The 72089-nt window shown below is 40.7% G+C and overlaps 2 protein-coding genes and 1 pseudogene across 2 annotated transcripts; 2 read left to right on the top strand and 1 right to left on the bottom strand.

Annotated features, from left to right (window-relative positions):
- Window positions 1-16875: 16875 nt before the first annotated feature.
- CRYBA1 (crystallin beta A1) lies at window positions 16876-23166 on the top strand. Its single transcript, XM_032319682.1, has 6 exons — window positions 16876-16919; window positions 18146-18210; window positions 19478-19596; window positions 20796-20937; window positions 21905-22047; window positions 22924-23166. Exons 1-6 carry the CDS (start codon window positions 16889-16891, stop codon window positions 23069-23071), a joined length of 648 nt encoding a protein of 215 aa, XP_032175573.1. The 5' UTR covers window positions 16876-16888; the 3' UTR covers window positions 23072-23166.
- Window positions 23167-24113: 947 nt separating this feature from the next.
- Window positions 24114-56479, bottom strand: NUFIP2 (nuclear FMR1 interacting protein 2). The gene is made up of 4 exons (XM_032319681.1): window positions 56077-56479; window positions 48749-50473; window positions 35484-35516; window positions 24114-32674 (listed from the first exon to the last, which is right to left on the bottom strand). Exons 1-4 carry the CDS (start codon window positions 56357-56359, stop codon window positions 32622-32624), a joined length of 2094 nt encoding a protein of 697 aa, XP_032175572.1. The 5' UTR covers window positions 56360-56479; the 3' UTR covers window positions 24114-32621.
- A 6204-nt stretch (window positions 56480-62683) lies between these two features.
- Window positions 62684-63658, top strand: LOC116577036 (annotated as a pseudogene).
- The last annotated feature ends 8431 nt before the right edge of the window (window positions 63659-72089 follow it).

The raw sequence follows: 72089 nt of genomic DNA, 5'->3' as shown, positions 1-72089 counted from the left end.
TTTAAAGATTTTATTTATTCGACAGAGATCACAAGTAGGCAGAGAGGCAGGCAGAAAGAGAGAGAGGAGGAAGCAGGCTCCCCACGGAGCAGAGAGCCCGATGTGGGGCTCGATCCCAGGATCCTGGGATCATGACCTGAGCCGAAGGCAGAGGCTCCAACCCACTGAGCCACCCAGGCGCCCCTAAAAATAAAATTCTTAAAAAAAAAGAAAAAAAGGGTGAAATAAGTTGTTCTTAGACATAAAAGATTTTTTTTAAAAGATTTTATTTATTTATTTGACAGAAATCACAAGTAGATGGAGAGGCAGGCAAAGAGAGAGAGGGAACAGGCTCCCTGCTGAGCAGAGAGCCCGATGCGGGACTCGATCCCAGGACCCTGAGATCATGACCTGAGCCGAAGGCAGAGGCTTAACCCACTGAGCCACCCAGGCGCCCCAGACATAAAAGATTTTTTAAAACATTTACTTATTTATTTGAGAGAGAGAGAGAGAGAGCACGTGAGTAAACACCAGTCAGGGGAGAGGAAGAGGGAAAGAGAGAATCAGACTCCCCATTGAGCATGAGGCCCAGTTCAAGGCTCCATCCCAGGACCTTAGGATAGTGACCTGAGCCAAAGGCAGACTCTTAACCGACTGACTCACCCAGGTGCCCTGACATACAAAGATTTTTAGAGTGTATTATTTATGGAAATTTGCTGAGGGTGCCTGGGTGGCTCATTCGGTTAAACGTCAGCCCTTGGGTCAGGTCATGGTCCCAGATTACTGGGATCCGGTCCCGCATTGGGCTATGGCTCTGCAGGGAGTCTGTTTCTCCCTCTGACCTTCCTTCCTTTCATGCTCATTCTCTTTCAAATTAAATAAATAAAATCTTCAAAAAAAAAAAAAAGAAATTTGCTGAAAGAACTATTGAAGGATTACTTTAGTAACAAGGAAGAAAAATCCAGGAGGAAAGAATAAAATGCAAGAAGGAATGGTAGTAAATAAATTAGCAAATCTAAATATATATCAATTACTAAAAAAGCAAAATAAAATAAGGAACTGAACAATAACATAGAGGATGGGAATGGGAAGTTTAGAGTTAAGATCTTTATCTTATTCAGAAGGATAGAGGAGCTGGACACTTTTAAGATAAAAGTACAATAATAAATAATTGTAAAAACACCAGAAATAGAATGGATACCTTTCAAGCCAATGGAGAAAAAAAAAAAGAGAATTTAAAGAATTTGGTCAGAAGATACGAGTGGTGGGAAGAGGCACAGAAAATCAAGACACAAAGACACAAAGTAAGATTGCAAATGATTGTACATTTACTATGGCTATTATACAGTCCACAGAATGAGCTAACGTGATCTGCCCATATCAACACGGACAGATTTCAAAAATATAATGTTGAAAGAAGAAAGTGATTTGCAGAATTTCTGTCATGTACATTTACATGTACACAACTTACATGTACATTTTAATGTGTTTTTTTGCAAAATGCACTCAAGAACTATACATATGTTTTCTAAATATGTAGTAAAAATATACAAACAGAGATGGAGGGCATACATACCAACTTCAGGATAGTGGTTGCCTCTGAGGAGGGGAAGGGGGAATAAGACTAGGGAGAAGTACAAAGAAATCTTCCATTCTATCAATAAGATTTATTTCAAAAAGAAAAAAGATCAGAAGCAAATATGACAAAATGTTAACTCTTGTTAATTATGGCTGGTAATTCATGAGGTTTGGCTGTTGGAAGCTACTGGAAAATTTCTTCCTTGCTTTTTGGAAAGCCACAGGAAGCTACTCTTTCTCTCTCTCTTCTGATGGATGTGAACAATGAAGCACACAGCCCCAATTGCTACTGGAAAACATCCAACAATCATGAAAGCAACAAGGCTTAGAATGAAGCCAACACTAAAATCAGTAGAACAGAGATGGAAAAAACCCAGGCCATTGAAACATTATTGGATCCACCAAGCCTGAAGATTACCTTACTGCATTATTGTTTGTTAAGTAAACGAAATAATTTTATTCTTGTCCCAGCATAAGTTTGCATTATTAGGGTTTTCTATTACTTGCAGATAAACTTATGGTAACTAATAGAGTGTGGATGCAGAAGCAAGGATTTATAGAGCTACTGGGGAGGTAGGATTATCAAGATTCATTCAAAGACTGGCTATGAGGGTGAGAAAGAGAGAGAAGTCAAGATTGACTCTCTAGTTTTTCACTTGGGTAACTGTGGAGGGTGGTGCCATCTCCGAGATAGGGAAAATCAGAGGAAGATCAGGTTGAGGATGGGGGAGTGACAGGAGAGATAATCTGAACAGCTTGGCTATATTGGGCTTGAGGAACTGATTGGAAACCATCTCACTGGAGATGTCCAGGAGGTAGCTAAATACTCAAAACTGGAATTAAATAATGACAAGTGTCTCCCCCAAACTCATGGCCACCTAGAATCTCAGAATGTGACCTTATTTGGAAATAGGGTCATTGTAGATGAAATTATGTAAATTAAGATGAGATCTTATTGGATTAGAAGGGACCCTAAATCCAGTGATTGGTGTCCTTCAGAGGCCATGGGAAGACACAGAGAGACACATGGAGAACACCATGTGAGGACAGAGGTAGGGTCTGGGGTGATGAATCTATACCCCAAGAAATGTTAAGAACTGCTGGCAACTACGAGAAGCCATGAGAGGGGCATGGGACAGTGTCTGCTTCAGAGGCTCCAGACAGAACCAACCCTAGTGACACTTAGATTTAAGACCTCTTGCTTAAAGAACTCAGGGAAATTTAAGTGTATGCTGTGATAAGCCAAGGTCATGGGAACTTGGACAGTAGCCCTAGGAAACTAATAACAAGAGAGATGTCTGAATTTGAAATATAGATTTGAGAGTTATCCTCATAGAGTGGTTGTTGAAGTCTTAGGAATAGATGAGATTAACCAAGGGACGTGTAGAATGAGAAAAGAGGGTCATAAGAAATAAGTCAATCAGAGAATGACAATTATCATATGATCTCTCTGATATGAGGAATTGGATAGACAGAGCAGGGGTTTGTGGGAGGTAGGGAAGGGAAAAATGAAACAAGATGGGATCGGGAGGGAGACAAACCATAAGAGACTCTTAATCTCCGGAAACAGAGGGTTGCTGGGGAGTGGTGGTCAGAGGGATAGCGTGGTTGGGTGATGGAGGGTATGTGTTATGGTGAGTGCTGTGAAATGTGTAAGCTGGTGATTCACAGGGGGCAAATAATACATTATATGTTAATAAAAATAATAATAATAAAAAAAAGAGGGACGCCTGGGTGGCTCAGTGAGTTAAGCCTCTGCCTTTGGCTCAGGTCATGATCTCAGGGTCCTGGCATCCAGCCGCGCATCGGGCTCTCTGCTCAACAGGGAGCCAGCTTCCCCTCTCTCCCTGCCTGCCTCTCTGCCTACTTGTGATCTCTCTCTCTGTCAAATAAATAAATCAAATCTTTAAAAAAAGAAGAAGAAGAAGAAGACGATGACAATGGAGCGAGGAGCAGGAAGGGGCAACAGAAGGGACCAAGAAGATTCAGGAGGAGCAGCAGAAAGTGTTGAGTCAGAAGTCAAGGGAAAAGAGTGTTTCTAAAGAAGGACATGCTTAGTGGGACAGATATTGTAGAGAAAAAAGAGTCCACTGGGTGTGGCAATATGAAAGTCCCTGATCTCCCTGGCCAAAGCAGTTTTGGAAGAGTGGCAAGGACAGAAATAAGATTGCTGTTATTGAAAGTGAGAGGTGGGGTGCCTGGGTGGCTCAGTGGGTTAAGCCTCTGCCTTCCGCTCAGGTCATGATCTCAGGGTCCTGGGATCGAGCCCCACATTGGGCTCTCTGCTCAGCGGGGAGCCTGCTTCTCTCTCTCTCTCTGCCTGCCTCTCTGCCTACTTGTAATCTCTGTCTGTCAAATAAATAAATAAAATCTTAAAAAAAAGAAAGTGAGAGGGGGTGAAGATGTTGAAATAGTCACTATTTCTTTAAGACCTCTGGCCATGATGTGGGGAGGGGGTGATGTCCAGAAGGGGAAGAAGAGTCTTGAGTGGGTTTGGGGTTTTGTTTGAGATGAATCCTGAAGCCTATTTATAGGTTGAGGGGAAAGAATCAGTAAGAGAACACGGAGACTAAAAAACAGAAACACAAAATCTGTCATTAAAAAAAAAAGATTTATTTATTTAATTGAGGAAGAGAGAGAGAACTCAAGCAGAGGGACGGGCAGAGGGAGAGGGAGAAGAAGCCAATGAGCATGGAGCCAGTCCCAGGATTCTGAGATCATGATGAGCCAAGATCAAGAGTTAGACACTTAACCAACTGAGCCATCCAGGTGCCCCAAACTCCATCACTGATGAAACTAGAAGACGTAGTAACTTCTAATTAGACCTTTACAAATTTTTTAATTTAAATTTAATTTGATTAATATATACTGTATTGTTAACTTCCGAGGTAGAATTTAGAGATTCATCAGTTGCATATAACACCAAGTGCTCATTCCATTAAGTGTTCTCCTTAATGCCCGGCACCTGATATCTCATTCCCCCACCCACCTCCCCTCCAGCAACTCTTAGTTTACTAGAGTTAAGAGTCTCTTACTGTTTGTCTCCCTCTCTGCTTTCCTCTTGTTTTATTTTTTCTTCCCTCCCCCTACGTTCATCAGTTTTGTTTCTTAAATTCTACATATAAGTGAAGTCACATGATATTTGTCTTTCTCTGACTTATTTTGCTTAGCAAAATACCCTCTAGTTCCATCCACATTGCTGCAGTTGGGGAAGTTTTCATCCCTTTTGATGGCTGAGTAGCATTTAATTGCATATATATATATATATATATATATATATCACATCTTCTTTATCCATTTGGCTGCCAGTGGACATCTGGCTCTTTCCATAGCATAGTTTGGCTATTGTGGACATTGCTCCTATAAAATTGGGGTGCACGTGCCCCTTTGAATCACTATGTTTGTATCCTTTGGATAAATACCTAGTAGTGCAATTGCTGGGTCGTAGGGTAGCTCGATTTTTAACCCTTTGAGGAACCTCCATACTGTTTTCCAGAGTGACTGCACCAACTTGCATTCCCACCAGTAGTGTAGGAAGCTTCCCCTTTCTCCACATCCTTGCCAACATCTGTCATTTCCTGACTTGATTTTAGCCATTCTGACCATGTGAGGTGGTATCTCACTGTGGTTTTTGATTTGTATTTCCCTGATGGCAAGTGAGGTTGAGCATTTTTTCAGGTGTCTGTTGGCCATTTGCACATCTTCTTTGGAAAACTGTCTGTTCATATATTCTGCCCTTTTCTTGATTGGATTATTTGTTCTTTGGGTGTTGAGTCTGATAAAGTTCTTTATAGATATTGGATATCTAATTAAACCATTAAGACAAAAAGCGAGTGGGAGCTTTTGAGGAGGTGGAGCACAAGTCACTGCTCCCAAGATGCCTGGATGGTTCAGTGGGATAAGTGTCTGCCTTCAGCTCAGGTCAGGATCCCAGGGTCCTGGGTTCGAGTCCTGAACCGGACTCCTTTCTCAACAAGGAGCCTACTTCTCCCTCTGCCTGCTGTTCCCCCTGCTTGTGTTCCTTTTCTCTCTCTCTCTCTCTCTCTCTCTGGCAAATAAATAAATAATCTTAAAAAAAATAAGTCACCACTTCTTGTGGGCTGTGCACAGTGACTTTCTTCCAAACAGTACAGTATGGAAAAGAAAAAAGAAAAAAACTTTACAAGTAAAGAAACCTGACAAACACTACCTCGAGCCAAGTAATCAAGATTCATATCAATAGTGATAACTCATTTGATAGTATACATCCCTGAAAGGATATGATGAGAATGGCCCTTTACCTCTGTGGGTCCTCCTCCCCACAACAGTTCATTCTGATCATGAGAACAACATCAGACAAATTTTTTTTTATTATTTTTAAGGTTTTGCTTATTTATTTGACAGAGAGCAGAGCACAAGCAGGAGGAGCAGCAGACAGAGGGAGAATCAGGCTCCTGACTGAGCAGGGAGCCCGATGCAGGGCTCAGTCTCAGGACCCTGCGATCATGACCTGAGCTGAAGGCAGACCCTTCATGAACTGAGCCACCCAGGGGCCTCCCATCAGACAAATCTTAATTGAGGGTCATTCTGTAAAGATATCTGACCTGTACTCCTCAAAATTGTCTAGGTCATCAAAACCAAAGAGTGTCTGAGGAACTGTCACAAACAAAAGGAGCCAAGGAGACACGAGAAATAAAATAGAAAATGGTGTTCATGCTGGAATCTTGGAACAGAAAAAAGACATTAGGGAAAAACTGAGGAAATCTCTGTTAAGTATAGACTTTAGTTAATAATAATGTACTATTGCCAGTTCATTAATTGTGACAAATGTACTAAACTGTTATAAGATATTAATAATAGGGAAAACTGGGTGGAGGGAGTGAATGAGAATTCTCTGTACTATCCTTGTAATAATTTTGTAAATCTAAAACATTTTTATTTTTTAAAGATTTTTTAAAAATTTATTTATTTGACAGACAGAGATCACAAACAGGCAGAGAGGCAGGCAGAGAGAGAGGGGGAAGCAGGCTCCCTGCTGAGCAGAGAGCCCGATGCGAGGATCCATCTCAGGACCCTGAGATCATGACCCAAGCCAAAGGCAGCGGCTTAACCCACTGAGCCACCCAGGTGCCCCATATTCTTTTTTTTCAGGCACCCCATATTCTGATATTTGTAAAAGTTTACTTAAAAATAAAAGGGGGGGAGGGCACTTGGGTGGCTCAGTTTGTTCAGCATCTGACTCTTGGTCTCAGCTCAGGTCTTCATCTGAAGTTTGTGAGTTTAAGCCCTGCGTTGGGCTCCATGCCCAGCATGGAGCCTAATAGACAGATAGATAAATAGAGAGATAGAGAGATAAATAGAATGGGGACGCCTGGTTGGCTCAGTCAGTAGAACACAACACCCTTGATCTCAGTGTTTTGAATTGGATTCCCATGTTGGGCAAGGAGCCTACTTAAAAAAAAAAAAAAAAAAAAGTGAATGGTAAATATCCCTGCCAGGACAACAGAAAAGACAGTCTAATTTAAAAGAGAGCAGTGAGGGTCATCCATTGGAACATCGAAAAGGGCCTGGAATTGGGGTGCCAACTACCCCGGGGGAGGTTGGGTTACTCAAAGAGCCCTAAAAGGACTTCGTGAAGATCTGTAGAAAGAGTCATTAGCTTTCAGTACCCCTACCTTTCCACCCACTGCTTGGTTAAAACCCTCCTGGAGATAAGACTGTGTGGACTTTGAATCAAAGGGGCACCTGGAGACAGCACACCGGGCACGGAGGAGGGGAGAGGTGAGCTGCTGAGCTGAGACCAGGAAGAGGAAGTGAGAGTCTAGGCTAGCACCTGTCCCCTTCCACCCAGCTCCAGAAAACTAACAGCCAGAGACATCACCATCCTCAGCAGAAACTGAACCATCCCAAGGAAAATACCTACAGATACTGATCCCAACAACAACAACAACAACAAAACAGGCGGACTACCTCTTGTCCTATAATGGAACCTTCCTGTTGACCATCTTCACCCGGGCATCCAGCACTTTGAATCAGGCTTTCCCAATCAGCTTCTAGCCAGATTTTTCTGGAATAATAAAGGACATCCACAGAACATAACACATTTGATAAAAGCAAATCAAAACAAGAAAAATCAAAACATTTGAAAAATCAAAACAAGAGAGCAGAACTAAAGGAACTCAAAGGGAATAGAGATCATGTAGGACAAAGAAGAAAACTTCAAAGAAGGAACAATATCCTCAGAGAGATCAACAAAAATATTACAGCTATGAAACAAGACTAGAATGCTTTTAAAATGAAACAATCAGAGGGAACAAAATTGGCTCTTGGACATTAAAAGCGTGATAGTTAAAATAATAGCTTCAGTCAAAGCATTTGTGGTAGACAAAATAACAGACCTCCAAAAAGGTTCACACTCTAGCCCCCAGAACATAAGAGCATGACCCTACAGGGCAAAGGGAATTGCAGATATGAGAAAGAAACTTGAGGTGGAGAGAGAAGGCTGGGTTATCTGGGTATGTCCTTTGAGAGAGGCATGCAGGGAGAGTCAGAAAGAGAGAGAAGGAGAGAGATTTGAAGAAGAGATGCTGCTGGCTCTGAAGTTAGAGGGAGGAACCCAGCGCCAAGATATGCAGGCAGGCTCCAGAAGCTGGAAAAGGCAGAGCACCCGATTCTCCCCCAGAGCCTATGGAAGAAATGCAGCTCTGCCTACAGAGCTGGGAGATCTGAAATTTGTGTCAGTGGAAGCCAGGGTCTTGTGATGATTTGCTAGAGCACCAGGGGAGAACTAGTATCAGAGCAAAAGCTGAAATTAAGGACATCTCTTCAATGTCAGAACAAAAAGACAAAGAGAAAAATAAAACGAAATGTAAGGAAGCCTGAGTATCAGTTCAGGAAGTCAAACGTCCAACCAGTAGAACTTGCAGACAAAGAGAATTTATTTTATTTTATTTTTTAATTTTTTAAATCTTCTAAACATTTTTTAAAAGACTTTGTTTATTTATTTGACAGAGAAAGAGAGATCACAAGTAGGCAGAGAGGCAGGCAGAGAGAGGGGGGGAAAGCAGGCTCCCTGCTGAGCAGAGAACCCAATGCAGGGTTCGATCCCAGGACCCTGAGATCATGACCTGAGCTGAAGGCAGAGACTTAACCCACTGAGCCACCCAGACGCCCGGACAAAGAGATTTTAAACGGAGGTCAGAAAATGATCAGAGAGGGTGCCTGGGTGGCTCAGTTGCTGGGTATCTGTCTTTGGCTCAGCTTGTGGTCCCGGGGTCCTAAGATAGAGCCCACATTGGGCTCCTTGTTCAGCGGGGAGCCTGCTTCTCCTTTTCCCACTCACCCTTTTTGTATTCCCTCTCTCGCTGTGTCTCTGTCAAATAAATTTTTAAAAAATCTTTAAAAACAGAAAAAGAAAAAAAAAGGAAATGATCAGAGAAACAATGCAGGAAAATTTCCCACTGAAGGAGATACATTTCTTGAAGGTTGAGTCTACCAAATGCCCAGAAAAAATAAAGGAAAAAGATGTTCACCCAGGCAAAGCCTCAAGAAGTTCATCTTACTGGGGATTAAAAAAAAAACAAACAAAAAAACCCCAAAAAACTCTGAAAGCTTCTAGAAAGAAAATAAAAAGTCTCATACAAAGGATCAGGAATCAAAAAGACACCACACATAAAAGACAAAGAGAAAATCTCAATTTGTAGAGAACTAGTCCTGTATACTCAGCCAAACCTTCAGTCAAACGTGACTATACAAAAATACATTTTTATGCATTTTGATCTTAAAACATTCATCTCCATGCACCATTTCTCAGGATGCTATTAGTGAAGGTGCTTTACCAAATCAAAAAGGTGAATGCTGAGGGGCACCTGGTTGGCTCAGTCAGTAGAACATATGACTTCTTTTTTTTTTCTTTTTTTAAGATTTTATTTATTTATTTGACAGACAGAGATCACAAGCAGGCAGAGAGGCAGGCAGAGAGAGAGAGGAGGAAGCAGGCTCCCTGCTGAGCAGAGAGCCCGATGCGGGACTCGATCCCAGGACCCTGAGATCATGACCTGAGCCGAAGGCAGCGGCTTAACCCACTGAGCCACCCAGGCGCCCCGAACATATGACTTCTTGATCTCGGGGTTGTCAGTTTGAGCCCCCACGTTGGGTGGGGCTTACTTTTTAAAAAAGTAAAATAAAAACAAAAAAGTAAACTATGAGAGGAAGATATGGAATTCAACCCTGGAGGGGTTTCCCTCCAGGAAATCCACAGGGGATTCCCAGGATGTTTGCCAAGAGAAGTCTCTGCGTAGGACCCGTGCAGCAGCATAGAAAGAATTTCTTCAGGGGCACCTGGGGGGCGCAGTTAAGCCTCTGCTCTTGATTTCGGCTCAGATCATGATCTCAGGGTCGTGAGATCCAGCCCTGCATTGGGCTCTGCACTCAGTGAGGAATCTGCTTGAGATTCTCTCTCTCTCCCTTTCCCTCTGCCCCTCCCCCCTCAAATAAATATATAGACCTGAAAGAAAGAAGAAAGAAGGAAAGAAAGAAAGAAAGTAAGCAAGAGATAAAAACTTTCTTCAGACTGGAGAAGAATGACAGAGGCTTCCAGACAGAGTTTTCTGGGGGGAAAAGATGGAGCCAACAGATGATCTGACAAGGTTGACCATGAAGAATATTGTATGAAGAGGTATTTAATAAAAACACTGGAAAACTGGACCTATGAAAAAAAAAAAGTTAATTTTTAGCTCCAGGAAAAGCAAAAAATAGTTCAAAACAGGAGATGTGGGGCGCCTGAGTGGCTTAGTCATTTAAGCAATGACTTTTGATCTCAACTCAGGTCTTGCTCTCAGGGTTGTGAGTTCAAGCCCTACGTTGGGCTCCATGCTGAGTGTGGAGCCTACTTTAGAAAAAAAATGTTGCGGTGCCTGGGTGGCTCAGTGGGTTAAGCCTCTGCCTTCCGCTCAGGTCATGATCTCAGGGTCCTGGGATCGAGTCCCGCATCAGGCTCTCTGCTCAGCTAGGAGCCTGCTTTCTCCTCCCTCTCTCTCTGTCTGCCTCTCTGTCTACTTGTGATCTCTGTCAAATAAATAAATAAAATCTTTAAAAAAAAAAAAAGAAAAAAGAAAAAAATATTATCATGTGTTATTTGGTCCAGTAAAAAACAATATTTACAAAGTCACAGAAACAGATTCACTGAATATTGATTTAAGCAAAATTTATAATATATCTACAGGAGGATGGGGAGGGGAAAAGAGCAAAAATCCGATCTGCCAAGATAGGAAATCAATATAAAACATCTAAAATCAGTGAGTACCAAAAGAAAAATGAAAATAGTTGACAGAGGGAGCCTCTAGGCAGTAGGACTGCTGAGTTTGTAAAAAAACATTTATTATACATCTTTCATTAATATATGATTTAAGTTACCTCTACTTATGTAATAAAATATGCAAATTATTCTTTTAAAGATTTTATTTATCTATTTGAGAGAGAAACAGAAAGAGAAAGAGAGCGTATGGGGGGGTTGGGGGAGGGGGCAGAGGGAGAAGTGGGATCTCAGCTGGGCAGGGAGCCTGACGCAGGACTCGATCCCAGAACCCCCTGAGCCAAAGGTAGACACTTAATGGACTAAGCCACCCAGACGCCCCATAAGTGAAGTTCTTAAGAAGATAGAAAAGGTGTTATCCAGGACAGGTATCAGTGAGGATCCGGGGCAGGCGGTGAAGAAGTGAGCCTGTTGGGGTTGCAGGTACTGTAGGTTCCAGGGACTGGCAGTGGAGAAAGGCCATGGCTGACGGAAACAGAACGTAAGGTGTCCTACTGGGAGAAAAAGGAGTTTAGTGGGTGAGCAGCACGAGGAGATAGAACAAGACGAAAGCATGGACATTTGGCTGAGATGTTAAAGTGATAGATATCAGAAACCCCGTTCTGGGTTTCTGTTTATGTCACACATAGGGGAGAGACCACTTTGTAGAAATTTCAAAGGAGGTGTTTAAGAACTGATTTGATGGCTCTTAACCCTCCCTTCTTATCCCAAGTATATATAGACTTGGAGAGATGAGAAGCAGAACTTGGAGAAAGTTTATGGACAAAGCTTGTGCTGTGAACCCCACCCCCCTTCGGGGGAAGGAGTGGAAAGAGTTTCACTTCAAGAGAAGGAAAAGGCTCCCAGGCCCCTGGGGAAAGACTGCTCTGTGTCCCTCTTGTTGGAAATCTGAAAGTTAGACGTTGGGCTGGGCAACTGCTGAGGAGTGAGGGAAAGAATTTGTCCTGGCAAAGCGCACGGGGTTTCCGCAGACCAGAGGTGGGTGGTGCCTCAGAAGGAACTGGGATGGGGCCGGACTAGATTTATTCCAACAGATGGCTTGGAGGATTGATGGGTCCTTGTCAGAGTGAGTCTAGGGCCCTCGGTGGGGGCTCTCCTGCGATCCACTCAGCACCCACAAGCCAGGCAGCTTGGAAGAGTTTCCAGGTACAGAGTGTGAAGCATTTTGCTACCGGACTGCTCTTCTTCCTCGCCCCTTCCTTCCAGCCCTGGGAGGATCAGAAACCCATGAGTAAGGGGAAGAAGGAAACGAGTGTCTGTCCCCTTGTTGCAGGCTTTCTGTCTAAGGCAGGTCCTAGCGAGGGTGGCCGGGAGAAAAAGACACACCTTTGAAAGGAGATTGAAGTTTGGGTTACGACTAAATGTTCTAATACTGGAAAAGTGAGGCTTTTGTGATTGAAAGTCACCCTCCAAGTTTGTATGACCTGAAAGTGATCAGAAAACCCAAGACACTGCCCAAGTTTCCATCCGAGACAAGGGAGAGAAACTAGTGCCCCGAAAAAAAATGTACACGAGGGGGAAGTGGGGGAAAACGAACAAACAAAGCAAAACAAAGCAAAGAAAAAAGCATACAGGAGCAGAGTGGTGAAAACAAAGTTGCTTCTATGGTTATTCCCTGTGATCCACGCTTGTTCACCCAAGTGAAAGGCAAGGACTCCAAAAGCCACGTGGTAAAGAATAAAGATTTTGGCACCAGAGAACTGAGTTTGAAATTTGCCTCTGCCACTTCCTAGCTATGTGACCTTGGGTAAGGAACATGCCCTCTCTGAGTCTGTTTCTCCTACAGTAAGAAGAGTTAGCTAAGAGTATCTCACATGGTTATTTGGGAAGATTATATAAGAAAGCATTTGGGAAAACACTTAAAAACGTATTCTCGGGGTGCCTGGGTGGTTCAGTCGGTTAAGTGTCTGCTTTTGGCTCAGGTCATGATCTCGGAGTCTGGGATGGAGCCCTGCATCAGGCTCCCTGCTCAGCAAGAAGCCTGCTTCTCCCTCTCCCACTCCCCCTGCTTGTGCGCTCTCTCTCTCTCTCTTTCTCTCTCTGTGTCAAATAAATAAAATCTTAAAAAAAAAATTATCTTCCATTCTCCTCTTTGTTACGGGACGTGGACCGGGGTATGCTAAGGAAGGCTTCCTGAAGACAGTGGCTTTTTGCACTGACTTCTCCAGAGGACGGGAGAAGCAGAGAGGGAGACAGGCATCCCAGGACGGCCCAGACAAAGGTGGAGGAATACTAAGATTGGCAGAGAAAGGGCAGGACATTTGAATTTCAGATAAACAACAAATAAGCTTTTAGTATACAAAAACGTTCGGGACCTATTTATATACAACAACACATTCATTGTTTATCGGAAATTCATAGTTAAGTGGGTATCCTATATTTTGATTTGCTAACCCTTGCCTTCCTCAGTGAGACCAGGTTGGGCCACTGGGCTGTGGGGAACAGAGCGGGCTTGGTGGTCGCCCGCAGGGTAAGGCCCATCCTTGTATCTGTTTTCTAAGTTTTGTGGGGTTTCGGCTGAGAAGACAGTACTTCAGCCACAGTGTCATGAAATTCAGTGAGACCAAACCCAGCTGAAATGCCTTCGAGCCAGCTACCTACCGAGGGAGCCCGAGAGGGGGGCTGGCCCTCAGGACAACAGTGTCCCAAGCAGGTGGGTGTCCTTTGCTCCTGGATGCAGAGGAACGGGCCCCAAGCAAGTGCTCAGAAAGAATGGGAGGCTCAGGACGCCCCCCACATTCTCTGCCAGCCCTTGTGCCTTCCCAGGCCCAGCAAGGCCCCCTATCTCTCCTGCTAGGGCAAGGGCAAAATGGGTCCCCCAGAAGCAGCCCCTTGTGGGGGAGGTAGGTGCTGGATGAACGCTGACTGAGCCCTTTGCTTTGTACCCATCCTGCTTATTTCCAAACAACAGAAGTGCTGCTCAGCCGCCTGGTCAGCCCCATTATGCTCTTGCCACAAAGTGCTGAGTCCAGGGGCTGCCCTGGCCCCATGACCTCACCCCTCCTGCACTGGGCCTCATCCTGAGAGGCTCCCTGGGCCCAGAGGTAAGGCCAGAGGTCCAAGCCATCCAGAAGATTCTACTGAGTGTCTTCCATGTGTAGGCTGCCGCCCTAGTCTTGAGGAGCTCGCAGTTTAAACGGAGCAGGTGACATCTGGAGGGCTGTCTCGTTCCCCTGAAGGGCCTTCCTCACCTTCGACTCAACAGCCCATCCCGCTGGACCGCCAGCTGCCCCTACTTCACGAGTAGGTGGGCCGAGAACACGGTTCACCATCCATGTCCCCAGTAGAGCAGGGGCCTCAGAGAATTTGACAGAATGTACTGCTAAAATCAAACAAACACACGCGACAACAACAACAAAAACCCTATATTAACAAAGTTATTGGGAAAAAAGAAAAACTGAAAGAAGGTGGTCTTCTCCAAATTCAAAGAAAACGTTCATCTGATGCATTTTTCTAAGTTCTTTGCTGGCTGCTCCCACTTGTGTCTGTGAGAATCTGGCACAAGATGATGTCTGACTTGGGATCATCGATAACGTAGTTGGCATTTATTGAGCTCTGAGTGCCTGATGCTACCCTGAGGCCTTGCTCTCCCTCCGTCCAACGGCAGTGAGTTCAGTAGACAGTATTTTCCTAATCTACGCCGGAGAGAGAACTTGGTTACCAATATGGAGGTGATATCCGGGAAGCATAACGATTAGCTGGAGATCTGCTTCCTCAGGCTTCGTTGAGGAAAGTGGGAGGAGGACAGCCTGGGGCTGCTCATGACTCCCGCCATATTGGATCGATACTCGTAAATGGGTGGCACAAAAACCCGGACTCCCGCCCCCCTCCCCTACTCGCACTATAGTTGTGTGTGTGTGTGTTTGGGCTTTTCGATCAAACATAAGAGCCCTACTTTTCTGGAAAAAGTAAAACTTGGCTCCATCAGTCTTTGTTGTACTGACACTTAAATGGGACATAAAGTCCCAAATGAAGACGCTGAGAGTATTTACTTAGAGCACAAACACAACCCAAGCAGGTCAGTTGTCATGAGGGTCAGGACTATCTCATGGTTACCTCTGTGCCCCCGGGGGTACAAAGCCTCATTTATCATTGGATGTCATTCATTTATACATCCATTCACTCAAAACATACCTATTCCGAGCTAGGAGTTATGCCCAGAACGGAAGATACAATGACAAGACAGAGGAAGTCACTGCCTTCCCAGAGCACGAAGTCCAGTGGAAGAGCCAGAAAATTAAGCAATTCAGCTTTTTTCTTTTCAAAAATAGCTTGAGTGATTTTTTGATAATAACTGTGTTCACATTGTTCAAAACTCAAAAAGTACAGACAAATATACTGTGAGAAGTTTTGTCCTTTACCTGAGCCCCCAGTGTCTCAGTTGCCCTCCTTGGAGCCCAGTATTTGTAGTTTTTAAAGTATTTTCTACAGCGTCACCAATGCACTTAGGGGGAGAGGTACGGGATGCCACGAGAGTACATTGCCAGTCCAGGGGGCAGGGAACAACTGAGTGAACAAATGACCCGACAGGTGTTTTCCTAAGACCCCAATTCTGTGCAGGAACAGAGGGAAAGGTAAGGAAGAACCACCAGCCATGGACTGCTGGTCCCTTAATCCCTTGCACGGCCACCAGCCAGTGCCTACCATGATCCCCAATGCAACTCTGTCCCTTGCCAGCCATTGATCCAGACATCACCAATTAATCAAGCAGCAAAAACATCCAGGGTGGCATTCTGTGCTCAGCCTTGGACCTAGATGTTTGGATGGTCTGCCCAAATCTGCAAATACTTGTGACTCTATCAGAACTCGCCCCCTGGGTTTTGGTTCTCCAACCAATCTTGAGTCACAGGCTGGACCTGATTGGCAGAGAGGGATTGGGAGAACTTCCCTGGGAAAAGTTTCTTCCTCTCTCCAAGCTGCTATGGAATTTTCTACAGTATCTGTCACCAGAAAAAGAGGAGGGCGACAAGCTACGGTAATGAACCTAGAACGTGTCAGGTCGATATTATCTCCTTTTGCAGGGTTGAGAGAGGCAGATGGACTTGCCCAGAATCACCTAGCTGGTTAAAGCTGGGATCTGAACCCATGTTTGCCTGCCTCAAAGCCCTCCTCACCCCTGTTTCTCACAGCAGCTGTGAAAATTGAGCAACACATTCACCCCTTGGGGCTCCTGGGGAAACCCATGATTCCTCTGCACTCCTCTCCCCAAATATTCTGAACTTTCTGGGAGAGATCATCGGAGATTTTTGGGTACTGGAGTCATATAGTACCTTGGGCCTGTGAGATTTCCAAGGTCCTAAAACCATATACTAAGAACCCCAAAAGACTCACTGGCCCCCAAATTTTAAAATAAAACTGCAAAATTAAAATGAATATTTAATACAATCACCACAGAGAGATTCATGTCCACTGATCGGCCCTCATTGAATTCAATTCTTACAGATTTCTTTTTTTTATTATTTAAATTCAATTCATTAACATATAATTTATTATTTGTTTCAGGGGTACAGGTCTGCGATTCATCAGTTTAATCAGATTTCTATATAAATATAGTATAATAAAGATTCCTGAGAACACAGCGAACCCCCCCTTTTTTTGGGTCCTAATAAAGTTCAGAATTTTTATGGTCCTTTCCCCTTTCTTCAGAGCAAAAAATGTACATCGTGGGTGGGAAATGAGGTGCATTTTGATGTGTCGGCCGTGACATGGGTCCGAGGAAGGTCCCAGGGCAGCATGAGGACCTTGAAGAAGGGTAGGGGCCCGGCGCTCACACAGACACCTTTCCTCACCTCAAGATCAAGACCACAGCCGGGGCCAAGGTCTCCCGCTGCCGGCCTCACCCACAGCAGCAGCGCCTCTTTGGATTTCTGTTTCCCCAGTTGAAACAAAAGCCTGAGGGATGCCTGCCCAGCAGGCTGAGCCACCAAAGCTCTGGGGATCAGGGGGAACAAAAGCTGAGGGAAAGCAGAGTGCTGACAGAGCCAGAGGCCCTCAGCCACAGGGCTATAAAGAGCAGAGCCGCAGAGGAAGTGGCACCAGATGGAGACCCAGACCGTGCAGCAGGAGCTGGGTGAGTAAGGCCCCACAGGGTGCCCTGGCCTGGCTGGAGAAGAGTGGGGAACTCTGGGGGAGGCAGCCTTCCCTTGGCACCTGGAGAGGAGTATTTTTATGGCAGTGAGCCCTGGCCTCGCCATCAGGGCTGAGAGGGTGCATGGCGATCCCAGAAATGAACAGGCTCCCAGGGCAGAGGGAGAAGTCCGGGGGGTCAGAGGTGCAGAATGGAAAGATGCATTGGAGAGCGTGGCACACGCATCAGCCCCTGGGCCTGAGACCAGCCAGAAAGAAGGGCTACAGATGGCTGTTTGGGGCCAAGAAAGCTGCCTGCCTTCTTCCGTCTTTCCCTCCCTCCCATCCTTCCTGCCTTTCCTCTGGCTACCATCTTTCCTGTCTACCTGACCTCGATGGGCCTCAGCATCCTCACCTGTAAAATGGAGAGGATGACAGCACTTTCCTCACAGACCTGGTATCGAGCTTGAGTGTATTAAATGCATACCCAGCATCTCGAACAGGGCCTGGCACAGAGCCGCTGTTTTCACTAGTATCAGCCCCCTTTGCTTGCACGCTTCCCTTCAGTAAGGCTTTTCCAACGCCACCCCTCCTCTCCCTCGACCCCGAACTGCCCGGACTTGGGCCCAACAGGGTGCTGCATCCGTTCCGTCAGGAGACCCAGGCCCTGCCCCTGAGGTGTTCCCCCAGGCCACCTTCAAAAGAGAGACAGAGGGAGGTGCTCCAATGAGTGCTGGACCCCAGGAAAGAAAGCAAGTCACCACAGAGCAAGAGCAGTCATATATCTTTCCCGGGGAGGCCATGGCGGTTGGGTCGCGCGCGGCCAGCTGGCAACGGGCTGTGAGGAGCCGGGTGGAGAGGGGACCCCATGCTGCGTGTGGACTGGAGGGTCAGTCACCAAGGACTTTATCCTGGGGTGGGTGAGACAGATGCAGTGCTGCCACCCACGGGGGTTACCTGGAGGCAGGCAAGAGCGCAACAGCCACATAAACCAAGAGGTCACGCGGCCTGGGCCGCACGTCACCTGCACTGTTACTTGGAATCCCCTCGAAACTGCACGTGGAAGCTCTGCCGGGGGAAACGACGGAGGCTCAGCTCATGGAAGGCAAAACCAGGACCCCAGGCCAACTCTATCTACTGGACTTGAAGCCCCCTTTCCTTCCTCCTTTGCTGTCACTTCACCTCCTGTCCCCCAGAAGCCATGTCACCAATGGGTGTCTTGTCTTCCAGAAACCCTTCCGACCACCAAGATGGCTCAAACCAACCCCATGCCGGGGTCCGTGGGGCCATGGAAGGTAAGTTCACCCCCGTCAGGTAGAATAGTGAGCAGTCCCCCAAGGCAGGGGATGAGAGGCGCTGTGAGCAGGTCCCAGGGTTGTGCTTTTCCACAGGACAGTGACCGACCAATAAGAGAGCAGTTTTAGGGGAAGGGTTGACCCAACATCCAGATGTTGTCTCAGGAAGGATCTTTCAGAATGCCCCATTCTGACAGGATGATCCTGGAAGCCCTCGGTGTATGGAAGATGATACTTCGTATTCTAGGTCACCTCTCCTCCACACTACTAAAATCATCTTTTTTTAAAAAAAAGATTTTATTTATTTGACAGAGAGAGAGAGAGAGCACAAGCACAGGGAGCATAAGGCAGAGGTAGAGGGAGAAGCAGGCTCCCTGCTGAGCAGGGGGCCCGATCCCGGGGGCCCTGGGGTCATGACCTGAGCGGAAGGCAGATGCTTACCAACTGAGCCATCCAGGTGCTCCGAAAATCATCTTAAAACAGAGCAGCCCAGGGGTGCCTGGATGACTCAATTGGTGGAACATGCACAACTTGATCTTGGAGGTGTGAGTTGGAGCCCCACGTTGGGTGTAGAGATTTCTTGAAAGTAAAATAAGAATAAAAAAAGAATTTAAAAAATAGAGCAGCCCAGAGTGGAATATGCTGCCGTGGAGAAGCTGGGGTCCAGAAATGACAGATTTTCCACCAGATCCCAACCCAGGTCTCCCAACTCCCAACCTGAGACTGATGGTAACCATTACCCGAAATGGCTGATCCTCAGCTTTTCGCTGTTTTCCTCAACACTCCTACCTTCTTCACTGGGTCAACTCTGAGGGTCAGTTCACAGCTTTGGGAGTTTGTCCTCCAGCCAGGTTCAAGAGCCAAGTTCTAGTTCAAGGTATGAAAGGGATTGATCACAATTTTTGGTTTACACCATGAGTTTCTGTAGTGAATGTGGCTGGAGAAGATAAGAAATAATCTACAACAAGGCCTGGAATTATCGTTATCCTTTTCACTGGGCCAGGTATTGTTCCTGGCAAACGATTCCTGTCATAAACTCATCCCCATACTTCATTCCTAGCCTGGGCCTGTAAACACCACCAACCAGTGATATTAATCCAAGCCCTGTCCTATCCTCTCTGTAGTGGAAGAGACCTTACCAGACATCCTGGGCTACAGCCAGTGATGGAAAACACAGGGTCAGACAAAAGTCAAGCTCTTGACTGGGGCTTCCGTTCTTCCTGATGTACCACTTTCTAACTCTGTTTCCCCGTTCAATTCCATTCAGATAACCATCTACGACCAGGAGAATTTCCAGGGAAAGAGGATGGAGTTCACCAGCTCCTGCCCAAATGTCTCTGAGCGCAGTTTTGATAACGTCCGGTCTCTCAAGGTGGAATGTGGCGCGTGAGTATGGACCTCAGCAGGACCTCAGGGCCCTTGTTTGTGGTCTTTGTAGAAATGGGGCCATAAAGGTGGGGATCAGGGAAGAAAGATGTCTCCCCCCGCCAGATTCTAATCTGTTCTGGGAAAGAGGCCTCCCTATGGCAGTAATCTCAAAAGCAATCACTGTGTGTGTAATTTAGTAACTCAAATCTAGAAGGAACACGAGGTTCCTAGTCGCTTGGTACTCACTTTGGTGGTGGTGGTGGTGGGGGTGCATTAAAGAAATGTAGACCATGGGGAGGGGCAGTGCCAGTAATCAGATCCGGGTCTCTAGAGCCCACAGGCTGATACCTGTTCTCCCAGAATAGCCACAGGATCCTTCAGTTTGTCTTGCCTACAGAAAATAGAGGAAAGCGTCAAACTGCAACCTCTTTCCAGCTAATTCCCTAAGTTCTCTGTGTAAAAAGGAACTAAACCCCAGGACGTGAGAGTCATATTGGGTCCCAGCTAATTTTTGAGGAGTTTCTTGTTTTGTTTCTTTGTTTTGTTTTCTGACTCTGGCAGGATAGTTGAGGCCTTTACCATCGGCCTGAAAACACATGGAAAGGACTCTCCTTTGGCCAAAGCAAAATGGGCTTTGCACAAGTTGTGGGCCATCAAATTGAGCTAACCCTTTAAAGGGAGTAAAATACTTTAAGGCGTCACCAGTAACTGAAGTTTGGCTGTGAAAAATTGATCGAAGGTGTTTTAGTAAATGAGGAATAGGGGTGTGACAGCAGGAGCGAGAACCCACAAAGCTAAAAGGAAACAAGAGACTAGTAGCCCATCAGCTGCCTGTTCATCCCTTTGCTTCCTTAGGAAGAAGCCAATGGGTTTGGCTGGAACCAAAGCAATAGTCAGTCACTAGATCCTGACCTGGAGCTCCAAGTAGAGAATAAGGTAACCTGGAGAGAAAGGAAATAACATTTTAGACTGACTTTGCTCATACACATGACTCAGGTCAGCGAGGCAAACCCTTTCAGTAGACAATCCCAAAACAAATATTACATTTTGTAATATTTGTACATATTCCTGTAGCCACCAGCTCATTTCCCACCTCTTGTGACTTGGCTCTGTTGGACCTGGCTTGATATTTTACATCTAAAACAAAAGATGCCTTCTCCCTGAGGCCACGTAGGCTCCGAACACCATGAACAAACGCCACAACTTGTCTTTGGCAGCTGGGTTGGTTATGAGCATACCAGCTTCTGTGGGCAACAGTTTATCCTGGAGAGAGGAGAATACCCTCGCTGGGACGCCTGGAGCGGGAGTAATGCCTACCACATTGAGCGCCTCATGTCCTTCCGCCCCATCTGTTCAGCTGTGAGTCTCTGCATTTTTCACCTCTGTGCATGTGGGGGTTTGGGGCAAGAGAGGCTGCATATGGACTGACACTGCTGCTTCTCATCAGTTATGCTGAAATGCAGCAGGAAGGATAACAGTAAAAAGAGGAAAGAAAAACACTGGTCCCTCTGTTTCTAAATCTGCCATTTGGTTCTTCCCTAGTAGAAGGTATTTTTATTAAGCTAGGAGTGGCAGGAAGTGGATACTCAAGAGCCCAGGATCTTCAAAAGTGCAGTAGGGTGACTAGTGAGAGTTAGTTTTGCCTGTCTTTGTACTCCATACACGTTAGTCTCTGCCTTAATGCTTGTATAGTATTCATATCCCCTACTGGACTTTAGGTTGTTTCCAACACAGTACACGCACACAAGCACAACATAGCTTACTTTTTCTATTCATTTCTGTGATCTTTTCTCACATTAGTGAATATTAGTCCCTTGGTTGGCTGTGTTTTTCAAGTATTTTTTCCTGCTCTATTTTCTTTGTCGCCTTTTGTTGCCCCATAGTATTACATGTTATTTGTACATTTGAAATGTTATGGTTATTACATTTGACCAGACAGAACTGAGTAGTTCTTACTTCTATATTGCCTGAAATATTTTTACAATCAATGATCATGTACTCCCATCTGTAAACCAGAAGTATCTTGAATTTGGAAAAAGATAAAGAATTAAGAAGACAGTCGTTAACACTGGTACCAAATGATTTCTTAAAAATTTCTGTATTACAAGGGCACCTGGGTGGCTCAGTGGTTAAGCCTCTGCCTTCGGCTCAGGTCATGATCTCAGGATCTTGGGATCGAGCCCCACATCGGGCTCTCTGCTCGGCGGGGAGCCTGCTTCCCCCTCTCTCTCTCTGCCTGCCTCTCTGACTACTTGTGATCTCTGTAAAATAAATAAATAAAATATTTAAAAAAAAAAAAACTTAAAAAAAAATTTCTGAATTACAGAATCATAAGGAGTCTAAGATTACCATCTTTGAGAAGGAAAACTTCATTGGACGCCAGTGGGAGATCTGTGATGACTACCCCTCCTTGCAAGCCATGGGTTGGTTCAACAACGAAGTTGGGTCCATGAAGATACAATGTGGGGCGTAAGTGCAAAAACAGGGTTGGGGCACATTTCAAAGTAACTCTTGCAAATGTAGATCTTGTAAATATTAATACATCAATGGTACATCTTATCAGATTTCATACACTAGTATACTAATTTGACTGGCACGTTCTAGTTATTAATTTTCAAATTTCAAGTTGTTGGTACCAACTCTCAGTTAAGGTCAGTTTTTTCCCTCTCAAATATTTCTCTATGGAATTACGTTGACTACTCTTTTATTTTTTTTTAAGATTTTATTTATTAATTTGACAGAGATCACAAGTAGGCAGAGATCTTTTTTTTTTTTTTTTTAAAAGATTCATTTAGGGACACCTGGGTGGCTCAGTGGGTTAAAGCCTCTGCCTTTGGCTCGGGTCATGATCTCAGGGTCCTGGGATCGAGCCCCACGTTGGGCTCTCTGCTTGCGGGGAGCCTGCTTCCTCCTGCCTGTCTCTCTGCCTACTTGTGATCTCTGTCAAATAAATAAAACCTCTAAAAAAATAAAAAGATTCGTTTATTTGAGAATGCATGCTCATAAGCAGGGGGTGGGGCAGAGGGAAGCCGATTCCCCACTGACTAGGTTACTCCATCTCCAAGACCCTGAGCTCATGACCTGAGCTAAAATCAAAAGTTAGACGCTTAACCAACTGAGCCAACCAGGCACCCTTTTACGTTTTCTCATAATCAAAGTTGATTTTCGACTAGCTGTCGCCATATTATGCTCACAAATAGTGCCTGGTACATTCAGGATGACTGTTGTTTTCCAAGGTGAAAAGCACTCTGTACCAATTGTGCTGAGGAAAAGACACTCAGGTTTTAGGGTACTGACCGTGTTCCTAACTAGCTTTAATAATCTAATGTGCTTTGGATTTTCTAGCTGGGTCTGCTACCAGTATCCTGGATACCGTGGTTATCAATATATCTTGGAATGTGACCATCATGGAGGAGACTATAAACACTGGAGAGAATGGGGTTCTCACGCCCAGACTTCGCAGATTCAATCAATTCGCCGTATCCAACAGTAGTGGATTAAAAGCTCCAAGTAAGAGAAACCTTGCTAAGCAATCTAGAATGAGTTTTATGTTAGCTGCTGAAATCCACAATAAATGTCATTAAAAAAGAAAAAGTGTGTAGACTGAATTAACTACTTCTTTTTTTCAAAGACTTGAAAAAAAGTGAGGGAGGGGCAGAAGGAAAGAGAAACCTGAGCAGACTCCAAGCTTACTGTGTAGGGCTCAGTCTCAACTCAGGGTCCTGAGCGGAAACAGCAGCTTAACCACACCACTAGGTGCCCCTTTAAGTAGGCTCCACGCCCAGCAGGGAGCTCAGACTCCCGACTGTGAGATCAAGTCCTGAGCCAAGAGTCAGAGGCTTAACCAACTGAGCACCCCAGGTATCCCACCATCCTTTTATATAAATCACACCTATGGGACTGAGAATTTGTAAAGACAAACTTCAGTGAACCCCCAAATTCCCTTTTGTATCCTTGCAAGTCACTCACCAGGCCAAGGAAATTATTCCAACTCAAACATAAAAGCATATGAAATGTACCTGTCTATATAGTGGCAGACACACTTTCCATAAATGTTTTTTTACATCTCCTCCCCTCATTCCCTACTCTAATATGTTGATGTTAGCACTGATTTTTTTTTCAACTTGTGACAAATCAATGCTATACAAACTTGGGAAATTTCTCAAATATGCATTGCCATGGATTTCTACATAAAGTTGCGAATAAATCCAAGATTTTGGCCACTTCTTGTAGTTGCTTAATTGCTGAGCTCAGTTTTGGCTTATTTCAATTGTTAAGAACACAAGGTTCAATGGTCATGCAAAAAAAGTAGGATAGCTATTCCCACGGCTCATTTTTAAACAAATGTGCCAATTCTAAGCACTTGGGTAACCTGTATGATTTGTCTTAATACAATGACATATGACCATGGTACACTTAAGATTTAATTTGTACATTTGACCCTTTGAAAAAGTATCATCATTATGTCTCACCATCTTACTTTTCAGATTCTTAAAAAACTTAAAGCACACAAAAGATAACACAAACACCTCAGAAACTTTAAAATTTTTTATTCAACAATGTACACTTAATTGTCTCTTAATTTGATCTACAAATTTCTCAAGGTTTTTTTCTGATAAAATAAGTAAATCTGGGTATGGATGTAGAGTGTTTGTAATTTATATTATTTTTAAAACACTGAACATGGAGTAAGACATCAATAAAGGAAGATCATCGTGTAACTGACGCTTCCTCAGAACCCAGGACATCAGAAACAGCTATGGCAAATACCTAAGCATTAGCAAAAGGGTAAATTTCTGGCCATTGTTCTTTTATCTAGAAAAGGCCTATCTTTCTGACTGGGCAAAACAAACACTGAAAAAAAATTTTTTTTAATTGGGAGAGGGAAGGAAAAACATCCTCCAACATAATTGTAGTCCACTAATTATCCTTTCCGCAGATTAAGAAGAGGTAACACAACTCCTAAGTGCTGGTGCACACAAGACACAGAAATTACTTCGCTCCTTCAACATGCTCTAAGACTAAACATAAGTGAACTACTGACAGATGCTGAGGAGTAGCCACCAGCCACGGCCATCTAAGATGATGCTACAGTCCCTCATTTCTCTTTTAAGGCCAGGCACGATGGACTACATTACCAATCTTGACTACTAGATTTAGTTTTTGACTGTCACTTTCAGAAGGAAGGGTTTTGCTGTTTTCAAAGTCAACAACATACTTCAAGAGCACACTTGATGATAGAGAAGTAACCCTCCTTTCAACATAGGGAAAAAAAAGTACAAATCAGAAATATTTCTTTTATATGTAGGAGCATGGGGAAAATACCATTATTATCTTCTACTTATTTAGCCTCTTCTATAAAAGTTCTAAGGAGATTACAAAACAATCTTTTAAAAGATTTGACAAACCTGGCCAGTACATCTACACAATCGTTAAAAGTACACATCCATGTGAAGTAAAGCTATTTAGTACATGCAGACTGCAGCAGTTTAACCAAATTCGCCCAGTTTCTAAACGTTATTCTAATCAGCTTGGGCAATTTTTAAAAGATACACATTATCTTTAAAACAACCTGTGCTTTGATATTTAAACAGCTGAATGATTCTAATCTTAAGTCATTCATTCAGAAAAACCAAACATATACTAAAGCAATAAAGGGAAAATGGTTATCCTACCTTTAAACCAGGCTTAAGACACAGAATTGTCAAAGAACTCCATGTGGCAAAGGTCCTCCCCTCCTATTTGAGTTACCTCCCATTTCTATTTGATCAAATAAACCAAAGTTTCCACGAGGAAGTAAGAGCATCCAAAAGTTTGTAAAGCTGATAAAACTGCCCTGTTTCAAGAAAAGCCCTTTAGTAGATACAAGCCCAGCTCTCATTTAAACTGAAGGTTATTAAATTAGGTGCCAGTTTTCCGCTCTTCTAGTTCTACTGATGAGCTAGCCCAGAACTATTACTTTGAGCCACGTTTCTAATGATGGTAAAGCTAAGAACAGCAAGGTAATAAGGATAGGTCACTTTTGGTAATGACACACAAATTAAACTTTCAAAACATGTGCATAGCTTTATTCATCTAAGATCTAACCTTTTCATGGAGCTTCAGCAAAATTCGAGTGTGCAAAATGCATTTCTAAAACGTAATGCAAGCAAAGCTTTTCACATTTACACTGGCAGGAAATACAGAGAAACTAACAAGTCACATTAGGGAGAGTTCAGATCTTTTTTTTTTTTTTTTTTTTTTTTTAATGACAAGAATTGCACAGTTCATTATTTTGAGACAATTGTTGCAGACATATATACTTAAAATTTTCTAAGCCAAGGTGCTTTAACAATAAAAATTTTTAGTTGGAAAGAGCCAGTAACTTGGATAATAGCTCACAAAGAATTCCAAATTAAAGTGGACTCCATTATCTCCCTAGATTTTGCAAACAATGCTTTTTATAACACTTTTTTTTTTAATAACACTAAAGGAGACAGCAAGCTGAAACTTTTTTCAAAGCACACAAGAAATGGTGTCATCACATTACTTGAAGAAGGTGCTGAGGGGGTAGGGAACGGGAGTGAAGAATCCTTTTACTATTTCCCACTACAGAACAGCCACTAACAGATTAAGAACAAAAAAAGAAACAACAAAAAAAGTAAATTAAATCACTTCCCCAGTTTATAAAATAGTTCCAGTTTGTGACAAGATCTATAACTTTAAACAGAGAGCACCAGTTGGGCGATAGAATGAGCATTTCATACTGCATAAAAATTAGTGAGGTGGTTAAGAACCATCAACTATCTCAGGCATTACTACATGGCCTTTCCAAACTTTTTAAAATATACATGCAAGGCACATTGATATAAAAATAGATCTCTGGCCAACAAACATATTAAATAAGCAAATTAAAATTTTGGCTTGGTAATATTGGCAACATCAAAATATAACCAGATAGCTTTGGACCACTTATCTTTCTCATATTCCTCCACCCCATTTGGTGTTTTCTCCTCCATTATTTTGGGTTAAGTCTCCTTCAAGTTTGGGTATGTGCTTGAGAAATGACTTTTCCTCTCGTCAAGTAGCATTCCTACTCAAGTTATCTTTGCTAAGTAAAAACATACTAGGAGAAGCAGAATAGTTGAGTTTTGATTAATTTGATTACACTAAATCTGATTGGCTCTGGATGGCATTATTTCCCCTCTGTATACAAACAAAAACTCCCCAGCTTATATAGTAGACAATTGTTTTTCTTTCTACAAGATAAATCAGCAACAAACCAATGATACTTCCTTTAAACCATTCTTCCCAAACCCTCTTTTTGAGGCAGAGAGAGGGAATAAGAGAAACAAAACTAAGATTTAAAAGATTTTCAGTAGTAGAAGACATTTTAAGGCCAAAAAGTGTAATACTAACAATTTTTATTTTCCTAAGTTACTGCCCTTCACAGGCCAATACCATAAATAGTTTATTTGTACTGATTCCCTCCTGAAGAAAAAATTTCAATTCATTCACTTTTGTTAGTGGCTGTGCTACAGGAAAGGTATTCAAAGCAACTTATAAAGGTATGGTATATAGTAATGTAAAAAGTGCATCACATTCTTGATTTTCAGTTTCTCATAGCAGCAGCAGGATTAATCCAAGACAGAAAACAGTTGTATTTTCACTCTAAGAAATGCAACAACTCCTAATGAAATGTATTCAAGATTATGAAAGGATCCTCCTCTAGAGAGGATAAATGAAATAGACTAATAATAGACAAACAGGGGCAAACTAAAGGCATTCACTCATATTTACATATTAAAACCATTTTTAACACCAAATCTTTACATCTAGCAAAAGAAATGTTTAAGAATAAAAGACATTACTAAAGCAGTATCCATTTTTTGGGAGCCTTTGTTTAGCACCTGAGGAAAAAAAAGGGTATATGGAAAGCTATGTAATTTACCTCAAGTTGGTTTCTTGGTCTGTATAAACTTTGATATACAATGAAAGTGAAAATAAACTGGAATATGTTTGTAGCTATTTTAGTAAGGCTATAGAAAAGGGATACTGCAGTATTATAAAATGGCTTCAGAACTCTGGACATAAGCAAAATTTTATGGGTAAATAGGGAAGTCTGAATCAGCAATCCCAACACGTGAGGATGGCTGTTCCATAGGTTTCTTGCCCATAACTGCCATTTGACACTCCCAGTAATGCAAAAGCAACGTACCATTCATGCTTCACCGGGTGTTTCTATTACCCAGACAACTTAAAATTCTATTTATTCTTATTGAGTAGCAAAACAGTGTGAAATTTAATTTAAAACTCAGTAAAGCAGTGCACTTGAGGGGAGCCAATGATTTATCATTCTTTAAACCAACCCAGGGTGGTCCTGGCTCTCACGTATCTGAAAAGATTTTTAAGTGTACTTAAAAAGAACATTTTAAGATACTCAAAGCATAAGCCCATCTTTCTCACCATAAAATAATCCTGGTGCTCTGCTGATTAATCACATTAATAAAAATAACATCACTATTAAGAACTAATGATAACCTATGCATCTGCAAACTTGGAGCAGCTATTATATATATTTGTTCTCTGACCCTCCCTTTTAAACAAGTATCAATACTTTGGGAAGGAAAAGATGAGCAAATCTTACGCCTTTCAAAATGAAGCAGTTCAGTTCTGGATTATCAATGGACACTGCCCAGTCAGAATCTAAGTCAACTAGTACAACATCGTCATGTAACAGACCTGATTATAAAAACTGTCCCTAATATGTACCTGTCCTACTAGTCTATTTTGCAGTTAGCATAGGTACACAAGGATCATGTATCAAGGATATGGCCCAGTGGTGTAACTATACTCCTAATCCTTGGAAATGGGACTTTCAAACCTTTTTCTCTGAAAATAGCCTTGACAAAATGACTCCCTCCTTACTTAACAATTTAAAGTAAGTCCTCTTCCAGTTTTCCTTGCCTGTGGCCATTGGATAGGACATCAAATTTCACACTAAATGGCTTTTTGCATTTGAAAGTTTTCAAGATAAGCCATTAGAGGCCTCCAGTTGGGTTAGCAACAAGACTAAACCAAGTATGAATCTACCACTGCTATGGTAATGTTTTGTGACCAAACACATTTTGTACTGTGGACAATACTCATAACTGAGGTTTTCCATATTTTCCCTAGAAACTGTTATCTGAAAAACCAATGCAGCACTTTTTATCCTTTATAAAGTTTTTGCAAATTCTCAATGAGTAGATAAGCAGGTGATTAAGAACAACAGCAAAATTCTAAAATGGAGATACCATCTCCAGCCATTTATTCGAAGAAAAAACAACTGTCATTAACAAATTCCTAATTATTGTCTATCCCCTCCCAGAAAGGAGGAGGCGGGGCTAACTACAGATGCTGTAAATATACTTTACGTCAAAGTTCATTACTAAGAAAGTCAGAGGAAAGGCTATGCAATTAACTTCAGTTCAGCAAAGTGGGGGTGAATAAAGAGAAAGATAAATACACCCTGTCTTTTGTGAGGAAGGGGAATTATTCTAGACATCTACAATAAGAGTGGTATGTTTGACACAGAAGCCTACAATCAAGACAGATTTAAAAAGAAATCTTCACCCATAATTAGTATCTTCATAGCTATTAAAAAAATAGGTCATGATTTCATTCTTAGTGCCATTTTTCAAATACTACCCTTCTAAGAATTAAAACCACCTGACTTTTATTCTGTGTAATGAAAACAAATGGCACAAAATAAATACAAGTTCATTCTCTGAATACTAATATAATGTCTTACACACATTCACTTACTAATTTTACTATCTCCCTGTCCCTCACACACACACACACACACACACACACTACACACACACACATACACACTCCTTTTTCAGTCTTTATAATGGAGGGATGTTAAAAATCCCCTCTAGACTGTATTTGGTTTATGCTACAGTACTAATACTCTGAGTTGAAGGAAAATTCTTTATACCAAACAATAACACATTAATGTTATTTAAATGTGCTAAATTAATCACAGCTGAAGTTTGTTTAGAAGCTTACACAAAAATAATCAGAAAACAGATCAACTCTTAAGATTTTTTTTAATAAGTGCTCTGTAAGGAATTGTGTGAGGACCTAAGGAGAAAGATTGCGGCAAGTGTTACCAAACAGCACAAAGGAGATTTGTCCCAAAGTCCTGCTTGTACCTAGGCAATTAAGTCCATTAACCCAATGCCCAAAAATACTGACTTAATATGATGGGGCACTAGGGTTCCCAGAAAGAGACATTCCTAACTATATACCTCTAACCATATAATTAAGGAAATTTCAGTGGAGAAAATCAAGGTGAAATGTTGCATTGTTTCATTCAGAAGTGAGACTCTCAAAAACCTTTGGACAAACAGATAAGGGATACATTCTTTTTGGCTTCTCTAAACATGGAGGCCTGAGGGCTATATGGAAGGGAAGTAGGAAAGCAACAAGAGATTATTCTAAAGGTATTTTTTAAGCGTTGCTTCTAAATTAAAAAGCCCAATTCAGACAGGGGCTGGTGGTTTTTTTTTTTTTCTTTTTAAATATATATATTCATTCAACCTCTATGTCACAAACCCAGAAAGTTTCTTGTGAGTTGTGAGACAGAAGAGCTTTTAAATTCCAGGCAAGCAAAATGGACATTTAAAAAAGGGGGGAGGTGCAGGGGGAATCTGGCCCTAAGGCGACAAGTGGTTACACAAGGCAATTGAACACACAGCAGAACTTTAAAACCTATAAAACAAACTGGAGCCTTTTTGTCCTTTAATCAACCTTATTTCTTTTTTTTAACTTTTTGAAAATTTTTATTTAAAAAAAAAAAACACAAAAACACAGACTTCTTTCACTTCAGTATGTGGTATGTTGCAATTTCCAGTTTGTTCAATGCTTTAAAGCTCAAGGATGCCTCTGCTTTCAATTGTACATGGGCCTGAAGCATCCTAGCTTTTGGCAAGCAGGCAGGAGACTCAACAAAAATCAAAATAGGAACAAGGCAGACTAAATGCAGGGCACATCTGTAAACATATTATACATTTGAAAATTACAATATCAGTAAAAGTGATACAGTTTACAGGTGAAATGAAACTATCTGGAACTGGCCTACCACAAGTTTCTGAACCTGGACTGATACAATAAGTTATTATATATATATATTATGTATAAAAAGTTTTGTTTACATCAAGTGGAATTGGCAATCCATGCTTATACTTTTAAAAATCTAAGCAGGGCAGAAATCCAGACTAAAGATATTTTCTCTACTCTATGTTGAGCCCAACAGCTTCTTTCACAAACTACTTGTTAAAAGTCTCAAATAATCAACAAAACAAGAAAACTCATCCATACTACAGTCGCTCAAAACTGGACATTTCTTAAGCAAACGGTTTGAGCAAAAGTAGGTACCTTCTCCCCCAAATACCCCAAGGGATCCAGTCTACTTTTATTAGAAGACTACACCTCTCTATATAAATGCCCTGCTATTTTAACCTGTATTTGACATACATGGATATACTAATTTCTGTGTGTGTGTGTGTGTGTGTGTGTGTGTGTGTGTGTGTGTGTAATGTGATGCTATGTCAGGCCAGAGAACTTGTTTTTATGCCACTAACATCACCCAATCTTAAATTGGACCCTTAGTTTCTGCACACACACAAAAAATTTATTTCAGCATGCTATATACAAGCTGCAGTGCAACAGGATGGCAATGTGATGATAAGACAGGGCTAATGCTCTTCTCTGCCCAAAAGAAAATTTCCAGAATTTCACATTATTTTCCTTAAAAAACCCATTTTGCTCTAGTAATAAAATATATTTATTAAGATATAATTAGAAGCTAATAAGCTCAGAAGTATAGTTTGCATGAAAACACCTTCTATAGGCAGGGTTTATTACCTCCTCACTGGCTAAAAACATGAAAAGTTTTGTAATTTTCATGGAAATTTTTCTTCCCCTTTTAGATATTTCTGAGAAATTAAAAGAGAATTTACAGAAAGGTACAGAAGTTTCTCTTTAGATGTTCAATGAAAAACAAGGAAAACAGTACATTTAGTGTTAGTGACAGAGAGCAAGTCTGGAGCACCTACAGTTGAAAAGCAGAATATATTTTTGCTCCCACTTACACAATTACATTAAAATATGGGCAAAGGAATATTTTCTCCTATTAAATATCTAAAGCCAATTGTTTGCTCTGTAACTTTTCCTTAAATGACACTCATGGGTTCTTCACTTGTTGAAGTCCAATATGTAACCAAAGCCAAGTGAACTGTGTACCACCAACTATTCCAGAATTCTAGAACTTCAATGCCCTCCCCTATTCCCACCCCACAAAAAATAAAAGGAAAAGAAAATATTTCCCCAACATCCCCATAGAGGCTGTTCAACTCCTGGCAAGACATGCAAATCATATTCGCTAAAAAAAAGAAAAAGAAAAGAAAAAAAGAAAAAAATACACCCCTGCAAACTTCAAGGCATTTTTATCCAGCATTCTCGCAGGGCTCAAAGTATAACCAAAAGATCAAGGGAGGAGTGGGGGAAAATGGTGAATCATTCTGGGTTCCCCGTGATTAGTGTATCACTTTAGTCACAGAACAAGATACAGAGATCTTTTAAGTGGATTTGCCTTTCCAGTGGGTCATTTGTTGCCCAAGTTGATGACAGCAGGAACTTTAGAACCACGCTTGTTAATAAGTCTGTATTCATTAATCACTTGCATTCACACTTAAAAACAAAAACTAACAGAAGAAAAAAAACAAAACAAAAAAAAAAAACAAAAAACTATTCAGTACCGGAGATTAAATAACCTTGTGTAGTCTCTTGAAATAAATTTGATTCCTTAAGAAGTCTAATTACTTTCAGTTGCCTTTTTTTTTTTTAAATAACTATATATATATATGTATATATATATATTTGTATATATTATCCTGTGATTCTACTTATGGTTCCTCTGCTGCGTTGAAGATCTAGGAGCATAAAAGCCTTGTGTCCCCCATGAACGGTGGCTCTAATGCTGCAGAAAGGTTACAAATAGGCAGTCTGGTCCTTCATTGATCTGGACTATCCATGGCTTCATTGTAAGTGATTATCCTTTTGGGATCTGGAGAGAAGGTTAAGAAATAGAAACATAAATAAAAATAAGGTCTGATGAATGCCAAAAAGCCCACCCATATTCCAAATAGCCATCATCATTTTAGCTGCCTCCTTTTTTACGAAAACACAATTTAAAGACCACTTCTTTGGGCACCTGGGTGGCTCAGTCAGTTAAGTGTCCGACGCAATTCTGGCTCAGGTCATGATCTCAGGGTTAAGACTGAGCCCTGTTTTGGGCTCCACCTTGGGCTCTGCGCTGGGTGTGGAAGCCTGCTTAAAGTTCTCTCTCTCGTGGCACCTGGGTGGCTCGGTTAAGCGTCTGCCTTGGGCTCAGGTCATAATCCCAGGATCCTGGGATTGAGCCCTGCCTTGGGATCCCTGCTCAGGGGGAACTTGCTTCTCCCTCCATCTGCCTCTCCTCCTGTTTGTGCTCGCTCTCTCTCACAAATAATAAATAAAATCTTACCAAAAAAAAAAAAAAAAAAAAAGTCTCTTTCCCCCTCTTAAAAAAAAAAAGAGATAATAATAAAAAAAAAACTAAGACCACTTCTTTGTATTGACACACATATGATCTACTTTTCTAGGACCCAATAGTTCGGCATTCCAAAGGATTTCTAGCAACAGTGTCCTCTAGCCAGTGAGGGCTTCAATTCCTACAGATTAGAGAGGGGCTGAGTTCAGTTAAAAAGGATTTACGTGGGGACGCCTGGGTGGCTCAGTGGGTTAAAGCCTCTGCCTTCAGCTCAGGTCATGGTCCCAGGGTCCTGGGATCCAGCCCCACATCTGCTCAGCTCAGTGCTTCCCTTCCCCTCTCTGCCTGCTTGTGATCTGTCAAATAAATAAATAAAATCTTAAAAAAATAAATAAATAAAAAGGATTTATGTGTTTCTCCCAATTATAAAAGCTTAAATCATTCATAATCCAATACTAAAATAAACACTTGGATTCATTTATTATTATTTTTAAAGATTTTACTTATTTATGACAGAGAGAGGGAACACAAGCAGAAGGAATGGGAGAGGGAGAGAAGCAGGCTTCCCGCTGAGCAGGGAGCCTAATGCAGGGCTCAATCCCAGGACCCTGGGATCAGGACCTGAGCCAAAAGCAGATGCTTAATGACTGAGCCACCCAGCCGTCCCAGATTTATTAACTTTTGTTCTCAGTGAAATGAAGTCAAAATTAACTTTAACCAATATGGACTAATAAGGAACTGTTTGAGGCACATCTAACACCAAAAATTTCCAGTTAAGATTGGAAAACTATCAATTCAGTCCTAATTATGACTTCTTTCTTCCTCCAATTTCCCATAGCACCCCCAGTCTTTATTCTCTGCAATGTGCATAAGCTGAGATTCAGGTGCTATTCTAAATTCTAATTATTTAGCTGTATGCTCCCCCTCTACTGGAGAGGCATTAATTTCATTACATACCATTTCCCCTAAGAACTTTTAAAAGTAATACATGCTTTTAATACAAAATAGGAAACCAGTAAAATTTGTCACCTAATGGAAAAGTATAAAGGCCTAAAAATAACTTTAAAGATCTCAAGCTCACCTGAGCCTAATAGTCAATCTAATTTAGTGCAGAGATAATATCCCTTCTAGGACTGTAACAGCCATCCCCTAGCAACCTGCCATGAAGATAATGCTAGCTCTTAATAAGTAATAGCCATTTTACAGTAAATATAGGAAGTCTAATTTTGCAGAGTATATTTTCTAGTCTAACTTTTTCTCATTTGCCTTTGAATAAAAAGGGACACAGAAAGCAGCTCAAAATAATTCAGGAGCTTGCTAGTTATCTTCACAGCTGTGTTAGACAAGTAAAACCTGACCTAAGTATGAGAGAGATGGGAGGAGGAGCAATCCTTGGAAATCAGGGAAACCTACCTTTTTTTTTTTTTTTTTTTTAAAGATTTTTATTTTAAGTTATCTCTACACCCAACGTGGGGCTCTAATTCACACCCCTGAGATCAAGAGCCCCATGCTCTTCCAACTGAGCTAGCCACGTGCCCCCAAGGAAATGTACATTTAATCTTGCCACCTTCTAGCTTACACAGTGACCTTTCTCACTTATATTAGCTAGCCAAGTGGATGGGAAATGGATGAAATTCAGTTACAGGGTTCCAAAAGCCCAAATCTATTAGTGACTAGTTCTCCAGACTGAAACTTACCTTATTTCAGGTATTCCACAGCTACCACATTTTAACATATTTAGGAAAGCACACAATTAGGATAACCCAATTTGATTTTTTTTTGAAAATTCCAAACAATCCAGATGTGGATTATTCAGTTCCTTTGCCTTCCTGCTATTCACATCTTATACATGTGGTTCATGAAGGAAGCTACTTTGCTGTTCTTTAGATTTTTAACCATCTACTATTTCAGATAATATACAGCCCAAATAAGGCTTCTATAACAGCCAGTATTTTTCTGAACTATGAACTTCAGTTCTTAGACACCACTTGTCTACCACACAAATACAGATAAAGACTGGCTATAAGTGGAAACACTTACTCATGTTGGTTTCCTACATTAAAAATATTTATGTTGTCTTACTTTCATAATCAGAGGGGGCAAAAATTCATGTTCTTCACCTAGCAGATGAAGAGTATTTTCATATACTCTTTTCTTTTACAGTGTTATCCCATGTTTAGCAATCCTGGTATGGTAGCAAATGTATTTTAATTGCAGTTATTAAATAATTCAAAATGTAAAGCCTATTTCCTTGGTGGGTCACTGTTTATGTTATTCCTACCCAAACATAACATATGCTGTAAGTCATTAGTACTAACATTTTAGGTAACCTAACCATTCTTACCTTGCTTCTGCAAATTCCAAACAGATTCCATTTCTGCAAAGTAAAAAAAAAACAAACCCACAACATTATTTTATACACTAAGTTTTGTAGAGCAAAGTTTAAAGCTATAATTTTCACTTTAAACCTAAAAATCCTAGACTGGGCTAGAGGTAGGGCTGAAATGGCATAGTTCTACTAAATCTTAGACAAAACATTCTTATTTTCTTGGAATTCTCATGAAGTGTCTTTCAGATTGCCTTAAGTTGATAATATAAAGTGAATTATAGGGGCGCCTGGACAGCTCAGTTGGTTAAGTGCCTGACTTCAGCTCAGGTCATGATTCCAGGGTCTCGGATCAAGCCCTGCTTCAGGCTCTCTGCTCAGCAGGGAGCCTGCTTCTCCCTCTCGGTTTGTGCTCTCTTTTTGTCAAATAAATAAATAAAATCTTAAAAAAAAAAAAAAAAGTGAATTACCGACTGAAATTAAACTACCAAGAGAGCAATTCTATCTATACAAATAGTGAAGATGTGCTGAAGCATGACATAGTTAAAGTTGCACTTTTTGTAACAGCTCACTGTTATTTAAAAAATGAAGTATTTTTTGGCAATCCATCATAACCTAATGGTACCCAAAAGTCTTCTGAATAAAGCCCTCAAATTTGATTAAACATGATGCTTAACAGGCCTTATTAAAATTTTACTTAACTCTCTGCTATAGGGAAGCGATTGTGTTCTTCAAACCACACCTACTCTTATTTTTAATCCATAAGGTCAAAATGCCAATCCATACCCATTTATTAGTAAACAAATCCTCATCTGCTCTAATTCCATTGAAATGTGATCACAACATGCTTACTTTGATAACTTACAGTAAAGAAAATATGCAAATGACCAAACTAGAGTGACATACAAAGAAAAATACTATCTGAAAGCATTCCAGAAAGCTTCACAGAGGGCTTTTATTTGAAGGTTTGATGAGTAAGACAATAGATGACTACTATATCACAAGAACCAAAGAACAGGAAAATAGAAATTACAGTATCTTGAAAGGAAATATTCTATTCGGCTTACAATGTAAACAAAGACTACAGAGTAACAGGAATGAACCTAACTATGACTATGGAATAAGTGTTCTTCCCATGGCCATACAACTGTTAATCTTAAGACAAAAAGGAGATTTTCTTCTGTATAACTGGATTTTGTGTAATTGTATTCCACACAATTTATCAGTGGCCAAATATAGTTAAAGAAAAATAAAACAGGAGCTCAGTAAGATAGAATATATCTGGACATGGGTCATAGTTAAGGTACAACATAATCTCTCCCCAGGGCTAAAAGTGTATAAATCTCAAATTATTATTTTTTTGTTGTATGTTTATGGATGGAGGCAGAGAAGGGTATATCACAGTTGTCCTGCTCCCCTCTATCCCTCATCAAATTCACTCTTAAGTTTTGAACATTTGTCAGAATTTTATGTTTGGAACAATAGGTTAATTATTCAAACTAATTATACAGATAACACTGCATTCAAGGTATCACAATAAATGCCCAATTAGGGGTGCCTGGGTAGCTCAGTGGGTTAAAACCTCTGCCTTCAGCTCAGGTCATGATCTCAGGGTCCTGGATCAGAGCCTGCTTTTCCCTCTTCTCTGCCTGCTTCATTGCTTACTTGTGATCTCTGTCTGTCAAATAAATAAATAAAATCTTAAAAAAAAAATGCCTGATTAAACAAAACCTGGGAAATAATACACTAGTTATCACTTGGTCCAAGAGCATAGAAGGACGTTATGGGCTTTCAATCACTGGACAGGGGCACCTGGGTGGTTCAGTTGGTTAAGCGTCTGCCTTGGGCTAAGGTCATGATCTCAAGTTTTGAGATCAAGCCCCTGCCACTGGGGTCCCTGCTCAGTGGAGAGTCTGCTTCTCCCTCCCCCCCCACCCCTCCCCTTGCTTGTGCTCACTTTCGCTGTCAAATAAATAATATTAAAAAAAAAAATCACTAGACAGATACCCATCCAAAGATTGGCAAGAAAACCCCCATCTCCTAGGTCTAAGGGGAGAGAATTGTGATCAATTTAATCTGGAAAAAAGAAGATAAAGCAGGAAGGTTATTCTAGTCATGACACTCGTATCTATCACTCTAATTTCTATTAGTTTCAGACAATTAGGAATAGTTGAAATGGTCTTTAGAGCCGTTATCCTAAACATTTCTGTACTTCAGAATGGCTTATTTTAAGAAGTCCAAAGATCAGCCTTTCCTTGGTTGACCTGACTTCAAAAACATTAATCCAACACAAATGTTTTTTCTTTTAGTCAAAGTACAGAAATCCATTTTCCAACAAATAAATTCCTGAGTTCTGTATGTATTGATTACTCAGTGCTCACGACTGTTAAGTCTGTTTAATGTAAAGATAAATGTGTATTTAGTTATATTGTGTTGAAAAAACCGAAACTTTCCCTTTTGACCCACCTATGCTTTAACATTTCCTTTTCTCCTCCCCCATCACGAACCTCAACCTGCCTCTTACCCTGCCATCATTTTTTGGTGCAGGAGATGGGGAGGGACTACACTCAAGAGTCCAGAGAAGTACTTCAGTACTTTTAAATTTTAAAGACAATGGGCACCTGGGTGGCTCAGTGGGTTAAGCCGGTGCCTTCGGCTCAGGTCATGATCTCAGGGTCCTGGGATCGAGTCCCCAGGGAGCCTGCTTCCTCCTCTCTCTCTGCCTGCCTCTCTGCCTACTTGTGATCTCTCTCTGTCAAATAAATAAATAAAATCTTTAAAAAAAATTTTTTTTAAAGACAAGATACAACTGTTTGAAACCACCCAAGCTCTTTAATGGATTGAAATCATTTCCTTAGCTTAATCCTGATTCGGTTTTAGGTTTTATTTTATTTACTTATTTTTTTTTAAAAAGATTTTATTTATTTATCAGAGAAAGGGGGAGAGAGCGAGCACAGGCAGAGGAAGCAGGCTCCCTGCTGAGCAAGGAGCCCGATGTGGGACTCGATCCCAGGACGCTGGGATCCATGACCTGAGCCGAAGGCAGCTGCTCAAGGAACTGAGCCACCCAGGTGTCCCTGGTTTTAGGTTTTAAACATAGATTTTACATGACTTATGGTAAGAAAGTCTTATTACACTGAAATACGGGCTCTGGAGCAGTGAATTTGATTATGCTTTTTGAGGAAGGTAAAGGGATGTATGACCTAGCTAAAAAATTAGCCATGGTCAACCAAGCTTGTAGCAAGAAATAAATCAACGTTATCTGAAATGCTGAACTGAGAAATTAACGCAACTCTCCTTCTAGTTATTTAATATTAAATACTTCTACAACTAGTAGCAACTTGATGTCCTTGATTAGAATTTTAAGTTTCTATGGAACTTAACTGAAGATCAGAAAGAAGGGAATAAATCAAATATTGTTTGCATGATTAACAAGAACCTAGTAATAAAGAATATATAGGAAAAGAAAAAATTGTATTTTTGACCTTTTTGAAGTTACAAAGTCTCCATGCAGATTCTAAATACAAAACGAGTTACTTTACGTGTTTTAACTACCGTAAGAGAAGCTGAACAAAGTAAGGCACATTCAACTATACAGTGTCATAACACAGTCTACTTCTAATACTGCCCTTATCATCTCCCCCAAAATCTTTTACTTCCCAGTTCTTTTTAAAGTGGGATCCCAGCACCCAATTATGCAAATAGTTATTGAGTAATGGCCACAGGAAGTCATGGTTTCTGCTTTGAAAATATACCAAAGTAGGTGATTTTGTTAAAATTCTGAATTTAGACTGCCACCATCCAAATGTTAAATTTTATCATATAAAATTTTTCAAATATTTAGTTACACAACCTCATCAGGAAAGAAAATTTAATATTCAATTCAATTTTCTAAAGCAGACTACACTTCTACTTCCTACATAGCTCCCTATCACAATGCTCCCTGTAGTAGATGTCCAATAACTTAGAAGTTCTAAATTTCAAATAGTAGTTTAAAAACTACTATTTAGGGTCTAGGGATATAGATGTGAAACCAGAAAGGCTCTAGCTCCGTGAGCTTAGTAGAAGAAACAGCTTTTCTAGATAGAAGTATCAACATGCAAACAAACCTTGGTCATATTCAAGTAGGAGGTATGCTAAAGCAGGGGTCAGCAAACTTGATTTCTACCCATTGCCTGTTTTTGCAAGTCAAGTTTTCTTAAAACAGAGTCACACCCATTTTACATATTAGCCATGGCTGTTTTTGTTTACAAGACAGAATCAAGTAACTAGAATTGCAAGGAGAGACTGACCCCTATTCTGCTACTCAGGGGATAGCACAAAAGCACATACAAAGGAAAACGTCCTATTTAAACCATACAGCTGAAGGGAAGCCATTGAAAATATCTGAGATTATCAAACTAAATATCAGTAATAATTGAGGTAACTGCAGAGTATGGGTGAAGTGATAGCACAGTCATCCCCCTTATGGAGAGACGTTCCAAGACCCTTCCCCCCACAACAGCGGATGCCTAAAACTGCAAATAGTACCAAACCCTACATATACTATGTTTTCCCCTATACATACATTTCTATGATAAAGTTTAATTTATAAATTAGGCACAGTAAGAGATTAACAATAAAACAACAAAAGACACACTGTAAAAAAAGTTATGTTGAGTGTGCTCTCTCTCAAGTGTCTTACTGTACTGTACTTACCATTTTTCTTGTGATGATGTGAGATGAATAGATGCCTAGTGATGAGATGAAGTGAGATGAATGACAATAGGCATTGTGACGTAGCATTAGGCTACTACTGACCTTCTGACGATTCAGAAGGATCATCTGCTTCCAGACCACAGTGACCGTGGGGAACTGAAACCACGGAAAGCAAAACCACGGATAAGGTGGGACTACTGTACAGAAAAAGAGCCCAGTAAATGTTACTGCAAAAGTGAAGAAATTAGGACAGTTGTATTAGAGATAGAAAGGAAAAAAATGGGTATTTTAGAGACAGGATCCATATAACCTAATCATCAAGGTTTGGAAAAAAATGAATTCAGTGTTATATACAAAGACTAGAGTGATGATGTTGAATATATGTGGTTTGAACTCAGAGTAAAAGCAGTTGAAGTTTTGAGCTTAATACACAGTGACAGAATTGGATGAGATTACTCAGAGGAGTTTGAGTACATGAAAGGGAGACTGAAAGAACACCAACATTTGAGAAAAAGAGAATGATACCAGGCAGGTTATGCTGAAGATGTAAAAAGGAGGAAAGTGAGTAGTTATGGAAATGCAAATTAGAGAATTTAGGGAGGGAGTGTTCAACTACGGCAATTCTTATTCAAAGTTAAGACTGTTAACTTTCTAGTCACTCTCCTTTTCCCTAGCTAGATGTCACCGCCTTGTTCAGTCGTACCTTACGAACATTTCTGCCGTGTAATCTTTTTTTAAGAGGCTTCTCTCACCCTTAATCGGGTCTCACTTTCTATCTTCTACACCATGGCTATCGTTCTCTCCCTCTAAAAATATAAATCTGAAAGGGACCAAAACATTTCAATGGATTCTCACGGTCTACAGAGACTAGATCTGTTCACTTGTATAACATTTCCAGCATTTGACACAGCTGTACATCAATAAATAAACTGGACAACTAAATTAAAGATTTTTAAACTTGTATCACTCACTTTCCTTGAATCACTCTGAATGACTAGCATGTTCAAATATTATTTCATTTCCTCCTCCTAAAATAGTTATGACTTTCCTTGTACAATAAATAAACCAATTTCCACTTATTTTTAAAACCTGACTAGCCTTCTCTGACCCTTCTACCCCGCTTAGGAGTTTCTCTATGTTCCACACACATTTTATGTATTTTTCTACAGAGCATTGACACTAGTCATGTATTTCCTTTGTATTTTTCTACAGAGCATTGACACTAGTCATGTATTTCCTTCCATGTATGGTTCCCTATTAGACTGAATTCCTTAAAGACATGAATACTCTCTTTTCATCTACTTATCACAATTGCTTCCCTCAGAGCTTGGTGCTATATGTAAATATTTGAACAAAATACTACTCATAAATCAGTCAGGAAGCAAAAATATAACAAAGTAGTATTACGTCCATTGAAACCGATATTCAACCATTTTCAACTTACAAAAACAGCAACTACATACGGTTCAACAAAAAAATTCTGCATTTAACTCTCCGAAGAAAAAGACTAAAGCTAAGGTTAAAGGTTAAACTTGAGACCTTTTTTTTTTCTTCAACTTTTAAAATTGAGTGATACTATTGTCCCCGTTTAATATTAACATTTAAGGGACTCCTGGGTGGCTGTTGGTTAAGCATCTGAATCTTGGTTTGCGTTTAGGTCATGATCTCAGGGTGGTGAGATCAAGTCCCACACTGGGCTCTGTGCTGGGCTAAGAGCCTGCTTAAGATTCTTTCTCTGGCCTTCCCCATCTTCCCTGCCCTCACACACTTCCTCTCTTTACAATAATAATAATAATAATAATAATAATAATAATAATAATAAACAATCCTAAAAAATGTTCTGAAAACATTTAAACTTCTTAAAGATTTATTTATTTACCTGAGAGAGCAAACGAGCGAGCATAAGCAGGGGAGGAGGGTTGGAGAGGGACAAGCAGGCTCCCCAACGAGCAGGGAGCCTGATGTGGGGCTTGATCGCAGGACCCTGGGATCATGACCTGAAGGCAGACACTTAACCAACTGAGCCACCCATGCACCCCAAAAATATTTAAACATTTTAAAAAGCACATGTCTCAGGGCATGTGGCTGGGTGGCTCTAGATGGCCTAGTCAGTTGGGCGGCCAATTCCTGATTCTGGCTTTGGTCATGATCTCAGGGTCATGGGATTGAGCCCTGTGTCCAGCTCTGTACTGACAGTCTCCTCGAGATTCTGTCTCCCTTTCCCTTTGCCCCTACTCAAGCACACTCTCTATCTAAATATTAAGTTTTTAAAAAGTCTAAAAACCAAAATAAAAAGCATGTCTCCCCACCAAAAAAGGAAGTCAGTCAAATATAAGGCTAAAAAAGAGGACTGCCACAATTGAGAACCTCCCCCAGGTCAATTTACCACTTGATGCTTCATCAATGATGCCTACCTTATCACCCTGTTTTGCTATTCTGATTTCCTTCCTCAACCACTCCATAGTACCTCCCTATTCTTTTGCAAAGAAGACTGTCAGAATCTTCTCCCCACCCTTTCCCTTTCCATTTTTGATTATACCAGAGAATTAAAAGCTTATCTTTGTTTAAAAAATGTTAGGGGCATCTGCCTGTCTCAGTTGGTGGAGTGCATGACTCTTGGTCTGGGGTTACGAGTTCTAGCCCCATGCAGGAGGTAAAGATTACTTAAAAATAAAATCCTAGAAAAAATTTTTTTTAAAGTAACCTCTACACCCTATGTGCAGCTCAAACTCACAAGCCCTAGACTGACTGAAGTAGTTAGAAGTCATCACCTTTTCAGGAGATACTTAAAACTCTTCATTGGATCAATTTCAATCTTATATTCCCAATTTGGAGTTACACCAAACCAGACTAAATAGAACTGTCTGGACCACCTCTAAATATATACATTAGAAACTTGGAATATATACATTATTATGTCTATACATATATATGCGTATATTATTATTATATATACACATATATTATTATATATACATAGTATATTATACATATATGTATATATTATTATTATGTCTAAATATATACATTAGAAACTTTTGAGTTCTGGTTCATTTCTACTTCTATGCTTATTCTAATCCAGTTTACTCTGAAGGTAAAATATCAAATTCAAGTTGCTTGGCATAATGAAACTGCTATTACTAAGATAGACAATTTCTGCTTTTATAGCATGGGTGGTTCTTTCCTCACTTTCAGGAGGTAAGCTAATAAAATCTGGGAGTTAAATTTTACCTTCTATAAATTCTTTACAAGTTACCTTTCAGACTAATACCAAAGTAAATTCATTACTATTGCACTCATAAAAGCAGACTTAATGAAAAATCAAGCAGCTTAATACAGATGCTAAACTGGTAAGTCACTAGGAAAAAAAAGATCTCACAATCACGTTAAATTGTTACAAACATTCCTTTATGTCCCATATTATAGAAGGGGACAAAAGGATCCTTCCCCATTCTAAGAAATTCAACTAGGGCTGAAACCAAATTCAAATCTTTAGGCACCTGTAGTTAAGATTATGAGAAAGACAGCTATGATGCCATAAGCAATCACGAAACAGTAATAGTAAAATGCAGTAAAGGTGAAAATACTTGTTCAACATTGTGTTTAAAAAAGAAAATTTAGTATTCAGATGCTTCTGTAAACAAAAGTCCTCTTTCCCTTTGATGGATTAACCCGTAACTTGTCTCCTGCCTCCTCCTACCCTGTAGAACAACTTCCTCACTCCCAAACCTAAAATCCCCTTTTTAAACTAAGTATTTATCTTCAGATAAGCAAAACATCCATATGACTACAAATACAAATGGGAAAATCTCATTACTCCTCTGCCTAGACTATTCTAAGAGCTCATTAGAAAAATGCCTTCCAATCTGCCTTACAAATTGGTGCCACATTAATCTACCTGAATGCAGGTCTATAATACCAACTCAGTTTTTCAAGCTCTTCAGTAAAGTAAAACAAAGGCCGATGTACTATTTTATAAATTTAGAAGCACAGACTTAAGAACAACAAATGATTTTTTTCAAGTACACAGAAATTAGGAACATTTCGGCATTCATCCGTCTCCCGTGCAGTTTAAGTCACTTCCATTCCACCAGCTCATCTCCCTGATACTCAGTGGCTTCCCACCTGCCTCCAGACCGACCTGATGATCTGGCAGCAACTTACCTTCTTTCTCTTTTATGTCCCCTCACCATAACCAAAGCAGAACCCTTTCACTGTTTATATTTACTCAGAATTCTCCAACTTATCTATTCTTTATTTTCCTCTTATCTGCATTTCCATATGTCAAAAAATCTTCCCCCGTCCATCAAAACTCTTATTAAATGCTGCTGCCTGCATGAAAACATACCCTGCCTTTACTCTTCCCACCTTTACTCCATTAAAAATTCTCCTTCCACTGAAGTCTTCTATTTATATCTGTATACACTTAAAATCTTGCCTGATAAACTTGCGTACTTTTGCCTCTCCTTAAGCTCTACAAAGAAAAAGACTCAATCTTGCAAAGTCTTCCATAACTAAGTGAAGTACTTTGCCTATAAGTACATAATAAGTGAAAGGAAAACACACACACACAATTACTGCACAACTGTGTCAGAGAAAAGAAAAAAAGGATTAAGCTGAAGAAAGCTCTCTAGATTTCGAGTTCTCAATGCCAGCAGGCAGTGAGAACCACCTAGTAAGTTAAAATACATTTTAATTCCAGGGTGTAGGCCAGATCTAGTGAATTCAAATCATTTATGCCAATAACCTATAAGTAACAGAGAAACAAATTTTTAAAGTTTTATACTGTAGCGCCTGGTGTCCCCTCAAGTATATTTTATACTAGATAACTGCCATGCTGACTCACTTCAACCATCAAGAATTATACCTTATTTTATTCATCTCCCCTTCCATCTCTACATGCTGGATAAAATTTACCGTATCAAATTATTTTTTCATGAATACTACAAAAATACAAGCATTCTGAACGCTTGATAACCTTCAGCACAGTATTAGGCAAGATATATCTGGTTTAAACACTGACCAAACACACAACTCACATCAACCTACCTTATTTCAACAGATTTGGCTTCAAATGACTTTTCTGAGACAAATAACTTCAAATGACCATTTCAAAATCAAAGATTCACCTCAAAAAGTTAGGGTCTACTAAATGCTTTAAAGGAGGCAACAGCTGTCTGTCCTGTACGTGCATTAAAATCTATCACTCTGACACAATGGAAGTATCAATAAGCAAAGTGTTAGGTACCGGGAATTTGCTCTTGACAGTCCTACCAAAGAAACTCTGAAGGTAGATAGGTTAAACAAGAATGACTAAGCTTTTTAAATGTTCAGGCTGGACGATGGGTACTTTGGGGTTCATTATAGGTTCCACTTTTGAATATAAAATTTTTCATGGCCAATTTAAAAAGGTAACACTTTAAAGTTCACCCCTTAAGTGCCACTTGAGAAAAATAGAAAACAGGACCCATGTCTCACCATACATATTAATACTACTATGTAATGGTACAATATTCCTCCAGATAATATAAAGATTAACCCTCCTGTTTCTTAAGGAAAAGTTAATAGCAATAACATGTATCATAAGCTAAAAGAAAAATCCCAAGAGTTATAATTCCCACCAATCCCTTTTTTATGCCTCATGTATCTATCTTTATTTCATATCCTCAAATGTACTGAACATACTTCCAAGGCTGCAAGTAATTAATGTTTAATCTAAAAAATGCACCATTCCTACTGAACTTACTAAGCACCCTCTTACCTACTATTTCCAAATAAAGTTGTTGAAGAACTTATTTTTGAAGTTAGGAGGTATGCGTAAGAACTTCTATTCCTGAGCCTAACTAACTTTGTAAGTGATCGCCTTTGAACGTTTAAAGAGAAGACTACGCTAAAGGACCAAAAAAAATACAGGTGCTCTTTTAAATGATATTCCAGTAAGCCCAACTGATTACCTTCTTTAGAGTTTAACTTAAAAAAAAAAAAAAAAAAAAAAGGCAAGCCAGAACTTCAGATCTTCAAAAGGTTGTAATTCAAAACAAATTCAAAGAAAAATTAGTGACCTAATGAACCAATCCACATTTGGCAGTAATACAAAGAAACTGCCACTTTAGGAACTAACTGAACTGAATGTTATCCATTGTTGGGGGGAGGGGGGATGCAGCAACAACACAATCAATACCAATTTAATCTCAGTAATATTCAACTACAAAACTCAAATTGATGCACTTCACTAAAGCAAATCATTCGTTAATATTAGCAAAATTAAATATAACTGCATCCATGTAGGGGCATTTAGCTCATCTAAATACCACTGATTTCATGTCTAGTTAGCCTACCTATATGGAAAATGCATACAGAATACCTAGAAATAAACTAGAGTTAATACTGCCATTTAAAAAGGCTTACAAGAGGGGCGCCTGGGTGGCTCAGTTGGACAACTGCCTTCAGCTTAGGTCATGATCCTGGAGTCCCGGGATCGAGTCCCACATCGGGCTCCCAGCTCCATGGGGAGTCTGCTTCTCCCTCTGACCTCCTCGCTCATGTTATCTCTCACTGTCTCTCTCTCAAATAAATAAATAAATAAATAAATAAATAAATAAAATAAAAAGGCTTGCAAGGGGCACCTGGGTGGTTCAGTGGGTTATAGCCTCTGCCTTCGGCTCGGGTCATGATCCCAGGGTCCTGGGATCGACCCCCGTGTCAGGCTCTCTGCTCAGCAAGGAGCCTGCTTCCTCCTCTCTCTCTGCCTGCCTCCCTGCCTACTTGTGATCTCTGTCAAATAAATAAATAAAATCTTTAAAAAAATAAAAAATAAAAAGGCTTACAATTCACCACAATAAAAATCTATATAAAACTAGGAGCCACTTAATGGAACAACTTGTCCCAGACTTTTTCACAGGCTGTGGAAGAAAACCAGATATCCTCTCAGGTTCACATAATGACCACCAATACAAAATACTCAGGTAAAGATTTTCCCAGTAAAGGTCTCTGGAGGGCCGATGGCACAGAAGATACCACCAGAAACGCCAACTCCCCCAGCAGAATTTAACTTATAATTAACCACAAGTCTTAAGAAACTATGCAATTTTTTTTGTCTTAACTTTCCTAAAAACATCCACTTCTTGGTCAATTCATTTATTTCCAAACAGCAGTGCTGGAGAAAAAAGTGAAGACAGGTAATTATATCTGCCAGGATTTCTACTCCTAAACTCCCATAAGGCAATACTACTACTTACTCCCATTTTTTAAAAAGAAGAAAAATAGTAAATGGACATCTGTTCATTTTACTAATGTCTTCCAGTTTGCAGATAAGGTAAGGTATGCAGAGGCGGCAATTTGCTTAAAAGTCACATAAATAGCTTTGTTATTCATCTCCGAGGCAGTGATTCTTCCAGGGAGAATATGGCAATTACCTCATCCCCACTATATGATATGCTGCCCCTTCTTTGCAGTTCCAGGTCACTGCCTAAATGAGCCAATACTAAAAATGGGAATGTGCAGCATATCTTAGGTGTGTGTATGCACACACGGGGTATAGATTTCTGTTAGGGGAGGAGGGGAATATGGAAATGGAAGACTGAAAACTACTGTTCTCAAAAGTATCAAGGTTGTAAACATCATTCACTAAGCCTTGTTATTTGCTGTAGGTATTTAAATAAGTTATGCCATACAGCAAATTTTTAAGACACAAATAGCGGCAGAGCCGGATAAGCACCGGACTCTGGATTTCAGCGCAAATAATGACCTCAGGGTCCTGCTAAGCCCAGAGGTGGACTCCCTGCAGGGAGTCTGTATATCTCCCTCTCCCTCTGCCCCTCCCTACCCGTGCTCTCTCTCTGAAATAAATTAATTTTAATTTAAAATAAGACACCAAGAAACCATCTTCTAAAAAAAGTTATGGGCATGAACTTGAAAGATATCGGATTCCTTTTTTAAACACAGGCTTCAGGGCTATGAAAAGTACAGACTCCAAGTGCCTGGTTCTACAATGCTAACTGGGCTTGCTGTTGCAGTTATCAAAATTATTTTCCAGTTACCATTCAGCACCCATTATTCCTTTGTGTAAAAGAAAAACTAGTTTGCCACTCCATCTTTTTGGACTCCTCCTCAAAAACACTGCTCCTACTCATTTTACGCATATTAGAACTATCAAGTGAGCTCACTAATAAAGAAGCGTATGATATAAAAAGCAAAGGAGAGGGAATATCTGTTCAAAGAAAAATTTTAAAAACAACCCAAGAGAAAATATGTCATCCCTTTAGGCACAATCCCACCCTTCTTCACTCTTTGAACTAAGTGTAGGAAGTCAAATACACTGTGTATATATGTATATGTGTGTGTATGTATATATATATTTTTTAAATGCTTTTAAGTTGAAAAAAATTTTTTTTCTTCAAAATAGTACTATTGCCAAAGACCCTGAATTAGTTTATCAGCAGCTTTATCCACTCTTATTGTCAACTTAGTTCACAAATTCTTCAAGAATCTCCTAGTAATTTCCAAAATTCACCCTTAATACACCAGCTAATAAATATAAGTTAAATCGACCAGTAAGAATCTTTATATAAGAAAAAATGAGTTACCTTTAGTGTGATATACAATAGCAGCCCTCAGGTCAAAAGAACCCCAGCTATCATTTCTTTCTAGGCCTCTCTGGTATCTCTGTTCTTTGGCGGAGCCTAACAAAGTGTTCGTAGGAGACGCCAGAGGATTTTGATTTTCTATCTCGTAGTCCTTTGAGAGAAACACTAAAGCACCTTGACTACTGGTGTCTGCTTTTTGCAGGTCACCTATATGACTGGGTTCCAAGGATAAGGCTCCACTCTCACTAGTAGTCCCAGATTTTAGAATGCTACCCAGAACTTGAGGACTAGTCCGTTTTTCCAGCTCATAAGCCTTGGGAAACACAGGATGCTCAGTTCCTGAGGGGATTATTTCAGCACCCTGTGAAACCAAAGTGGCAGGATATTCCCCTTGAAATGTCACCTCCATCACTTTATGATCTGATGACTTCCCAATAACAGTCTCAGGGCCAGCACTGGGCTCATTTATAAATGATAAACCCCACTGATTCTGGAAGATATCCCCCAGGTTTTGCTGATCTGTTTGAGAGGGCAGATCCACTTGTGCTGTGCTCAACAGCACAGTTTGCATATTTGAAGGATAGATAAAAAGGCTAGATTTAATTTGTTCAACAGCTGCTGAAGTCAGACTCATGTCCTGGAGAACTGAATCAGTCCCAGAAGAGATGGGTGTTAGAGTATTAGCAGCAGTAGTTAGCAGTGGCTGACCCCCTGGAGAATACACACTTGCATCAGTCCCTGCTAAAACAGGCCCATTAGAAAAGTTGGCCGAAGTAACAGATTTCAGCGCTGACATAGGGACCTGGGATAACCGGCTTGAAGATTGGGTCTGAGTTTCCCCAGTAGATGACGAAGAGGATGAAGATGAAGATGGCGACACGGAAGAATTCTGTACAGTTTTGTTGAGGTTTTCCTTAACTTTGCTTGCATAACTTATTTTAGGAACTATTTTAGCGCTGCTATTGTCCACTGGAAAAACTGGGGGTGGTTTAAATAGGGTCCACGAGTCCTCTTTGGAGGTAACAGCAGAAGCATGCTTTCCTTTGGGCCGATCATCAAACTTTTTGCTGCTCACACCAGGTTTAATATCAGAGCTTTTCCGCAGCATATCACCCACAGCAGGTTTTCCTCGATTTGTTCCTCCAGGCCCAGTTTCATACTTCCAAATGGGCTTCGAACCATCTACTCGATTTCCCTTTTGTTCACTGTAGTCAGGCTTGAAAGTTTCAAGTCCCTGTTTTAAGGATGGGACACTGGTCTCTTGTTGCATTATTTTGTCCTGAACTAAATTAAGGTTTTCACAACCCTTGGCACTATTGCGCCTAGCTTTCCTTTTTTTAGGAGTGGTATATCCGCTCTCAGATCCACTACCATCATTATCTGCTCCTTTGCCCATATAACCATTAGTAATATAGCCAGAATTATTTGTTACAACACCATTTGGAATTGCTACTGTATCAGTCTTGTCTACAGACTGGTTCTCTCCAGATTTATTTTCATAAGATTTCCCATTCTTTTTGTCCATACTGTTTTTCTGCATGAAATTCCTGGTTTTAATTCCTGCTTTCCCAAAGGTGCTGGCCTTTACAGTCTGCTTCAGATTAGTGTCTACAACTTGTTGGTTGCCATTGAGGACCCTGGAAATAGGGCTGGTAGCTTCATCAGAACCCAGGCTCTTTAAAGATATTTCTCTTTCTCCAGCATTACCATTTAGTTCACCATAGCCTAGAGGGGGGAAAAAAATTTTCTTTTAAAAACAATTACAATATACAGATTACAACAGTCTAACTTTTTTAAAAAAGATTTTATTTGACAGACAGACATACAGACAGTATGCAGAGAGGTAGGCAGAGAGAGAGACAGAGAGGAAGAGAAGCAGGCTTCCCGCTGAGCACAGGCCCAATGAGGGGCTTGATCCCAGGACCCTGGGATCATGACCTGAACTGAAGGCAGAGGCTTTAACCCACTGAGCCACCCAGGCACACTAATAGTACCTAACATTTAAAGACATTATGCTATGAGCAATAGCTTGACTATCTGTTATTATTTCACAACTACGAGAAAACACTTGTGAGCCCCGTGAAGTCTACCAAGCAAGAGACTGAACTAAGCTGGAATTCAAACCGAAGTCTGAGGTCAGGAAGAACAAGACCTCTTAAGCTGTATGCCATACTCTCTCATCTAACAGAATCAACTTTCCCATTGTTCTCACAGGCTGTTGTAAAATTTCCTTTACAATTAAGAGCAGAGCTACCCTCTGGGCAAAAATCAAGTTATGTTGATACATTAATTGTATATTAGAGTAGAATTAAAAAATCTCTTTCTAGGGCCACCTGGGTGGCTCAGTCAGTTAAACATCTGCCTTAACTCAGGTCCTGATCTCAGGGTCCTGAGATTGAGCCCCACATCATCAGGCTCCTTGTTCAGCATGGAGTATGTTTCTCCCTCCGACAACTAACTGTCTACCCCTCCCCGCTGCTCGTGCTCTCTTGCTCTCTCTCAAATAAGTAAAATCTTAAAAAAAAAATCCCTTTCTATGAACCCATAAATGGCTGGTACACCATAAGCAGTTTCTACTGCATTCTGCTTAAGAAAAATCTACTACCTGTGAACTTTTTCTACAGTAGTCTTGAATTTAATATTTCCCAGACATTAGATCATACTATTTATGTATGAAACCAAAATACCTATGTACCAATGTTTCTAACTATTTTAAGATACATTTTTTTCCTTTTACATCTGGGTAAGAAGACTCTCAGAGAAATTAACTTGCCCAAGTCACAAAGTAAAGAACTGGAAATGTGAACTACAGTTTACCTAACATAGTTTCCTATTACTATGTAATACTGCCTACAAGTGATGCAATATTATTTACTAACAAAATTACAATGAAAGTTATTTAATTTATTTAAAGATTTTATTTATTTATTTGACAGAGAGATACAGCTAGAAGGAACACAAGCAGGCGAGTCGGCGAGGAAGAAGCAGGCTTCCCCCTGAGCAAGAAGCCTAATGTGGGGCTTGTTCCCAGAACCCTGATCATGACCTGAGCCAAAGACTGACTTCTAATGACAGAGCCACCCAGGCACCTTAAAAGGTATTTAACTTTAAAACGTGTTATGCTGTTCAAGTTTCAGTCTTTCAACTGCCATAAACAGTTTATTACTATATGTTATTCAACAAGGCTAACAACAGTTTTTTCCCATTTCCTTACCAGTTTAAACAGTGGTATTAGTTATCCACCTTTCTATGAAAAGTTCCCAAAAGCATTTTGAGGTCAAGTAATTAGAAACAGATACGTAACAGAAGGATGCACACAAATTCATTTAAGGGAGTTTTTCAAGGGACTAGGGCGGGGCATCCAATCAGAATACCAAGTAATTTGCCTTTGTCACTTTTATTCATTCGTTCTTGTGGGTCTTTAGCCTGTGAAGGCTAAAAGGAATGTGAGCTGTATATTCTTGTTTTGAAATTGTTTTAATTCCCAATACAGTAAACATCAATAGATACATAACCCACAGTAAAAGCTCTTTGTGAATTTTAAAAGCATAAGGGATCTAAGGTTTTTTGTTTTTTTGTTTTGTTTTGTTTTAAACAAGTGTGAGAACCATTGTTTTAAAATAATTTGATGTGGAATAGAACAGTCTGGGAAGATGCACAACAGGATTTACTGTAATTTTAAGGCACTCATTTCGTATCAGAGAAAAAGATAATGATGCTACGAATGAACAAACAAAAGCATTTTCTCCCACTGTATTAACTTTCAGAAAATAACTCACGACTATAATCGTTCCTAAGATGCAGTGGCACAAAATCTGTACCACAAAAAAATTTATTTTGTTAAAGCTCTTTTGCAGAGTTGTATTTAAATTTTTTTGACTGCTGAAAGTGTTTTTAGGATAGCCAATCAAATCAAATTTTTGGTGGAAAAATTCTAACTATGAAACTACTAGTAAAGAAGAGACCATTCCTTAGGTTTAGCATAAGACCATTCCTTATGTTTTCTGAAAGTTTCTTTTTTTTTTCTTTAGAAAAGCAGCAAGTTCCTAAATAGAGGCTCTCATTGTTTTTAGCAGATCCAAGTTTACCTGTGTACCTGTAGACTAAAACCAAACAAACCAAACAAACAAAAACACTACATACACCATTTCATGCTAACAGGCTAAACAAAGGTTCTGTACTCTAGGGCCTATTAGTCATAACTTTCTCAAAGGTAAGCAGTTTTAAGAAAAAAAAATTCCAATGTCCAAACTAACCTGGACCAAAGCCAGGACTTTTAAGTGAACCGGAATAGTTTTTCCTGAAATTACCAATATTTAGTGGTTCCAATATCAGTAATCACCTAACAATTTAATAACAGCTCAAAAACCACCATACTTCCACTCCCAAGTTTTAGTAACAAAAACCTTTCTCATTTAACTGAAGTTTTTTTCCAGGAGCACCTGGGTGGTTCAGTCAGTTAAGCATCTGCCTTATGCTCAGGTCATGATCTCAGAGCCCTGTTATAGCGGGAAGACTGCTTCTCCCTCTCCCTCAGCACCCCCCCCCAACCCCATCATGCTCTCTTTCTCTCTCAAATAAAGTCTTTAAAAATTTTTTCTATAGAAACTTACACAAAGTGTTATAAGAGGCATTTTCTTTTAAAAACTTAGGTATTTAAGAAAAATGCAAATACCACAGAATCACTGAGAGAAATCAAAGGGCTCTTTGCACTTTCACTATTCAGGTTTACCATGCTAAAGTATCTAACTCTATTTCAAATAGACTCTGCAAAACTTCAGTCCTAATAAATCTAGCTTTTGGATTAGAAACCCAAATTACTGAACACATTTGGCCCTCTCTTGCGCCCTCTTCTGGTAAAAGAAAACGGGTTCCTCTTTATAGGTTTGTGGGTAATGGGTCATAAAAGCCCACTTCAACATATTACAGACACATTTGAAAAATGCTCGGTTTTCTTAGTAAATTAGCATTACACACGTTGACGCCACTGTACCGTGACCAGGCCACACATGGAAAACTGTTCATCCCAAATTGTTTACATTCTCTCAAAATCGCTAAGCCCAGTTTCCCCTCTTTATCCTCTTCCTGGATTAGACATACTACTTTGAAGAACGCCGGGGGCTGAATGGTTCAGGGGCTCTTCTGTGTGTAGAGACGATTCCTGCAGGGGTGGGGTATATTAATACCTGACCAACTAAATAAAATTTTCCAATCTGAACAGTAATACTGCTTTATATTCCAAGCAACCACAATAAAGATTTTCTTTTCTCTAAATTGAAAAAGACCTAAAGTTAAAACATTTAGTGATGTATACCTTCTGATAGTTTTCAAACTGTTCCAAACCCGTTAAGATTAATTCCCAATACACATATATGTTCATTTCTACTGCACACCTGATGTCCCTACCCCCAAAAGTGGAAAATCTGGCATTCCAATTTCAGTCTTAAAATTACATTAAATCTTCAACAGAATAGTAATTTTTCTCCAGCTCTCAGTAACTGTATCACATCTGATATGCTGGGTTTAACATCCATTTTCTTACCATTCCCTTAATTTCTCTTCCAATTTATAAAGAACCTTTAATTTGTAAAAATCTGCCTGGTCACAAACTTTGAAAGTTCATTTCTTCTCAAATGTTGTCTAAAATGACTTTTACCCTCAATTTAACATTGTTCAAATCAAGAGTTTGGGGCTCGGCATCAATTTGAAAATAGGAAAACACCTTTCCTTTTTACAGGGGAAAAGCCTCGTCCAAAGCAAGATGGTAGTGAACCAACCGCATGGATGAACCACCTCGTTTCTCCTTTAAGGACAAGTAACAGGGGTCAAAAAAAACCTCGCCCGCTACCCCATCCAATCATTTTTCTAATCTCGCTCCTCAAAATCACTACCCAAGCCCAGAAAAATGCTGGGGGGCTTGAAAGAGCTAAACAAGCTTTTTTTGTAAAAAAAAATAATAATAATAATAATAATAAGCTGTTAGGAGGAAAGGGCCCAAGTGAAAGCCTGAGAGGCGGAGTCGTGAGCGAACCTGGCAGGAGACGAGGTTCCTGTGGCAGAGAAACTCGTGACCGGGGAGCCTGGTTCCCGCTGGGTACCCCACCCGGCCTTCAGGCACCGCCTCTACCCAAAATGTACCCCCCCCCCCAGCCCTCCTGCCCCAAGGAGCGCCGCGGCCGCCACCCGCGGCCTCCTGCTCCTGGCTCCACTTCGAGGCCGGCTCCTCTCCCGGACCGCCCGCGCCTCCCGCCGCACCCGGGAGCGGGAAACGCGGCCGCCGGCGCGCGGGGCCCGGTGAAGGCCGCTCCCCTCGTGGCCGCTTCCCTCCCCCACCCCAACCGCCCCCGCCCCTCACCCCAGGGACCCGCCCGGGGCCGCGCGGCCGCCACCGGGTTACACAACCCGGCCGGCGACGGGGGGAGGGGCGGCCACGGGCCGGGGGCGACGGCGCCCCCGCAGTGCGGGGGGGCAAGGCGGCCGCGGGTAGGGATCCCGAGCCCCCCAGCTCCGCCGCGCCGAGCCCCCTCGACACCCTTCCCCCTCCGCTCCTGGGCCGGAGTCGGTGACAGGAATCGGCTTCCAACATGGCGGACAGGAAGCGGCCCCGCGAGGAGGAGAGAACATTCCAGCCGCGCCGGCTCTGGGGGGAGCGGGCCCGGGGCGCCGGCCTCGCGAGGAGCCGTAAGGGTAGACTGCGGGGTCCGCTGCCCAAGAGGGACGTCTAGAGGTGCAAATGACTCGAGAGACGAGGGGTCCCGGCCGCCCCCCCAGACAGGGAACCCCAAGGCCACAGGTGGGCTTGGGGTGGCGAGTGAGGGAGGACACTTCCTCAACTCTGCCCACCTACCCTCGCCTCGCCGCCTGCAAAAGGGTCTCGCGACACCACCCAAGTCGGGATTCGCTAGGCCTTCTTGAGCTACACCCCGAAGGCTTCTGGTGGGGGGAGCTGTGGTCACCCCAACTCAGGGCCACCAGATTAAGGTTCCTCTGGGGCCTCAGGAAGGTAAACGGGAAAGAAATAGTAAGGCTAGACTTCTAAGGCCGACCCTCCGGGTCTCCCTCCAGCCCGGGCGGGGGCCGGGAAGGTCACACTGGCCTGGTTGGGCCTCTCCCGTGCTGAGGGGAAGGAGAGGGCGCTGCAAACCCCGCGGCCCAGCCCGGGCTTTGGGAGAATGGAAGGGGGCTTCCCCAGACCCGCAGGTCACAGAGACACACACGCACACACACACCACTCCGACCGCGTCCGCGCTTTCCACATCCAGCCCCACCCCCATCTCCCCTACCCCCCACCCTCACTCCCCTTCCCCCACTCGTCCTCCCTCCCAGACCTGTTTTCTTCTTCGGCGTTTCCTGGTGCTGCTGGAGGGCGTGTTTCTGCTCATGTTTCAGCGCCTTCGGCTGGGCCTTGGGGCTGCCCTCGGCTCCATGCTGCAGGTATTGGTGAGGCTGCTGGTGATGGTGGTGGTGATGGTGGTTGTGGCTGTGGTTGTAGAAATAATAATGGTGGTGGTGGTGCGGCTGCTGCTGCTGCTGCTGCTGCTGGGGGTGATGGTGCGGATGGTGGTGGCTGTGATGGTGCTGAGGCTGTGGCTGGCCGGGCTTCTCCTCCATTGAAAGCGGCTGGGACTCCCTGGCTGAGGCTGCGGGCTGCTGCACCGTCAGGATCTGAGACTGCTTTTCGGGGCTCACTCAGTATATCTGAGCGCGTCTAGCCAGCGCACTGGTTAACCGAGCGATCCTGCGAGATTGGCAGCGACGCTCCAGCAATCAGGAGCCACGCTGGGCCGCAGGCCCCGCCCCTAGCCCAAATCCTCTTTCCTTCCCCTTCGCCACAGCCTCCTGGCCAACGCCACTTACCCTGTGCAACCTCACAGGGCCGGGCCTTCAACGTCAGCACTATGGCTCTCTCTTCTGTCGCTTTCTCTCCTTCACCGCGCAGTCTGCGAACGGCACTTTCTACACTCCTTACCCGCAAGCAAACTCACGTCGAGTGTAGCAGATTCCACTGGCGATTCCACTGGCAATTCCACTGGCTCGTGGAGCCATCTGTTTGGTTTTGCACCTCCTAGAATCTGTTGGCTTTTTTTTTTTTTTTTTAAATCCTTTTCCGGGTAACCAGAGGAGAAGCTCAGTTCCCTTAACCCTGAGACCACTAAAGGGGCAATACAAAAAGAGGAAATAAATACATTTTTTTTTTAAAGAACACAAGCGCTTCACAATCCCATAGATCATTTTGTATTCTGGATTCATTTTGCTTTGTATTCATATGCTAATCTCTTCCTTTCCACGAAGGGATTATAGGGTTCCACAATGGGGTATCTGTGTAATTTTCTAAAAGGGCACAAAGGGTTTAAATCATTGTTTCTTTGTAGTTGGAGGCAAGGGAGAGCGGGAGGAATGAAAATCTACAATCTACAGTGAAGTAGTTTTGTTGTTGAGATGTTGTTGTTGTTGTTGTTAACCCAGGTGAGGTCAACTGTAAAACTAAGAAAAATTGTAGAATATGAAGTTTCAAGAGCGAAAGGGCACTTTAAAAGTTACTAAGTTAAAAAAATTTTTTTGCATGTATGGAAAATAATGGAATTTAAATACTCTTGCTCTTGTAATGTTGGTTTAATTTATCCTGCATTATCACATCACAGCCTGATTTTTTAAAAGCAAATGTTAGGAACATTTTGAGTGAGAGTGATTACTCAGGAAGGAAGAGAAGGGTTGTGTTGGGGAGGGGCACAGAGGTACCCTTTGATAATATTTTATTTCTTGAGCTAGATAGTAATGACACATGTATTTGCTTTAGAATTACTTCTTTTTTTTTTAAGATTTTATTCATTTATTTGACAGACAGCTATCACAAGTAGGCAGAGAGGCAGACAGAGAGGAGGAAGCAGGCTCCCCGCTGAGCAGAGAGCCCGATGTGGGGCTCCATCCCATGATCCAAGCCAAAGGCAGGGCTTTAACCCACTGAGCCACCCAGGCGCCCCTTTAGAATTACTTCTTAAACCGAATATATATATATATATATATATATATATATATATATATATATATATATATACACTATTTTCAGTATATGTTACATTGGGGGGATTTTTTTTAATTTAGCATAAAACAATTTTTAAGTGTACAGTTCGGTGGCAGTAAGTACATTCACATTGTTGTGCAACCATCACCACTGTCCATCTCCAGGACTTCTTCTACATCTCAAACTGAAACTCTGCACCCATTAAACCATAATTCCCCTTTTCTCCTTCCCCACATTCCCTTTTAACCAATATTTTCTTTTCTGTCTCTGTGATACCTCATACAAGTCAAACGATACAATATCTAATCTTTTGTGTCTGGCTTATTTCACTTAACCCATCTTCCAGGTTCACTGTATTGTGGTATGTATCAAATTTTTCTTCAGTTTTAAAGCTGAATGATAGTCCATTGTATGTATATGCCCCATATTGTTTATCCATTCATTTGGCAATGGACCTATGGATTGTTTCCTCAGTGTATATTTTACAGTTTTTAAAATGTGGCTACAGGAGTACCTGGCTGGCTCTGTCAGTGAACATGTGACACTTTACCTTGGGTTGTGAGCTTGAGCCCCACCTTGGGTGTGAAGATTATTTAAAAATAAAACTCTGGGGTGCCTGGGTAGCTCATTGCTTAGGCATCTGCCTTCGGCTCTGGTCATGATTCCTGGTCCTGGGATAGTGCTCCCTGCTCAGTGGGAAGCCTGCTTTTCCCTCTCGCACTCCTCCCTGCTTGTATTCCCTCTCTCAGTGTCTCTCTCTCTCCCTCCCAAATAAATAAATAAATATAAACTTTTGGAAAATAAATAAACAAACATCCCAAATAAATAAATAAATAAACAAAATGGCTTGATTTATTATGGCAGGACAATATTAAAGGAACAAAGAAGCTTTAAGGGAATAATCTGTGCTCTTAAATTAGTGAATATCAACACAAAAGCAGAATTAAAAGGTAAAAGCCTTTTTACAGCAGCATATGTCGGGGAATTCAAACAACCATGACCAGATATTGGCTTGTTCTTTATAGTGAAGGATTTGTTTCGCCTTGCTAAAATTTGAAGAAAGACCCATTTAGGGTGTGATGGAGAGTACATTTACCTAATTTTGAGAGCTTAAACCCCAATAATAACAACATTGTGACAAATAAGTCTTTCCCATTGAGTAGTATTCCACCACTTTCTCATCTACTGAACAAGAAATAAAAGTGCATGTACAAGTTAGAATTACGTTGATAGGGTTTTAGATTCCTTTCCTGACTTAGACATTTAGTTGGAAGGCAAGAATTCCTGAGTTCTAACTTCTGTTTCTCCCTTTTCTACATTACAGTTGTAGGCAAACCAAAAGCATTTTACTCTGAGTTTCTGACTTACCACACCTTAGCCTACCTTACTTTCTTCACATACAGTTGAATGAATTTTAGGAAATGAAACCTTGGCTTCAGGTGCTTTAGTTGCTATGAATGTTGCCTTAGTAGCATGTAGCAGCATGGAGAAAGGCTTGTGATATGACCTAAGAAAAAAATGCAGAATATTAAATTCTATGTATGCTACCATCATAACCTTGTAAAAACATGAATATTTAAAAATAAGTATGGAAATACAGGATGAGAATATGTACCTTTTCTTCCATCTGATTTTTCTAAAAGTTTTATATAAAATATGTTTGAAATCTGCCATGTGTTTGAAAACAATGATGCCATAATATCAAACCTCTGTGAAAAGAGAATAATTGGGTATTCTTATTTCAAGCATTGCTTTTTAAAGATTTTATTTATTTATTTGACAGACAGAGATCACAAACATGCAGAGAGGCAGACAGAAAGACGGGGAAGCTGGCTCCCCGCTAAGCAGAGAGCCCGATGATGCTGGGCTCGATCCTAGGACCCTGGAATCATGACCTCAGCCAAAGGCAGAGGCCCTAACCCACTGAGCCACCCAGGCACCCCTATTTCAGGCATTTTTTAAATAGCATCTGCGCTAGGGAGAAAAACACAACAGGAAACTATAACAAGTCTGGTAAAATTACGATGCTTCCCCCCCCCTTCTCTGTTTTCGAAGTGTTCTGTTATGTAGTTATTACTTTTCATAACATTTTAAAAAATTAAAGTAATAAAAAATCGAATCTGTACAATCCTTTGAAATCCATTTTACAGCTTATTTTACCTAATGTCAATGTGGGAAGTTTGTTTTTTGTTTTTTTCTCTTAAAGATTTTATTTATTTATTTATTTGACAGAGCGAGAGCACAAAAAAGGGAGCAGCAGAGGGAGCAGGGAGAAGCAGGCCTCCCGCTAAGCAGGGAGCCCAAGGCAGGACCAATCCCAGGACCCTGGGATCCCCACCCACGCTGAAAGCAGACACCCAACTACCTGAGCCACCTAGGCACCCCCAATGTGGGAAGTTTTAATGGTGATAGGAAGTAGGTTAGTGTTTTAACTATTACTATAACCCTAGTTGTTAATATTTATTGAGCATTTACTATGTGTCAGGAACTGTACCAAGTATTTTATCTTTGTTTTCATTTGTAAGTTTTTAAGATAGATACTAAGCCTGTTTGATAAGGAATTTGAGATAAGGAATTTGAGGCCTGAATTAGTTAAGAGAATTGCTTATAATTGAAAGCCACCAAGTTTATAACAGGGCCTGAATTAGATGCCAGATTGGCTGGATAGAAGAATTTCTAACACTATCAAAGTGATATACATTTCTTTCTTTTTCTTTTTTTAAAAGATTTTATCCATTTATTTGATGGACAGAGCTCACAAGTAGGCAGAGAGGCAGGCAGAGAGAGGGAGGTGGAAGCAGGCTCCCTGCTGAGCAGAAAGCCCGATGCGATGAGGGTCTCTATCCCCGGACCCTGGGACCATGACCCGAGCCAAAGGCAGAGGCTTTAACCCACTGAGCCACCCAGGTGCCCCGTGATATACATTTCTAAAACTTTAGTAAACTTCTGAAAAAACATTCATGTTGTATCACAACCACTGTGAAGATGGTGTCTGTTATTAACAGAGTCAGGGTATACTCTGAAGCTAATGAAGGGCCCTTTAGTGCACAGCCCCCTCCAAATTCCTAGAAATGACCTTTTGAAAGAGTTAGGTATTTTTTCATTATTTTGTAAATTTTTTTTTAAAGATTTTATTTATTTATTTGACAGACAGAGATTACAAGTAGGCAGAGAGGCAGTCAGAGAGAGGAGGAAGCAGGCTCCCTGCTGAGCAGAGAGCCCGATGTGGGGCTCGATCCCAAGACCCTGGGATCATGACCTGAGCTGAAGGCAGAGGCCTCAACCCACTGAGCCACCCAGGCGCCCCAATTTTGTAAAATTTTTTAAAGCAATATGTTTTTGTATTTTATTCCTTAATGAGGGAAGACTCCCAGTTTGAGGTTCACCCTGGTTAACAGTCATTTGGGAATCTCAGAAGTGTTGTAACTCAATAGGTACTTTAAAAGGGTATAGTCATATTTTATAATGATATGGAAAAATATTGACACTGTAATTCAAGTACAAAAAGCAAAGTAACAAATTCTATATACATATTATTGTTGCGTATAAAATATACATTCAAAGACTATGAAGGAACTTGAAAAATAAAAGCAATAAAATCTTTTTATTCATTTGCTCATTCACAAATATTGATTAGGCATTTTTTTTATGTACCAGGTATTATGCTTTTTGTTATTTGGGTGTTGTTTGTTTGTTTCATTTCATTTTATTTTTTAAAGTTTGTTTATTTAAATAATCTCCATACCCAATATGGGGCTCAAATTCATGACTCCCAATATCAAAAGCCACACTTTCTTCCAACTGAGCCAGCCAGGTACCCCTTGTTTTATTTTTTTAATCCATTTCTCTTATTGATTCAGTTTTGGAACTTGGTTAAATATATTTGCAAGACTGTCTTAATTATCAAATGAAATGACTTTTTATACACCTTTAATCTTATACTTTGTGTACTGTGACAACTTAAGAGATCTAGAAATATTTAACTCTCCAGACCTCAGTTTTTTCCTCTCTAAAAATAGGAGAATGGCCAAATTTTTCCCATTCTAACATGTAATGATTATATATCTCTGCTCATTCTTCCCAGATTGATTAGCCCTTTATTTCATTATGATAAAAGTATGCAACAGCGGGAAATTTAGCTGATAAAATTTGAGTTTTTCAACGGTAACAATTGATTATAACTTTACAGAAATTATAATCAGAAACAATATCATGTAGTTTTATATAAATGGAAATTGGCTTTCTGATGATAGTTTCAGTTTCAAAATGAGGCAAATCACTAGTAACATCCACTGTTTTATTTCAGCAGGGAAAGAATTTTATTCATGTATATTTCCTTTAGATCTTAATATTTTTGCCTAGAGACACTAACTTCAAAAAACTTTCAAAGGAATTGAACAGAGGTATGGGTAAATTAGGTTAGTCTCTTAATAACTGGAATATGACAACTTTTCTAAATATGAAAGTTTTAAAAAGTGACATTTTGCTTTTATGAAAAGTATTATGGGAAAAGTTTGAGGGAGAAACTACAGCAGAATAGTCTACATTCTGTAGTCAGACAAAAATGAGATGGGATCTCTATTTTGAAACTGCTTAGCTTAGTGACCTCGCTTGGGCAAATTATTTAACCTCTCTAAGGCTTAGTTTACTCAGCTGAAAAAAGGAAGTAATATTAGTGCTTAACTCACAAGGTGTAGTGAAGTTTAAATAAGATAATATACACAAAGTTGTTGAGTATAGTGTTTATAATATTAGTAAGTGGTGTCAAATATCGAATGTTAGTGATACCAAATTATTAAATATTAGATATATCAAGATAAACTCTCAGATATATTTCATTAAAGAAACTCAGTTTCAGAGAAGTCAGTTAGCAAGTTAACCAAGAATAGAGTGTTTTCCCAGTTTTTGAAATGATAGGCAAATAGCCCTTTGGCTGTCTGAGCTGCACTATGACGGTAGGTAAGAGCAAGCACTTTATGAAAGGCTGCAAAAAGGTTGCCAAGAAGAAAGTGGCTAATCCATTTTCTAGAAATATAGTATGATGTGAAAGCACCAGCTGTGTTCAATATAAGAAATAAAAACACTAGTCTAGAGCACTCAAGGAATGAAAATTGCATTTGATGGCCTCAAGGGTGGAGTTTTTGAGTAAGCCCTGCTGATCTGCAGCACGATGAAGTTGCATTTAGAAAATCCAAGCTAATTACTGAAGATGTTCAGGGCAAAAACTGCCTGACTAACTTCCATGGCATGGATTTTACCAGTGACATAATGTGCTCCATGATCAAAAACGGCAGACTGAGGTTGAAGCCCATGTTGATGTCAAGACTACCAATGGTTATTTTCTCTATCTATTCTGTTGTTGGTTTTACTAAAAATTTCGATTATCAGGGGCGCCTAGGTGGCTCAATCAGTTAAGGATTGGACTCTTGATCTCAGCTCAGGTGTTGATTTCAGGGTCATGAGTTTGAGCCCCAAATTGGGCTCCACGCTGAGCTTGGAGCCCACTTTAAAAAACAAAAACGAAAACAAAGAAAACCTCAAATTATCAGATTTGGACCTCTCCCACTTCTTCTGCCAAATCCAGGGGAAGATGATGGAAATCATGACCTGAGAGGAGAAAACACATGATCTGAAAGAAGTGGTCAATAAACTGATTCCAGGCAGCACTGGAAAAGACATAGAAGAGGCTTGCCAATCTGCTTCTCCACTCCCTAATGTCTTTGTTTGAAAAGTGAAGATGCTGAAAACCCTGAGTTTGTATGGGGAAAACTCATGGGACTTCATGATGAAGGTGGCTGGTAGTTCTGAAAAAAACAACTTAGGATGAGACAGGTGCTGAAGTTGAACAAGCCGATAGATAAGAGCCACCAGTCCAAGAAGCTGTTTAAAATTCAGACTTTTAATGGCGACCAAAAGTCTTATTATGTTGAAGAAAAAAGGCAAATGTCAGCTAAAAGCAGTAGTGCATTCCGTCTCAATAGCAGTCCTCTTCAAATAGCACGTGCAGAGTTGGCTTTTACTTTCTTCTCTTTTGCTTTTCTGTTTTCTCTAAATGTTGTACATTGAGCATTTATTCCTTTTATTAAAAAAAGGAAAGTATTTTTAAAAAATGAATGAGTTGGGGCACCTGGGTGGCTCAGTGGGTTAAAAGCCTCTGTCTTTGGCTCAGGTCATGATCTCAGGGTCCTGGGATCGAGCCCCGCATCGGGCTCTCTGCTCAGCGGGGAGCCTGCTTCCCCCTCTCTCTCTGCCTGCCTCTCTGCCTACTTGTGATCTCTGTCTGTCAAATAAATAATAAAATCTTTTTAAAAAATGAATGAGTTCAATATCCAATTATCCTATGAACATGAATCCAAAAAAAAAAAAAAAAAAAAAAGAAGGCCAAGAGAATTAATCTGCCATTTTGGATTCCTTTTTGAGTTCCCAGTAGATGAAATTAATTTATGTTTGAATGAATCAATAAGTATTTAGTTGTCAGGACGTATTCTCAGTTTGTTGGAGTCCATAATTTAATGCATCCAGAAGTTGTATAAAAGGTCACTCCCTAAGAATAAAACTGGTAAGACTCCACATAAACTGGATGAAATTAACCACTAATAAGGAATCTGGTCAGTGTGATTAGAATGCCTAAGAAGCTATAAGAAAATAAATAGTATAGCCATGAAAGCTACAACATATCAATTTTATCCCCACCCATTCTCTTTTGATGTTTTAAAATTAGCATTTCAAAAGTTATGTGATTGGTTTTGTGTTAGTTATGTATAGCTGTGTAACAATTTACCCCAAACCTAGTGCCTCAAAACAACAAACATTTATTATCTCATCATTTCTGAGGATCAGGAATCCAGGTGCTGCTTAGCTGGGTGCCTCTGGCTCTCTTGAAATTACTGGGAGCATCTGCTTCCAGGCTCACTTATGTGGTTTTTGGCGGGATTCAGTTCCTTATGGTTTGTTGGACAGAGGACCTCAGTACCTTACGGGCTGTTGACTGGAGGTCTCTCCAAAGGCAGCACACAACACAATTGTCTTCCCTCAGATTCAATCATAGAACAAGAGGGAGAACTCAAGGGGCACCTAGCGGTTCTTTCGGTTAAGCCTCTGTCTTCAGGCTCAGGTCATGATCTCAGGGTCCTGGGATTGAGTCCCCTGCCAGGCTCCTCGCTCAGCAGGGAGCCTACTTCTCCCTCACCCTCTGCCTGCCTCACCCTCTGCTTGTGCTCTCTCTTGCTCTCCCTATCAAATAAATAAATAAATAATGATAAACACACACACACACACACACACACACACACACATATATATATAATTTTTTTTTTTTTAAAGGAAGAAATGAGTTCAATCTACAGAAAAAGGGAGAGGATAACAGGAAGGTATGAACACTACACTCTCATTGAAGGTCATCTCAAGGCTATCTACTGCAGAGATAAAAACATTCATCAGAACTATTCTACTTGCTATGATGTTATCACCTAGCTATATTCTGAACATAAGTTCATATTGTACATGACTTGCCTTTAAGGTGAGAAAGTAGACTAATAACATACAAAGTTCCTCATTCTTCATCAAATTTGTAAATATTCTTTTTTTTTAAAAGATTTTTTATTTTTTTATTATTCATGAGAGACACAGAGAGAGAGACAGAGAAGCATGCTCTCCAAGGAGCAGAAAGCCTGATGCGGAACTCAATCCCAGGACCCTGCCTGGGGTCACATGACCTGAGCCAAAGGCAGATAATTAACTGACTGAGTCACCCAGGCACCCTAAATTAGCAAATATTCTTAAACAGTCGAATTTTGTCATTTGCCAGATTTAATGAGTTTGCTCAGTGTGTTTGAGTGTCCTTAACACTAGTCCGTACTGAAACAAAACTTATGACCAGGCCCAGGACTGTAGTCCTGTCTTGAGAGGGCCAGCATGAGCTACCAGGAGGCCTCCTTGTACAATAGGAATGGAAATACAAAATGTCTACGTAGGCCAGGTATGTAGCTCAAGTTAGGTTAAGTTACCTGGGTGTAAGCAAACTTAGAAATAAGAAACATTTCTCTCAACACAACATCAAATTCTGCAGTTACAACTCTATCAAAATATGTACCTATTTATCTTAAGAACTAGGTAACTTAATTTCTCAGTCTAATATCTGTATTCAGATCAATTAAAAAGATCATCTGATATACATTTTCAAAATTCTTGATCTATCTTTTCACATAAGGTAACATTTACTCTTTTACCATATAAGATGCTAGTTCATAGGTTCCAGGGTTTAGGATATGAACACATCTTTTGAGGGGCAGTCATTCATCCCACAACAGGGGCATTGCCTGTAAAAAATTTTAAAATCATAGTAAACTGACTAAATGTCAGTCTACTTTTTATTATTACCACATGCATTCAATTTGAAGCAACATTAGTGATAAAATTCTCCCCATGAGGGCAGACCACTCCCAATACCTCCCCAACCCTGGGTGTGCCACTCTTGAAACACCAATATGAGCTATTCAACCTACCGTAACTTTTCAGGAACAAATACTGCACAAAACAATTTGGTGGACATCAGTGGCCAGCCACACCCCCTAATCTTGGTAGGACCAACTCCTCCTTCTTTAAGAGTCAACTGAAGTAAATGTCACCTACTTAAGGCACATTTCCCTAAAAATCTTGATTTGAAGTAGCACCCTGCACTTATTTCCCATGTTCGTTTCATTCATGGCTCTTGCCACACTTTGTAGTTATTTTATTTGTAAGTTAAATTTTTTTCATCTCCTTTGTTAGTCTGGAAGCTCCAAGTCCTCTCTGCCTTATTCTTTGAGTTATCCCCAGAGCCTAACGCAGTGCCTGGCACATAGTAGGTGCTCAATATATGAGTCGTGTCTCTGCATTCTCCTCAGCTTGTGTGCTATCAGTAAAGTGTGCTTGCCACACATTGAACAAATTATTCTTTCTTCATCTCACATCCATTACAAAAAAAGAAATGGCCACTTGTCTAAGACTGGTGACATAGAGAACTATTTATCTCCGTAATTCAGAAACAGCTGCAGCGTCATGGATCTAATTGCGTTTTTCTCCTCTTCCAAACTGTAATTCAGGCGTGATTAGGAATGGTTTATTCTGAAAATTCACAGTTATCCTAAGACTGAATCACAAAATAATATATTAATAGAGCATTAACATTAACAAGGGGACCTATACATTTTGGGACACCACACCAGAAATGACAAGAATCCAGTCAGTACCCCAAACTTCTCAAGCTCCAAAGATAAAGCATCAATTTCCTCTTCAAACCACTTGCTCCTCTTCATCTCCTTCAGTATTTCTTTCAGCAGCCCAGCTATTCACCTGGTCAGTTCTCCAGACTTAATTTTCAGCTCTCTTTTCTTCTCTCTTCACACGGTCTTCCTAGGAGATCTCAACCATCTCTAAGACTAAACTACTATCCCTCCGGCATTATTCCTTACGTCTGTCCCCAGCCCTCTCCTCTGAGCTCAGACTCACAACTGTTAACTTGTTATACCTATACCTTCTTCCTTCAAATTTATCATGGCTGAAAAGCAAACTCTTACTTTTTCTTCCAAACCCCTTTCTCTCTGACCTTCTCCAGCTCTAATGACACTGCCATTCACCAGTGGCTTAATCCAGAAACCCAGGCATCTTCTTTGACTCCTCTCTTTTTCTCATCTTCTATAGTTAGTTTATTCACAAGTCCCATCAGCTTGACTTACAAATATATTTGAACCGCATTTACTTCTTTCTATCTCCACTACTTCCTAGTCGAAGCTACTGGTCGCTCTACTTTTGTTCTTAGCAAAATAGGTGGGGTAACCTTAAAATATAAATCCTATCATGGCGTTTCTTTCTCTCCAGACTCATGTTAATGTCACCATCATGTTACACCAACCATTGTGCCTTTCACTTCTTTACACAAGTCAAGAACCGTAGCACATTCTGTTTGTTCTGGTGTAATATTTCTCCTCCAGCTTTTCCCATAGCAGCTTCCTTCTCTTTCTAAACCTTAATGTCAGTGTCACTTCAAAGACTCCCTTCCTGCCCTATGTAAGCAGATCTTTCCTCTTCTATTTTTATTTGTGTTTCTGTATCCCATACATTTCCTTCGTGACATCTTACCCAAATTAAAATATTCGATTAGGGCGCCTGGGTGGCTCAGTCGGTTGAGCATCTGCTTTCAGCTCAGGCCATGATCCCAGGGTCCTGGAATCGAGTCCTCTGTCAGGCTCCTTGCTCAGCAGGGAATCTGCTTCTCCCTCTCCTTCGACTCCTCTCCCCCCACCCCCTGCTCCCTCTCTCTCTCTCATGCTCTCTCTATCTCTCCAATAAATCACAAATAATAAAAATCTTTAGGAAGTAAAATAAAATAATTGATTAGTCTTCCCCACTAGATGTGAAGCTACATGAGGGCAGGAACTATGTCTTGTTTCCTGATGTATCTCTAGCTCCCAATGCAATGTCTGGTACATGGGAGGGGATTCATCAACTGTTGAACAAATCAAGGTACCCTGTTCTGTGTTGGCCGATGTGTTACAAGTGTAATTTGCACAACATTGCACAGGAGGGAGAAACTCTTATTTCTCCATTTCATGTCCATTACTTAAAAAAGAAAAAAAGAAAAAAAGAAGTCATTTGTCTGAGACAAATGACATAGAGAGCCATTTATCTCCATAGTGCAGAAACAGCTGCAGCGTCACGGATCTTAGTAAAGACAGTATTTTTCCCCATGATTAGGAAAATTTCATAGTGAATTTTATAAGAATTTCATAAAGAAGTTGAATCATAAAATACAGAAGGAATTCATTGCTGTGAAGAGGTAGAATCTGGGAAGTTTTCCCCTGGGGCAATAAGATCTTTGCTTCAAACTTCCAAGGTAACCGTACGGATGTTTCTTTTTGCACACTTTCAAATCACCCCCAAAGACGACAGGCACTACCTGTGCTGGCCAGAAGTACTAAAGTTGTTTATTAAGGCATGATTTATACCCAGAGGCTTTCACTTTCATGAAAAGCAGAGGCAAATTAATTTCAGATAAGCCGTGCATAGTAATTTGAAATAACAGAAAAGTGGGTCCACATTTACCACTCTTGTGGGTCTTACGCCGCATGATCGCTTCCAAAACAGTGTTCCTTCCCAGCTACACTTCAGAAATGCTTTGCATATCTGGGCTTCACAGCAGCCAGACCTCTTTTGCTATCCCTGCAACAGATATTTCTTTTGAAAGTGCCCAAAGCCATCGTAGCATTCAAACAATAACAAAAAATCCTCAGATTCCCTTAGTGTCTGTTTTGAACAGTTCAAAGAGCTTCCACATTCCTTTTTTTCTGGTGCTTTCCCTGCAACACTATGACGTAAGAAGATCTGAGATTAGAGAACCTGACGTTCAGATCGTTTGTTCAAAGCCACAAGTGGAATTACCTATCACAATCAGATTCCATTCTCCTGACTCCCACATGGGGTTGGAGACCCTTTCTGAAACATTTCAAAACCACATATAATTATGAGTCTTAGGTATTTTTTTTAATCGCCCTTTTAACATGGGGGAAATATGTTATTTTGTGGGTTTGGTTTTTTTTTTAATAAAATGGCTTTGTGAGCACGGGCTTCTAAGTCACCTCATTCTAAATTTACATAGAAAAGATCAAAAGAAAAAACATAGAGGAAAAGCCTTCCACATACCAGAAACTTTGAGGAACTTCTGCTAGTTAGAATGTAAAAGGACTCAATTAGAAGGAAGGGCCAGTTCAAGATTCCATTTCAGTAAAATATATTATCACTCCAATAGAATTCCATGAGCATTCCCTTATTCAGGATTGAAGGCCAGGTGAAAGCAGGTGGAGAGACAGTCAAGGCATACACCCAAACCCATTTCAATCTTTAACAGAGCCCACTGCAATTCTTACTTAAAGATTAACCAAAACTGGACACACACAGAGACCTCTCTATGTTAAGACGAGCAAATGGAGAAAAACCACCGGTCTATATTCAAAGATGCTTCATTTGGACTGCCCGGCGGACTCAGTCACTTGAGCTTGTGACTCTTAATCTCGGGATCATGAGATCAAGTCCCATGTTAGGGGTACAGTTTACTTTTAAAAAAAACCCACAAAGGGGCGCCTGGGTGGCTCAGTTGTTAAGCCTCTGCCTTCGGTTCAGGTCATGATCCCAGGGTCCTGAGATCAAGCCCTGCATCCGGCTCTCTGCTGAGCAGGGAGTCTGCTTCCTCCTCTCTCTCTGCCTGCCTCTCTGCCCACTTGTGATCTTCGTCTGTCAAATAAATTTTAAAAATCTTAAAAAAAAAAAAAAGTATGGGTTCTCCTTGAAAAATCAGAACAAAAGTGGGTGATACATAGAGCAGATTTAGGAAATCCAATCAACAAAAATGTAAGCATTTAATTCCCTAATGATGTTTCCCCACTACCAAAAACAGTGCCTAGCACAAAGTAGTTATAAATCTTTGTTGAATACGTGTCTAAAATGACTCTCATAAGAGAAAATAAATAATGTGGAAAAAAAAAATTTCTTTTCCAATAAGAATAACCAAGGTGGGAAAGGCCAGATTGCATGAACTAAAACCAAGCAGAGAGAGGTGGACCGTGGGAGGGAAAGAATGAGGATAAAGAATGAAGGGAGGGGCACCTGGCTGTCTCAGTGAGTAGAGCATGGGACTCCCAATCTCAGAGTCATGAGTTCAAGCCCTGTGCTGAGTGTAGACCTTACTTTAAATAAATAAATAATAATGAGGGGAAATAAAAGTGTGCTAAATACCACAACTTGCACTGGAGAAATCAAGGGCTATTATTTCATTGTGATATTGAAAAGAAAGTCTTTTTTTTTCTTTTTTTTTAATATTTTATTAATTTATTTGAGAGAGAGACAGTGAGAGAGAGTATGAGTGAGGAGAAGGTCAGAGAGAGAATCAGGCCCCCCATGGAGCTGGGAGCCCGATGCTGGACTCGATCCCGGGACTCCAGGATCATGACCTTAGCTGAAGGCAGTCGCCCAACCAACTGAGCCACCCAGGTGCCCGGAAAGTCTTTTTCTTTAATTCAAAGGTAGGCAATTTTATTTTAAAGATTTTATTTATTTAATTGAGAGAGAGAGAGCACAGAGGGAGAGTGAGAGGCAGAAGCATACTGTCTGCTGAGTAGAGAGCTGGATGCAGGGCTTGATCTCAGGACCCTGAGATCATAACCTGAGCCAAACGCAGACACTTAACCAACTGAGCCACAGGCACCCAAGGTAAGCAATTTTAGAGTAAAAACAGGATATATGGTCCAGCACCTGGGTGGCTCAGCTGAGCGTCTGCCTTTTGCTCAGTTCATGATCTCAGGGTCCTGGGATCAAGCCCCACATCGGGCTCTGCCCTCAGTGAAGAATCTGTTTCTTCCTCTCATTCTCCCTCTGTGCTTTCTCGTTTTTTCTCTCTCTCTCTCAAGTAAATAAATAAAAATCTTTTTTAAAAAAGTCTTCTTAAAAAAAAAAAAAACAGGATATATAACTTCCAAAGCATTAAACAGGATATATATTTCTTAAGATTTTATTTATTTGTTTAACAGAGAGAGAGCAAGCACAAGAAGGGGAGTGGCAGAGGGAGAGGGAGAAGCAAGCTCCCCACCAAGAAGGGAGCCCCATGTAGGGCTTGATCCCGGGACCCTGGAATCAGGACCTGAGCTGAAAGCAGCTGCTTAATTGACTGAGCCACCCAGGTGCCCCATTAAATAGGATTTAAAAAGCAAAGAATACATAGTTCATGTAGTAATAGACAAGAAAAGAGAAAACTGTGTAGAATATGAAAAAAAGATTAAGAAAATAAGATGACAGAAAGTCTGAAAGATCAGAGTGTTTACCAAATCTTTTACCAAAGCAGTGTATGATAAACAGTATTTCATTCACTTATTATTTCAAATCTTATGGAATATCATAAAGCCATTAAAATTAGGTTAGTAAAGGATATGAAATGTTATAGAAAACATATTCTACAAAATTATTTTTACAATAATGAAAATTATATCTATAGTAATTCCAGTTTGATTGAAGATATAGAAATGGACAGGCAGTCCTATAGCATAAGGGCTGATTATAGACTTTAGAACTGGATCTAGATTTGTGTCTCAGATCTACCATTTACCAACTAATGACCTCAGGCCAACAAATTAACACTGTCATCCTCAATTTACTCACCTGTAAAGTGAGAATGATAATATCTTCTCAGAGAGCTACTGAGAAGATTATAAGAGACAATATGCATGAAAAGAAAACCAAATTATCTGGCATACTCAGTAAATGATAACTATTATATATGTGTGTGTATGTGTT

Source organism: Mustela erminea, chromosome 18, assembly GCF_009829155.1.
Source record: "Mustela erminea isolate mMusErm1 chromosome 18, mMusErm1.Pri, whole genome shotgun sequence".
NCBI lineage: Eukaryota > Metazoa > Chordata > Mammalia > Carnivora > Mustelidae > Mustela > Mustela erminea.
The sequence above is the reverse complement of the archived record's forward strand: the minus strand, read 5'-3'. Positions and strand labels throughout refer to the sequence as shown.

Excerpts from the sequence above, each read along its gene's own strand:
- CRYBA1 (XM_032319682.1), top strand. The coding sequence starts at position 16,889 with ATGGAGACCCAGACCGTGCAGCAGGAGCTGG. Across the intron at positions 19,597-20,795 it reads CTCAAGGTGGAATGTGGCGC|CTGGGTTGGTTATGAGCATA; the intron begins GTGAGTATGGAC and ends TGTCTTTGGCAG. Across the intron at positions 22,048-22,923 it reads ATGAAGATACAATGTGGGGC|CTGGGTCTGCTACCAGTATC; the intron begins GTAAGTGCAAAA and ends TGGATTTTCTAG.
- NUFIP2 (XM_032319681.1), bottom strand. The coding sequence starts at position 56,359 with ATGGAGGAGAAGCCCGGCCAGCCACAGCCTCAGCACCATCACAGCCAC. Across the intron at positions 35,517-48,748 it reads TATTGTATATCACACTAAAG|AAATGGAATCTGTTTGGAAT; the intron begins GTAACTCATTTT and ends TTTACTTTGCAG. Across the intron at positions 32,675-35,483 it reads TTGGAATTTGCAGAAGCAAG|ATCCCAAAAGGATAATCACT; the intron begins GTAAGAATGGTT and ends CCTTCTCTCCAG.